General features: G+C 29.5%; 8 protein-coding genes and 1 long non-coding RNA gene across 12 annotated transcripts in view; 5 read left to right on the top strand and 4 right to left on the bottom strand.

Annotated features, from left to right (window-relative positions):
- LOC114177981 (beta-galactosidase-like) overlaps window positions 1–1,514 on the bottom strand; it is a 5,339-nt gene extending 3,825 nt beyond the window's left edge. Inside the window, exons 1-6 of one of the 2 annotated variants that reach the window (XM_028063615.1) lie at window positions 1,159–1,514; window positions 986–1,081; window positions 753–865; window positions 570–636; window positions 398–490; window positions 74–217 (exon numbers count right to left, since the gene is read on the bottom strand). In XM_028063615.1, coding sequence (XP_027919416.1) covers window positions 74–217; window positions 398–490; window positions 570–636; window positions 753–865; window positions 986–1,081; window positions 1,159–1,320 — 675 coding nt within the window. In that variant the 5' untranslated portion in view covers window positions 1,321–1,514. Of the gene's footprint in view, window positions 1–73; window positions 218–397; window positions 491–569; window positions 637–752; window positions 866–985; window positions 1,082–1,158 lie in introns of those variants that run through there. The other variant, XM_028063616.1, reaches the window with a different exon arrangement.
- Window positions 1,515–12,355: 10,841 nt separating this feature from the next.
- Window positions 12,356–14,169, top strand: LOC114177430 (GATA transcription factor 21-like). The gene is made up of 3 exons (XM_028062762.1): window positions 12,356–12,775; window positions 12,886–13,260; window positions 13,522–14,169. Exons 1-3 carry the CDS (start codon window positions 12,572–12,574, stop codon window positions 13,864–13,866), a joined length of 924 nt encoding a protein of 307 aa, XP_027918563.1. The 5' UTR covers window positions 12,356–12,571; the 3' UTR covers window positions 13,867–14,169.
- Window positions 14,170–18,157: 3,988 nt separating this feature from the next.
- On the top strand, window positions 18,158–20,769 carry LOC114177188. Its single transcript, XM_028062444.1, has 2 exons — window positions 18,158–18,411; window positions 20,095–20,769. The coding sequence occupies exons 1-2, from the start codon at window positions 18,306–18,308 to the stop codon at window positions 20,427–20,429; spliced, it is 441 nt and encodes a 146-aa protein (XP_027918245.1). The 5' UTR covers window positions 18,158–18,305; the 3' UTR covers window positions 20,430–20,769.
- Window positions 20,770–25,564: 4,795 nt separating this feature from the next.
- On the top strand, window positions 25,565–27,188 carry LOC114175588. Its single transcript, XR_003602864.1, has 3 exons — window positions 25,565–25,757; window positions 25,865–25,945; window positions 26,992–27,188. It is a non-coding gene; the product is annotated as an uncharacterized LOC114175588 (long non-coding RNA).
- A 515-nt stretch (window positions 27,189–27,703) lies between these two features.
- On the bottom strand, window positions 27,704–34,488 carry LOC114179543 (enhanced ethylene response protein 5). Its single transcript, XM_028065915.1, has 12 exons — window positions 34,104–34,488; window positions 33,880–33,973; window positions 33,706–33,795; window positions 32,926–32,991; window positions 32,616–32,705; window positions 32,295–32,351; window positions 31,645–31,706; window positions 31,167–31,254; window positions 28,823–28,899; window positions 28,662–28,736; window positions 28,437–28,542; window positions 27,704–28,315 (listed from the first exon to the last, which is right to left on the bottom strand). The coding sequence occupies exons 1-12, from the start codon at window positions 34,406–34,408 to the stop codon at window positions 28,184–28,186; spliced, it is 1,242 nt and encodes a 413-aa protein (XP_027921716.1). The 5' UTR covers window positions 34,409–34,488; the 3' UTR covers window positions 27,704–28,183.
- An 848-nt stretch (window positions 34,489–35,336) lies between these two features.
- LOC114179702 lies at window positions 35,337–36,101 on the bottom strand. The gene is made up of 2 exons (XM_028066117.1): window positions 35,813–36,101; window positions 35,337–35,720 (listed from the first exon to the last, which is right to left on the bottom strand). Exons 1-2 carry the CDS (start codon window positions 35,880–35,882, stop codon window positions 35,455–35,457), a joined length of 336 nt encoding a protein of 111 aa, XP_027921918.1. The 5' UTR covers window positions 35,883–36,101; the 3' UTR covers window positions 35,337–35,454.
- A 1,024-nt stretch (window positions 36,102–37,125) lies between these two features.
- LOC114176692 (extracellular ribonuclease-like) lies at window positions 37,126–39,437 on the top strand. The gene is made up of 8 exons (XM_028061808.1): window positions 37,126–37,331; window positions 37,429–37,684; window positions 37,817–37,887; window positions 37,961–38,025; window positions 38,268–38,354; window positions 38,435–38,565; window positions 38,891–38,996; window positions 39,180–39,437. The coding sequence occupies exons 1-8, from the start codon at window positions 37,126–37,128 to the stop codon at window positions 39,350–39,352; spliced, it is 1,095 nt and encodes a 364-aa protein (XP_027917609.1). The 3' UTR covers window positions 39,353–39,437.
- Window positions 39,438–42,338: 2,901 nt separating this feature from the next.
- LOC114179153 (ribosomal RNA processing protein 1 homolog) lies at window positions 42,339–45,645 on the top strand. 3 transcript variants are annotated; one of them, XR_003603436.1, is made up of 3 exons: window positions 42,339–43,881; window positions 44,762–44,921; window positions 45,553–45,645. XR_003603436.1 is itself a non-coding variant. In XM_028065387.1 (2 exons), exons 1-2 carry the CDS (start codon window positions 42,481–42,483, stop codon window positions 44,481–44,483), a joined length of 1,458 nt encoding a protein of 485 aa, XP_027921188.1. In that variant the 5' UTR covers window positions 42,339–42,480; the 3' UTR covers window positions 44,484–44,750. The 3 variants fall into 3 exon arrangements, 2 of the variants coding, with proteins under 2 accessions (XP_027921188.1, XP_027921187.1); XM_028065387.1 differs by lacking the exons at window positions 44,762–44,921; window positions 45,553–45,645 and adding an exon at window positions 44,427–44,750; XM_028065386.1 differs by lacking the exons at window positions 44,762–44,921; window positions 45,553–45,645 and having other exon boundaries at window positions 42,339–44,280.
- Window positions 45,646–47,719: 2,074 nt separating this feature from the next.
- LOC114179154 (probable xyloglucan endotransglucosylase/hydrolase protein 23) lies at window positions 47,720–49,357 on the bottom strand. Its single transcript, XM_028065389.1, has 3 exons — window positions 48,964–49,357; window positions 48,588–48,781; window positions 47,720–48,343 (listed from the first exon to the last, which is right to left on the bottom strand). Exons 1-3 carry the CDS (start codon window positions 49,222–49,224, stop codon window positions 47,947–47,949), a joined length of 852 nt encoding a protein of 283 aa, XP_027921190.1. The 5' UTR covers window positions 49,225–49,357; the 3' UTR covers window positions 47,720–47,946.
- Between the last annotated feature and the right edge of the window lie 14,723 nt (window positions 49,358–64,080).

The following is a 64,080-nucleotide window of genomic DNA, read 5'->3' as shown; positions in this document are numbered from 1 at the left end:
AGAAGATAAGAATTATTCTCCAAATGTTTCTTTTTTTATTTTTCTTAAAAGGGTTTGAGCAAAAGGGTCTTACAACAGGATCCGGAGCATCTTCTTGCTTGCACATAATCCAGGGGACACCAGTACCTAAGCCCACAGCCATTTGAGCAGCCCATTGGGCATAAGCTTTTCCAGGAGCACCAATTTCCCACTCCACTGGTCCATATTCGTTTTCTATCTGTCACATTCAATTTTTGGCCAAAGAAAATGCCATCAATAAATGGTCATTATTCTAATTAATTGGCCTTGGCCTAACTAATAAAACTTCAGTTATAAAAAACTAACATGACAAAATGCAAAGTTGAAACTTGAAAGCAATCCTAAGAATAAATATATGATTCAAACCCCAATTCCTTGCCTGTGACATAATTATTGGACCTCCCTGAGTCTGGAACAATTTATCCGCCTTCATCATGCTCACAATCTTCTCAGTAAACTTTTGCATTGCCGCCTACATCATTACCAAAATTGAACAGGATTTCATAATTAAACAAGAACAATAACAACCGAGCAAAATTGAAAATTCCAACCTTAAAAGGTTCATTGTCTGTTCTGAAAGAAATACCCGGAACATACTTGAGCCAAACAGGAAACCCCCTGAATATCGAACAGAAAGAAAAGACCTTTAAACATTGCTAGACAGTGTTGTCCTCTTTCAAAACAAATTACCTCAGAATATATAGAATTATAAGACAAGTTATCAAAATCATTACCCGAAGTTCCACTCAGCACATACGAAGGGACCAATACGGAGATGAAGATAGAGACCAGCCTGCTGCACCACCTTGATGAACTTAACCAGGTCGTATCTATCCTCGAAATAATACTGAATTTTTCAGTTACCCCAAATTTCAGATAAAAGAAAAAAGAGTGAGCTTTCTATCAACTTTTTGACAAGTGGAAATTATATATTTTAAAACTATGGAAATAACATTTGCGTTACTACCTTTCCAGGAGAAGGTTCATGTCCATTCCAAAACACATAGGTTTGAATAACATCTATGCCTCCATCTTTTGCCTTTTGAATAAGGTCTGGCCACATCTACAGCCACCAGAGACAATGAGAATGGAGAAACAAAAAGGTTTTCAGTGTAAAAAATGAAAAGTCTTTATAAGTACCTCAGGTGTGCTTCTTGGGTAGTGGATGGAGCCTGAGATCAAAATTCTTCTCTTCCCATTAACAAGAATCGCTTTGTGATCGTAAGTCACAGAGGCTGTGACTGCACAGACCCACAAAAATAGCAACAGGGCATAAAAGATCCCTCTTGGTAAATTCTCCATAAGAACCCGTGAACCCGTCAGTGTCCTTCACACATTTAAAAAACAAAAACAGAAAGTCCGAATGAGAAGAAGGGGACAAGAGAAACACGGTTCTGATGTTCCTTCACAATGTATTTTGATGCTTTTGAGGTTGAAGGGAGATGGCAAACAAAGACTTTAATATAAGAAAGGTAGTTTAGTTGTGGAGTAGTTTTGGTGGGTTTGTGCAGTTTGAGAAGGCTGCAACTCCTTTATATACATTTGAAAATCTAAGCTACAAATACACTTTGGAGTCTAGCTAGAACTGGGTCCCATTTTCTCCCTCTGGTTCACTGTTCTGCAAATGTTTTTGGAACAAATTATCCGTATCAGATATCCACGTGTAAAACAGACTTCAACATAAATAAAACCGTAATAATACATATACTAAATAATCTACAATAATATATAAAGATATATCACATATTTCGATATTTCTATTTTATTTTTAATTATTATTTATAAAATTAATTATTTTATAAATAGCTTAATTTTTAACTGATATTTTAAATTTTTTTAACCGTTCAAATTTTTTTTGTATATATTTTTTATTTAAATTTTACATTTAAAAACTATTTTAATAATTAATTATATATTTTCTATTTATCTTAATTCAAATTTATATAAAAATTAAAAAATTTTATATGAAAATTAAGAAAATGTAAACATACATACACGATAATATCTATGTGTTCATTAGTAATAATAAGAATTTTTTTAACCCATTTTTTATACTAATTAAGATAATAAATATGTATTGAAATTTATTAAAATTTATAGTCAGTCGTGATATTAAATGATATGAATCAGAAAAAATAAGATTTCAAAGAGATAGAAAGAGAGAATAGTAGAAAGTGAAGAAAAAACATGAAAAATAAAAACTCATTACATAATAAACATTTGAAGCAACAAAATATCAAAATAGATTTCTTATAATACCTTGAAAATTTTTGACATAAAAAGACAGTACATTACATTGCATAAATAAAATTACTCTAACAAAAAAACTGACTGGTTATTTATTGTTTAATTAATGACACTGTTTAATGGGGAAAAGAATAAAAAAAAACTTCGGAATCTTAAAAAAAATTAAAGAAACTTTGAGAGAAGAGTACAGAGAGACTATGAAACTTTTGAAAATAAATAACTAAGTAATTACATTTTTAATTCGTAAACTTAATATAAAACAAATTTTTAACTTTTATTTTCTTTAAAAAAAAATAATCTTTACTAAACATAAATTAAGTCAATAAATATTAGAAATTTACAATATTTTATTCCGACAGCACTCGGACAGAACAATCTAAATCGTAATTTGTTTTAGAAAAAGATATATATATATATATATATATATATATATATATATATATATATATATATATATATATATAATGGTGAATAAATCCATTCATTAAACTTTTTTAAAACACAGTTCACCAGACCACAATTTCAGACACAACACAAAAGAAGTCTCAAATAATGCGTGAAGACAACACATTTGATTGCAATTCCTTAGAATGTTGAAGAATATGAGAAAGCTGTGAGTGAGAGTGACCAGGATTTAGAATCTTGTTAAATATTTAGGGTTTGCGTTGGGGTTTGGTAAATGTATCTCAATTTCCTTTGTTGTCACTATGAGTGCACATAAAATAGAAGTGTGATAAGTGGCGTAAAAAAGGACCTACTTTGGGCTACTTTCACTCTAACCTGTTGCTCTACTTCCTCATAAAGGAAGATTCCAAGTTGCAAGTACCTTATGTTAACCTACTTTGAATCCAATCCCATTCTTCTTCTCTTCTCACAAAAATAAATATCATCCTCTTTTTAGCTTCCACCCACATTATTACACCGAGGGAAACAACATTCTACACTATAAAAAAATATATTTCATATTTTAAAATATGATTAAGGGTTAATTTCGTGTTTTTTTTCTCTGTTATAAGTTACCAGTATATCCGTGAAAATTAATTTGGTAGGTAGATACACTATTAAAATCATATACAATTAGATACTACATATATCAATATAGTCAATTATTTTGCAATTATATATATTCATTTAATAAACTATTTTTTTTCTTTTTTAATAATTGTAAGAACACTAATATTTTGACATCATATTTTTTTTATTATTTAACACGGTCTCTCATACTTATTTATTTACTTTTTTTCCTTAAAAATATAAAAGTTAATTTTTTTAAAACTGTTTTATTCTTATAAAAATTATCAAATAATATTAAATAACTTTTTCTTATTTTTACTGTTTTAATGCAGCAGCCACCAAAAACATAAATTGAATGAAACCACTTCATACTAATTTGTTTAAATAACACTCTTTTTTTATTTGATTTTCTTAGATATTAAGTTTATTATTAAAAAATAAGGATTAAATATATTTATAATTTTCTGATATAAAATTAGAATTTGTTCTTTTTTAAAACTTTAATAATTTTAGTTTTTAGATTTTAAAATGAATTAATATAATTATTTTAAAATAACTAATTATATTAATTTTTTAATTGTTATTGAAGTAAAAACACGTAAAAAATAAAAATAATTTAAATATTAACCTGAAACATGTTTGTTAAAAAATTTTAAATATAAACTTACGCGACTTTTATTCTACAAGTAAAAGAAAGTTTAGTTTTAATTTTTTTTATTATTTACAATAATAATGATAATAAATAAGAATAATAATAATAAATAAAGATGAATTATTACAATGATTGCCAGTCTGTCATGATGATAATTAACGCGTTGCTTCAAACAAATATTATCAAATAATATGGCACACTTGTGCATTAACAAAGCACGAATGTTTACGGGGTTTGACAATTGGATGAACTAATTTGATTTAATTTAATTTTAATTAATTAAATTAATTATTTTATGATTAGATAGAATTTCACTTTTGACCCAATTTTTAATACTTTGAGTGAGATATTTTATATGGTTGGACTCAAGTCTCATTGGTGTTGTATCTCCCTAGTGAAACCTTCCTCTGTAAATCCTAACAAGTGATATCAGAGTGGATGGTTAAAACCGGCTCAGACGAGTGCAATATGGTCATAGTATCGAAAGTCTTCCTGACAAAGATTACATGTAAGTGTGTTCCGTTAAGAAGAATGGCGGTACAGGAAAGGGCGGACAAGGAGTACTCGAGGTTGGGAATGCTTCCGTTGGAGAGGGAGTGTACCAATGTGGTTGAAGAGACTCACCCTTGAAGGAAAAATCGTTAGGAATCTAAGTGTAAGTTTAAGTCGCACATTGGCTAGAAATGAGAAAGTAGAGCATTATATAAGAATAAAGACTCATAAACTCATTCCCTTAAGGTTTTTGGTTGAGAATGGTATCAATGCCTTATATGGTTGGACTCAAGTGTCATTGATGTTGTATCTTCCCAATGAAACTCCTCTGTAAATCCTAACAATATTCAATTATTTAAATATTTAATATTATAGTTAATTTTTTAAAAATTAAAAAAATCTGTTCATGCTACAAATTTTAGAAAAAGGGATACATCATTCAATCTAATCCAACTTAGCTTGTGTGTAATAAAAAACTATAGAAATTCAACATAATTTTATTGCGTAGTAAGATTAATTTGGGCAAAAATTTTACCTAGTGTATTCCTTTACACCCTTATTGAAAATATATGGTTCTAAATATGAAAAATATAAATTTTAGAGGCATTATTTTCTAATATATCTTTATGTTGTAAAATAGTACCAAACCGTATACTATAATTTATTGAAGTTAGATGATTTAGATTGTTCAATGTTATTTTTTAAATCATATGAAATAATGTGTTTAAAATTGAATCTCTTATGTATAGAAGTTGTATTGACTAACACAATAAAAAAAGAAAGAATGAAACAATAAGATATTGGTAAAGGATTAAGCTCCTTATGAACCAACCAAACATATTGATGCCATATCTTAGTTTCCTTGCCTAGAAGAACAAGTTATATGTATCCTTTTATACAATGACGGATTTTAGAAGGCATGTAGGGGAATGACTCCCAATTTTTTTTTTAAATATATTTTATTTAAAATTTGTTGATTGATTTTTATTTCTTTTATAAAATATAATGTTTAATATTAATAAATAATAAAATATAAAATTAAATATAATAAATAATAATAAAATTTATTGGAATAGTTTTCTTATTCTTTATTATTTTAAATTTCTCATATATTGTATTAATTTATTATCTTGCATATTTTCTTTTGTTTTTGGTTTAAAAAAAATAGACACAAATTCATTCTCATCTCTCATTATTTCTTTTTTCATTCTTTAAGATAAAAAAAAATGTATCTCTCTTTTGTCTATTGATAGTAAAATATTAGTTCAATATTTAGTATGTTTTTCATCTTATGAGTTTATTTGTATATTTATTTTTCATCTCATTTTTTCATAATTGTAATTTTTAGATGTGACTTGATTATCATATATTTTTAGTAATTATGTCCATCGGTTCTTAATTAGATTTTGATAAATTATTTTTTACTCTTAATTGAAAAAAGGTATATTGATGAAAAAAATAATAATAAATCTATTTTTTTAAAGTGATAAAAGGAAAGATACCCGTGAAGATGAAAATAATACAAATTTAACTCTTCACCTATTTTTAAGCATGATACTAAGGATCAAATTTTTAAATTAGAAAAATCATTTATTAAGATTTAAGTGGAAAGTTTCATATTAATTGGTTGGAATTATAAGTGAAAAGTTTCATATTAATTCTTTTGAACTTATTCTAAAAAAGCGTTCACAAATATGGAAATATATACAGTGAAACAGGTGAAATTAGAAAAACTTATTTAAAAATTAGATTTATACAACTTCAAAACTATCATTTTTTTAAAGAAAAACATAAAAAAAGATTTCAATACTAAATTATATTTTTTTTATTGTTATAGTAGTGACAATGATTAAACATATAAAATTTGAATATATTATTTTGGTCCTTCAAAATTTTTGATCAAGATTCGCCACTGCTATTATACATATTGGTATAAATTGTGTACTGTAAATTTTTTATTATTAAAAATTTAATAGAATAATTTTTAATCATTTAAAATATTTAATATTATCAAACACAATAATTCCAAAATTTAAATGATAATTTAATAATTCAAAAATAATCTAGAAACTCCTATTATAAAATGTAATTCCATATGTATACATTATATTATATAAGAGGTAACAAAAAATGTTACCCAATAAATTTGTATTTACATGATCCTACCGTATTCTTATTGAGTGCAATTTTAGAATATGTAGTTTAAAATATACATTATATTTGATGAATCTATTTAGCATCTATTGACCAAGAAGCAAATGCAATATTCAAAATCACAAAGCTATAAAGTAGCTTGCTTTCTCTCCAATCATAATTTTATTAATCTTTTGATGGTGGAAACCAACCCTTAATTATTAATCTTCAAAATTTTCCCAAATATGAAGCAAAGAATGGTGAATCAGAGTTTGTTATTGTTCCATGCGAGACAAGGATGCATGAACGGACATAATCATAGGATGGTCTAATCCCATGACGTAGCTTCGTCTTCAAGTTTCTTATTTGTTTATTTTAACGCTCTTCGAAACATTTTTCGAACTCATTCTAGAAAAATCAAAGATCAGATTATGCTATGAATAATTTATAAAGTAAAAACATTCAATAAATGGTTGGTTGAACATATACTTTATTATTCCTCTACATACATAATGCTAATTAAAATTATTGAATACCTTGCAAATATAGTATACAAATAGAACAATCTCAAACGTCACATGTGAGGACCACAAAAAATCATGCCATTTGCAAGTTGTAAACATCCAATTTAATGAAATTAAATGAAACTGCCAATTTAAATTGAAATGGTAATGACTATCATATGCCTTTGTTTAATCCTAATCAATGCAATTTCCAGCAAGTCTTGTGTATGCATATTGAAAATGAATAGACTTTTCTAAACTCACCAATAAATAAGTAATTACCTAAGTTAGCTTAATGAATAAGCATGTGATCGGTTTTAATATTGTAGAGGAATGAAAGAACTTAATTTTGACTATTTTTTTTGATTTGCAAGCTAGTGTTGTTCTTTCTTTGCCACTTTACCATGGAGTAATGCTAAAGTTACAGATATGAATTAAAACGAAAGTTAGCATAAGCTAAAAAAAGTGTACTTGCCAAACAGTGGGTGGATGAGGTTTTCTGTTACGATTTGATGGCTCTGATTCATTCATAAAATAATCATAATCCAACCCACAAACCACTGGAATTGTGCAAATCATAAACTAACTAAGCTGTCAATAATGGATAATGGAATATCTCATCATAGACCTAAACTTTAGAAATTATTGTATGCAACAATAAATAATCTAGTTATTATTATACAATGTTGATTAATATACTGAATTTGAATCAGATAAGGTATGCAAAATGCAACAGCAGGCGGGCCTAGTAGAATTTATAGTTATTGGGCCTTGTTTTGGATTTGGGCCTGAGAGGATTTAGAAAAGGGCTTTCTATGATGGTCCAAAACAATCTCTATCACTGTCATGTTTGTGGTCGCGGCGGAAGGTGGCGGGGCACAACAGCCAAATGAGCTCCTTTCATGAATATTGGTCACGGAATCAAGTTACTCTTATTCTGGACCATAACATTTTTTTGCCAACGCATCTCACTTCTTCAATCTACGTGTCAACCATTAACCCAAACAAAAAACATCCAAACCAACAAAAATCTTTCAAATACTCTCAAGAACAATCCTCATGGAGAATAATTATTATTTTAAATATTTTTTAATTACTTTACATGAAATCATTTCACTTAAAATATAAACCTTTAGAAATTTTAACATTCTTTTTTATCGTGAATCTATATTTTTTTTATTGGCGATGTCGTGGATTTTGTTAAGGTTGGAACAATGTTGAGATGACATTCTTTGTTTTTTGTATAATGTCGATGAGGTTCCTCTAAAAGTTGATTATTTTTTTATTGTTATTAACAAAGTTTTCTTTTGTTAATTCGTAAATATTATTCTCGGTTTGATGTTAGATATTTTATGTTAGCATCAATAATATTTTCTAGATGTTGTTAAATATAATATTTTTTGTTATTTTCAATTGTAGTTATTTTGAGTTTATATAAGTAGAAATTGTTTTTCAATCAACATCAATTACGACGTTGGTCGAGGTTATCTGCCAATCAACATTAATCAAAATTACTTTGACTAATATTAACATAATTAATTTTTTTTCTATGTTAGACAAACTTTCTTTTTTATCTATATCAATGAAACTATTTTTAGTTTATGCAAGCTAAAATGATGTTTGCACAAATCTTTGTATATTGTTAAAAAATCTTTATATTAGTGATAGAAGTCACATTTCACTTGACATTATTTTACTGTAAATTAGGATTATTGATGAGTTAATGTTTCCAAGAATTTATTTTTATTAACATGGGTGAGACTATTCTTCAATCTAAATGAATTCATATTTTTTTATTAAAATTTGGAGTGGTTATTATATATATATATATATATATATATATATAAATTATTTTTGAATTGATATCATCATAGTTTTCCAAAAAATACAAGTTAAATATGTTCTTAATCTTTAAAATTTGATGTGAAATTGAAAATTATTTTTATTTCAAATTTTAATACAATTAGGTTCATAAACTTTAAAAATAAATAAATATAATTTTTTTAACTCTTGAGTTAAATTTTGTAGACATATCCAACAACGTGTCTAAGATAATGTTTGCGTTGTTTTTAACATTCAATACATAGCATATCAAATATGAATCTAGAGTATCATTTAATATGTAAAAAGAAAATAAAAGCGTTGGATTAAAATGACTCTATCTATTTATTTTAAAAAGTTTTAGAATGAAAATGTATTAAAATTAAGAATAAAAAAGAATTAAAATTTTGCATCTATATGTTTATGGATTACAAACATATTTAACCATTCATAAAATTAAAATTCAAATCCAATGAAAATATTTAAAAAATAAAAAATTGAAAATGTTTTGTGAAGTAGAAGCATAGATGAATGATTAGGTTAGTAGCGTAGCGATTGCAGGCAGAACCTAAAACCCTATCTCAATCCACAGAGACCACAACATATAACCAGCCAATGCCATCACAGAAAGTAGTGCTCCAACTGAAACCCAACGTACAACGACCATCTCGTGTATACAGTTATGCAATGCAATTAAAGTGTGAGTTGGAATTTACGGGACAACCGTACATTCGCATCACAAAACCATCAACTACAATCTTTCAACCGCTCTCAAAAATACTCTCTGTTATTACAAACCGCTCGCTCCTAGCTTATTCTTTTCTTTATTACCTTCTTCTTACCTATGACTTTCATAAAAACATCCTTTTTAATTCTAACTTTGAAATAAAGAGGAATCCACCCAACGTAAACCTACGACCACTAAACAAAATATTTATATTTGATTTATTCAACCAATTCTAAGTTTTCTTTTACTCTATTTAAGATAATCTAAAATTTCTTTGAAGATATATTTCAACTTTAAAAATTGTTATATTTAATTTTAAAATTTGAGGACACTATATATATATATCATCATTTAAGACAAGGAAAAACACTAATTTTCTTGTTAAGAAAGGTTTTTGAAATCTAATAAAAGAAGGAATCTTAACCTCAACAACTCTTAAAAAACTATTACTAATGAAAAGAATTATTTTTGTCTTGTAGCTATATACGATCAGAATCATAATCACCGAATTAGGTTATAGAAAATTATATTAGTGAATGTTTAGTCTGTGCTTAGGCTCACCCGCGCCATGGATGGAGCTGAAAAGTGATGGCCCCCCCTTTGGAATTTTGAAAAGTACCATAACTTTGGACTTACTTCGTATAACAGACAGGAAATAGATGATAATTTGTAAGGAAGTCTCTGTCAGGGACAGCATTGCCACCACCATCAAACGTTTACAGGAGTGATTTACAACCCCCATACGTAGCCTACTTCCTCATCGTAAATATTACAATCTTATTATTCATTTCACACAAAACTCTTATATATGTTCTACCTTCCTTATGCATGCAGGCCTCAATTTCCATGCCTTTCTCTATCGGATTTTTTTTCTCCTTCCGATTAACTAATTAACAATTACCAACACTCGGTTAGGGTTCTACTTATAATGTTTTAAGAGCAATATCATCAAAAAAATAATTCACTTAATAAGTTAGGTAGATTATTTTTTCAATTTTAAATATCTGACATTTTTTAACTGTTCTTTTTTAATACATACCATACATCAACGCTAAAGATTAAAAATATATTATTACTATTTTTTTTAAAATTTTGAAACTCTAATTTGTTAATTATTTTTAGTTTTTTATATTTTGACATTAGTATTTTTTAACTCAAAAATATTACTTACTTTAAAGATATTCTCTAAAAAAAACTATTATTTGACCTACATTTCAGGGCTGATAAATGAACCTTCACTTACACAAATATGTAAGTAGATTTGTTAAAGAGATTTTGGCTGGATCAAAATTAACCTAGATCAAAGTCTTCAAGTGTGTTTTTTTCTACTAGGTCAGCTCGTGACATTGTAAAGAATCCTAAGTGCGTCATTGTGTGAATGATCCTTCACCATTTACTTAGATTGGTTAAAAGTTTGACTTGTGATCCTTTCCCTGTATCAAGAGAGAGAATGTGAGTTATTTGGAAGGAATATTTTGCACAGTGATGAGCATGGTGTGATGCCACAGTTGATGATTTTGTGTTATCTATAGGGAAAAAATGGGAGACGGCGCTAGACAGAGTGAGGAGATTAGAGACTTGAAAATTGGGAGTGGTGCCTCTCTAAAATATTCTCATTCTGTGTTGGGTTCTGTCCATTTGCCTGCACCAGCATTCAATGCTTTTTGGCAATGCACATGCAAAGAAAGAGGTGTCTCACTTCTCATGCATATCATCTTTCTTTTTTTCTTTCTTTCTTTCACCTTGTTCCAGACCCAATCGAGAACAAAATAGAGGCTGAAGCTTTGTGTATATTGTAATCCAACTATCTATAGCAAGGCTCCTTTCTTATTGGTAAAAACTTTCTGCAGATAAGGTTCTGTCATACCTATGGGGTCACCGTATGTAGCATTTCACACACTCCATTTTTTTTGTCCCTTTAACTTTGTCTCTTTACCTGTCATCAAGTCACGTGAACTTCTTATAGCGATGGCTTTAATTTCTTACTGAGCCCTCCATCACTTACTTCCTTTTTTCCCCCCTTCTAAGTTTACTCTTTCCTTTTTTACCTCATACTTTTCGATTAATACTTATAGCATACATTTAAAAGGTATATCAGAAAACCTAGCTAGGAGTAAAATTTTCATATATTGTGTGTTTTTAGTATTCTTATTATTTTGATTGTGTAATTTCAATTCACTCATTAACTCGACAAACTGTACTAAAGTGTCGCACGAATGTAATTTTGACGATGACCTAACGGAATAATAGTGTCATGGCATCCAATGAGTGTGTGTCAATTTGCATAAATTTGTGAGAAGGACTTAGGTTTGATTTAATTTAAACATGTTTTTCAAGGAATGGTTAAGTTTCAATGAAGAGTATACACATGTTAAACTCAAAGGATTGAAGCTTATAAAAATATCTCGTTCTCAGTCGAAAATCAAAACTAGTTATAATGGACGAGTTAAGAAAAATTATATTATTAAAATAGTAAAAGTATATTTGGGAAATTAGGTTAAATCGGCGAACAAAAACGAGAAATTACGTTATTTTCTACTGATTGTGACAACTTAATGAGTCAACCATAACTATACCAAGGTTAGTTTATGAATCAGTGGAGTTAAAATAATAATACAAAAAATTTAATTGAATTGTATCCATTTAATTTAGTATTACAAAACAAAACAAAAATGTGGTGATCAATAAAAGATCATATGGTATAGATTCAAGTAGTATATGATGATGTAAACTTATCCCTGTGGTTTCCGTTCTTTATAAGAGTAGCTATAGGAACTGTTCGCCATTTCCTTTCTCTCTATCTTCTCTCTCTAAATCCTCTTCCACCTTTGTATTAGACAAAAGGAAAACCGTTTCAGTTTGCAGATTGCGCTGATCCCTTTCTGTTTCTCTCTCTCTCTCTCTCTTGGATTTCTGTGTGGCTTGGTTTGTCTGCGTGTGCCTGTTTTTATGTGAGCTTCCATCATGATTCCAGCCTATCGCCACTCTTCTGTGATTCCTCTAGATCTTAATGAAGATCAAAACCATGAGCTCTTCACTCCCACTCATCAAACTTACCCTTCTTTTTCTTCTCTATCTTCCTCATATCCCGTCCTCTTCAACCCTCCAGATCAAGAAGCTGGATCACACTACTGGGAACCAACAAAGCACTTATCAGGTCATGAAGAGGTGAGACATACTTCAACTAATTGAGATTCATATATATTTATAATCTTTATGATCACTATGATATGTTACCATATCTTTTTGTTAATTTTGATCATGCCATCTTTATTTAGGCTGAGAAGATTAACCCTACCGTGGGATCATGGGATCACTCGGTGGCAGAAAGTGAGCTCAAGGTGACAGTTTGGAAGAAGAAAGAGAGGAGTGAAGATCACGAAGCAGCTGCTGAGGATGGTTCGGTGAAGTTGATGTCTTCAAAGATGAGAATGATGCAGAAGATGATGGTGCCGGATCAAACTGGTGCATATATAGAAGACAGCACTGTGCATAAGTTTGAAGATCAGAAGCAACCATTGTCACCGCTTGGAACTGATAACAGCAGCAGCAACAACTGTTCAAACCACAGTAACAACAACACTGTTAGGGTTTGTGCTGATTGCCACACCACTAAGACCCCTCTTTGGAGGAGTGGACCAAGAGGCCCCAAGGTACACCTTATCTTAAAACACAAATCCCAATATTGGATCCGTACTTAACTATTTTCGAACTAAATAATCTCTACCCTTTTTATCAGTTTTTAGTTTAATCACACCGGTACCCAACAAATCAATTCAGCTCTTTACTTTTAAGGGTTATTCATATATATATATATATATATATATATATATATATATATATATATACTCAGTAATAAGTAGAATTAACTAGAATTATATTTTGTTGAAATCAAATTAAAATTTTTGTGACAGTCACTATGCAACGCCTGTGGAATTCGACAGAGGAAGGCGAGACGAGCCATGGCAGCTGCAGCATCGGGAAATGGAACAGTGATTTTGGAAACTGAGAAATCTGTGAAGGGAAACAAGTTACAGAAGAAAGAGAAGAAGGCAAGAAGTGAGGGTGCAGCACAGATGAAAAAGAAGCGCAAGCATGGAGTTGGAGCAAAGGCATCTCAAAGCAGAAACAAGTTTGGTTTTGAGGATTTGACATTACGCCTAAGAAAGAGCTTGGCTATGCATCAAGTTTTCCCCCAGGACGAGAAGGAGGCTGCCATTCTTCTCATGGCTTTATCATATGGCCTTGTCCACGGATGAAATTTTCCATGGCTTCATTTCAGAACGTTGTTTAGGTTTCTTGTAGCAGTCTTATGACTGGCTAGTTTTATATTATTGTGTGAGATGAATGGTTTGAGTTATATGTGCGAGAAGGGGATGTAAGTTAGTTAGGAAATGGGAGGGATAATAAAGTTACATGGTTGTGGGCGATCTTATATATGTACTTTGTAATATAATGTTTGGTTTGAGCAAGTTGACGACCAAAAAGTGTGGGTCTCTTCTTGATATGCATGTCTCATTTTATCTGAAAAAATTGAATAAAATTTAGATATATTGCGATGATGAACAGTGTGATGGAGATTTTAATGAATTGGAAGTTCCATAAGTGTTGTTTAGAGAGAAGTTAAGCAGAATGTTATGAGAAAGCAACAGAACTACTTTATTTCTTTGGTTCCCACGTTGGTTGGGGTCCTTTATAGAAGCTTTTCCCAGGGCTCACTTAAAAAGCTATTAATTATTCCACATTGACCTGACGAGCTTCTCAATCATGACAGTGATAATTCATGTCCGGGATGCAGCTTTTTGTGTCTTGGAGACCTCTTTGTGGGTTGTGCTCTTGATTTGGACTTTGTCTGCTTCATAATATGAGCTTGCATGCAAACCAGAAAGGAAGCCCTGAATGGTTAATTAAGTTGCTCTTTTTATACAGCTGCATGTGTTGTATGTAAATCTTATCAGATTATTAGAATTGTGTTCTTTTTATCTGCTACCTCGTGTTTTCGCACAATATCAATATTTAACCAGTTCAAAGATTTTGAAAAACATTTTTCAAGAGTAATATCACCTGTTATAAACATGTAAGGTTTAGTATAAAGTAAAACAGCCAGAATGTGAAAACTGTGTTTATATGTACTGAAAAAATAATGTTTATCATGTCCATTATATCAATATATTCCTAATCTGAAATTTAAAATTAATTTTTTAAAATTTAGGAAACAATGAATAGAGAAATTATTTAGAGTAAGAGTAAAATTCTCTCTGAGACTTCCTAAACAACTTAATAACATAAAAAAATAATTTATTTTCTTAACCATTTCTATCATAAGGTCTGGATTATAAAGTGAACTTGAGAGAGTAAATGAAAATTAAGAAAAAAGAATAAAAAGTTAAGATTGTTTTTATTAAGAAAAAGTGAATTTACGGAAATTTTATTGATGTGATAAAGTAAATTTTATTGTATATTAATGTATTTAGAAATATTTTATAAAATAATTTTTTAAAAATAATTTAATGTAAAAATGAATTTAAAAAATGTAAAGTTAAAATCAAATTTAAGTTAAAATACAAAATTGTTATAAAATTTAAATTAATAAAATAACTATGTTTTATAATAAAAGTATATTGAAATACATTATCAAAATTTAAATAACAAATCTATTTTATTTATTATTTTAATACATTTATTTTAACTATTTACTTATTTTAGTATAAATGTATATTAGTTTATAAATTTTTATGGTCGTCTCGTCTTAAAACTGTCTTTCCATAATGGATTATTGAATTTGATTGTAATTGATTATGGGTGGTTTTAAAAACTTTCTTCACACATTCAGATAGAAAGTTGAATAAGAAAAAAAAACTTTTACTTTGTTTTTCTTGTATTTTACCTTTTTTAGCTAAATAAATCACTTCTATACTCATAAATTAATGCATTAAATTAAGATTAATTATTACATATTCATTCATATAAATATGTTGAAGTCCTGATTTTCAATAAAAAAAATCACTAACACAAGCAAAACGACACGATTTACCTTGATCTTTAATTTTATAGCAAATAGAGTTCTCCAAGGAATATAGTTTTAATAGGAAAGAGTTTTCTTTAGTTTTGTGCATTTTATGATCACTTTCGATCTTGATATGATATGACTTTGTGGTTGTTGAATGGAGACTTGCCTTCTCAAGTATGTGTGTTGACTTAATATTTAATTTGGAAAGGAACATGAATTTTGAGTTGCTACTAGGGATACTAGGGATGACAACGGGTCGGGTCGAGTACGAATAGTGCTTATCTGCAACCCGACTCGCAAAAAAAAAATTCGTCCGTTACCCGTCCGTTTACCTGCTGGATATCTGTTTGAAAAATATCCGTGGATATTTTTAAAACTCGCGAGTACCCGTGGATACCCGATACCCGTAAATATTTAAAAACAAATATATTTTATAATTTTTTTAATATAAAATTATAAAAATAAAATATAAATTAAATTAAATTTTAATTATAATTAAATTTGACATAATAAAATATACTATCAATTTTAATTTTAATTAAATTTAACTTAATAAAATATAAATTAATTTTTAATTTTAATATTTTGTGGGTAACGGGTACCCGTGGGTACGGATAGTATGATACCCATACCCGATCTGTATTAAAATACCCGCTACCTGGAGTAATAAATATCTGCGGATACTAACTATTCGCCGTGGATTTTATCTCCGGATCCGTGGACGCGGGTATTTTTGCCATCCTTAGTTGCTGCAATGTCTAAGAATCTTTGTTATGTCTTGTAAGCGGAGAAAAAAACTTTTGTACAGTTAATCCTATATTTGATGTGATTAACATGTCATGTTATTACATGACAGATGCACCATAAAATCGAAAACTTTAATTATGCATAATCTTAAAAATAAATTATAAACTCTTAAAAATTAGTAAACCGGAAGGAAATCTTGATTCTATGCTGTTTGTTTTTTTTTTGTTGCTATACTGTATCTTCATATTATCTTGATGACAAAATACCAACATGAAGACATAAAAAACAAATTAATAAGAGTTTGGTTTCATAAGTTATAACAATTGAAGTCTTGTTCTTCTAAACCTTTAAGATATAGTTAATGTACCCAAAATAAATAGATTTGAGGAAATTGAATGGAAAAATTATGGTGTTGTTTGTTTTAAAGTATAAATGGACGAAAAATTCCAACAATTTCAAGTAATTGAAATGCATAAAATTTGAATTATTTATATTTAAATTTTCTTCATTTCTTAATTTGTTTGGATGGAGTAATTGAAATATTTTAGATTTTAAATTTTTGTTTGGGTAAAACAATTTAATTTCAATTTTAAGTCAAATTAAATTCCACCTTAGATTCTAAGTTAATTTAGTTCCATGTTTGATCCAAAACAACTAGTCTTGACTTTTATTGAGGACTAACTAGGTTTAACCTTTAATTTGAATTGACTCATTTCAACTTTTAGGTAGAAAATGTGAAAGTAAATAAATTTATAAACAAAATTTATAAAATTTTGTAAATGATTTAATAGATATGGTAGATAAAAAGTATTTTAATAGATGAGAAAGTAATATTATAATTTTACTCTTGTTGTTAAAATTAATAGAATAAAAGTTAGTTAGTTAAAATTAAAATAAAATATGAATTGCTAGTTTTTAAATAAAAAATTAATAAGTATAATTAATTTAAAATAAAATGTAAGTGGTTAAAAACAATTTTAATCAAACATTAAAGTATAATTAAACAATTATTATTGATTAATTATTATTGTCATGATTACTTTTATTAGTATTTTATCTAGATGTTATATTATTTTTTATTAATATTATTTTTAAATATTTTTTCATCAATATTACTATTATCATCATCACCATGCACAATAAAATTAAAAAGAAAGAGTTAAAATCATTTTGATAATTATACAGTTGAAGATGAGCTGTCTCAAATTCCCTTTCTTTCATTCTTCATCTCATATATCCTAAAAGAAACAGTTTAATCATTCTCCATTCTATCTGCATTAACAATAAATATACCCAAACAATTATTATGATGGTTTGGAAAAGTATTCTTATTCACTATTTTCTTAAATCGCACGAAAAACTAATAAAATATAATTGATATGTGTTTATGCTGGTAATATTCATGTATTTTACAAATAATGTTATTTATTTTTTTTGAAAAAGGTACTTTAGCTTACACCTTTTGGGAGTATTGTAGTAAAGTGAATGTTTATAAATATATTCTTTTACATGCTTTAAAATAAACAACATTATTTTAACACCTTAATGAAATAATTTAACATATAATTATACTAAATATATTAAAAAATGGTTTGTATTAATTTTATCTTACTCGAACAGTGATAACGTGGTTTTCCTCTCTCTTCCCATAAAAAGGGTAACATATGATAGATTCCGGTAAGATTGGGAAACGGAACGGTTTATGATTGGGCCGTATGATGGCCCATTTTGGGCATCAATGTTTCCATGTGTAAGAGAATGGGCCCTAAATAAAAGGTCAAAATCCAACATGACTTGATGTTGGGAAAAGTTGACAAGAGAAGAGACAAAAGACAATGGCGTTACAATGACTCGTGATGTGTGAAGATCAAGAACGTGAACATCTGAGGTTTGTTCTGTAGCAGATCACAGTGCAGAGTGATCATCATTCTGTTTGAAGAAATGACAATGGGCGAGACTCCCCCACCTGCACCTCCAACTGGGTTGCTTATGAAGCGCTGCAAGTTCATTTGGCGCCTTTTGCTGCTCTCTAACCTTGCTCTTGGAGGTCTCTTTATGTCCCTTTCTGCATCCATTATTGTGCTTCATTCCTTCATTTATTTATTTCAATACTGGGTTCTTGCTTCTTATTGATATCGTCGGTTACATTGCCCTCTTCAGTTTTTGCCTTTCAGGTGTTCGACACATTGCTTAACAAGATTGAGTTGCTTTTTTTTTTTTTTTTTCTTTCGAATAAGATTCCTTCATGCCTCGTGTACTTGCATTTGCACGTGCACGTGCACGTGCTTCACTTCCTTGAATTATACACTTTATTGATACTCGAAAGGGAAATTTTTTTCACCCGTAATAATCTTACCTGATCAAGCAGAACTATCTACAGTGGAGGATTTTGTGTTCTTTAACAGAAAAAAAAGGTCCATAGGAGTGTTTAGGGTAATAAATAACATTGAAACTGTAAGAAAGACATCTTTGATTGAGGTGTTTTTGCTGACTGGCTTGATTGCTGTAGATATCAATTTAAGTATGTTGTTCATATGGAGATGACGATATTCATGATATACTACTCTACTATGCTGAAAAACTTATGTATTTTTACTTTGGTTTATCATAATTTTTTTCTTATTGGTTATGATGGATGGCTGTACTAGGAAATGTTATCACTGATATTAAGGTGTGAATGTAATGTGGGGATTGTTTCTTTTGTATTTGAATGACATTTAAGAAAGGAGCTCCTTAAATCCAAAATTGATGAAGTTGAAATTAGAGTCTATTTGGGTGTTTGGGGGCATTGGAGGGAGGGTTTAAGGGCAATAATTGGCGCATCTTAATGGTTATCATTGCTGGTGGGTTTTGGATTTTAGTCACTTTTATTGGTAAATGAACGCTTTTATTACGTAACTGCGTGTTGTGACGGGAGAACTGGTACTTTTTGGATTTGTGTAACATGATTTTTCTGTTAGTACTGTACAACTTGCTCAGAAAGCATGTAAAATTAGTATCACGGTGGTTCAGGTTGTAAGAATTAAATGTATGTTTAAAAATGAGTGGTACTGATGTTTTTTTCTCTTTTCGTTTCTTGGTTACATTGATGGAAATGTGAGAAAATGACAGTTTAGTGATTGATACCTTTTATTTTTTAAATAACACCTTCGTATTTTGCAGTTTGATGAAATAGCTATGGTCAATAATTCTACCACACTAAGCCATTGGCCACTTGAGTTATGTCAATTACAAAGTTAAGGCATAACTAATTATTTAATCCCTTGATGAACTATTTAATGTATTTAGGACATTCTTTTCAATAAGATTGTGTTTTATAATTTAAAAAGTATGATACGAAAATAATCAGCTTGACAGATAGTATTCATGGCTATTCTTGTATTTGTAACTTGATGTTGCATTGAAGTTAAAAAATCGTTTGTGGTTGATGTTAAGAAGAAAAAAAATAATTAGATGTATACCTTAGCATTAGGAATTTAACTCCTTTAAAGAATGAAGTGTTTATAATTAATTTTAGATTTTATTTTTATTTTTATTTTTTTTTCAAAATTTTAAACTGTTGATTTTCTAATCAACATCTGTAATTGGGCTTTATCCTCTAAAGTGCATTCTCTCAATTTAGTAAAGTCGAATCCTAGCATGCGCCTGTTGGCTTTTAGTTAGAGGATCATTTAAAATATACTGATCGGTGTTTGTTTCTTTTTTTCTTTTCTCTGACATTTGATTGCAGCTTTTCTATTTGCAAGTGCAAAACGAAGAGATTCAGTGGAGGTTACTAGAAGAACAGCACAAAAATCTCACAAGGCAAAAGCTAGTGTTGAAGTTCATCCTGAACCCGTCACAAGCTCAATTGATTTAAATTACGATAATCTCATTTTTCCTGTCACGACACCTGTGCAAATGCAGGCTCCTATCCCTGAAGAAGTACAACGTGAAATTTTCCAGTGGATGCTAGAGGAGAAAAGAAAACTGAAACCTAAGAACCCTGTAGAGAAAAAACAAATTGATGAAGAAAAGGCCATTCTTAAGCAGTTCCTCCGAGCAAAGTCAATACCAAAATTTTGACTTTCACTCTCGTTCTCTAACATCACCACATTACTGACTGATTAAATAGTTTCAATGCAACTTTTAGGCGTTTGAATTTGACAGACTCATCTCTTCCCAATTCCATTTTTTTGGTGGATAGAAATGAGTTAATTGTATTGCATTAGTTTTAGAAAAACAGGTATCCTGTCAAACTGAACCTAATGAGTCATGTATGCATGACAGCTGAGCAATTGCTTGGGGATAACTGTATCCTTCGTCTCATTTACATTAAACAAAGGATATTGTACAAGAATATTATTGAGTTGATACATCAACAAATATCATTGAAAAGAGGGAACCATTATACCCTACTACCGGATCTCTACTTGTCAATTGTATTCATTCTCTTAAATGTGATATCTGTAATTGTTATGATAGGGCTACGTGCCAGTTATTACTCTAATGAATAAATTCTACGAAATGTGGTGGACGCAGAGAGTATATGCAAAAGAGGACAGAAGAGATGATAGTGATATTAGCAGCAGATTGTAACTACACATATGACCTTGTTCTCCATTTAAGTTGCTTGTGTGCGTAATTAATGCAGTGTGTGTCGTTTTGGTATCTACTTGCTTCAGGTGGCCATAATGGTCTCCAAATGCATTGCTGCCACTTCGGTTTATAGCCAGCGGTTGATGATGCATGTTCTGAGTGCTGAATGAGTGATCAATTTTTTATATAACAATTAATTCTATCGTATTGAAAATAAATAAGCATGCTTATGGCAGCGTGACACCTTCATGAATGTTGGATTTGGCCAAAAGTGAAGGACCAAGATGAAATGTAGACGGCATGTTAAACTCATGTAACAAAGTAAAAGCCCCCTTTGATTCGTTTTTCTTTCTCTATTTAGCAATTTGGTTGGAAATCCAAACTGTCAAGGTACTGTTTGGCTAACAGTATACAGGACTTTGAATTATACTAGTTTTTTGCTTGAGCCCTAATCCAAAACGGAAATCTAGAGAAGAGGGTTTGTCTCATTTTGCTTTGTTTTGGCCACCATATGCAGTTCTTGTCTCATTGAATTTTATCTATACAGTGGCTGGACCATCTTCATCTTACGTACTAATTGTCATGTAGCAGTAATTCAAATATCAAAGCCTGTCAGTCACCACATGCTTTTTCTTCTGTTCACACATTATTCTAATAATACATGGATCTTTTGAATTTACCCCTACTTCCCCCACTGCATAACCATAAAATGTGAATCGTAACATAATTAATGTGCTACATTCATGCGATATTTCCAAAGGAAAAAGAAACATTCTTTGTAAGTTTAACTTGGAACTGTATCATATAATTTACCAGGATTGGTCTAGTGATGGAAGATTAGAATGGTATGTATCAAGTAATAGGTTCTAACCTTGGGCGATTAAACTATTGCACACACAAAAAATTGGATTATTCCTTGTTTTTGTGATGTCTGATTCCCACAATCTGAATGACAAGTAGCTTAAAACTAAAATTATGTAATTTATATTATAAAAGCAAAATTGCTACAGTTTTATGATAATAACATCCTCTATAATAAAATTGTAATTAAAAAACCATATATCTCAACAGCTAGTTAAATCTTGTTGTAAAAAGCGGAAAAAATGTTACGAAAATTTATAAAATCTTTTTTGTTCTTTTTACCTTTTTATGATTTACTTCTTCTTTTTACTCATGTTCAAACTGTGTTATGAGGTCTTTTAAGATGTGTCGAAAAAAGTGCTTAAGTTAAAAAAATTAATTATGATACATTTAAAAAAAAAAAGTGTTGGGAACGTGTTTAAGAGGTATCAAAATATGATCTGTTTGTTCATATATTCATTAATTAAATTTAAAATTCACCTCCTTTAAGAAATTAGATTATCTATTCAATAATGGCACTGATAAGTTCGTGTGTAAAATTGCCTCATTCACACAACCAACTTCAAATATATCACTCTAAGAAATGCTATAGTGATGGAATTGTGTAATAAAACTAACACATTGACCTTTTTCACCTAAAATATGTACCTTTTTCTATGATTTACGGATATCGGTATATTTATTTTGAAAATAATAATACAATACCTAATAATGTTTATTTAAAAACGTAAAATAATTGTTAAAAACATGATAAATATATAATTGTTATGGTGTGATTCTAAATTAAAATCATATGTATTGAACATTGTCAACAAAATCATAAAAATTATTGTCATTATAAAAATAATACTAATTCATAAAATTTATGCTTCATTAATAAATATTGCTAAAGTATCTTAAAGTATTAGACACATATATATGTATCAGACAAGGATACGTGAAGACTTACAAGTAAACTTAGTTATCTTTATATATTATAATTTAGTTATATCTCTGTTCAATATAAGGTTTCAAAAACATATTATTAAAATAAATAGTTTTCTTTTTACTGTTCCGAAATTTTTTTAGATACATATCGAGATGAACATTCCAGAAAGTAATTTTAGATATGGTTATACCTTCCGAAATATTTATTATTTAAAATTATAATTTTGAAATTATGTATTTCAAAAAAATACATTCATTTTAGATTGAGTGTTGAAATATATTTTTTCAGAACATTGACAATATTTTTATATTTTAGATCGATTGTTTTCGAAATTAATTTTCGTAACATTTAATCCAGATGAAGTATTCCAAAAGACACTGTTCAAATCCAAAAATACTATCCAAAAACCTAATCCAAAAAATATTAAAAAGTAGAGATGCAAAATTTTTTATTATAATTTTAATGAAAGAAAGTTTGGGAATCACAGGTTTTATGAGGTGTAGGAAGAAAAAAGAGGAGGGCAGGAAAACACCCTATAACCTGATAGTTCAGACTGCTCAAATTCTTTTCAATATTTGGTTACATATAATTTTTCATTGTGTTGAATATAATTATTTTGTTAATATAATATATTTAACCTCTACTTTATTACTTGATTACTTTTTGTTCTCAGTATGTTTCTTCATTAATTTACACAAACAATAAGTTATTAATATTTATTTTTTCAATTATTTTACCTGTAGAAATTCTTTAGTTTTATAAGATACTTAAATTTAAAATTAAACATAAAAAAAAAAGGCTCTGCTGACTTTTTTGTTTTTTTTTAACTTTTTTAAAATTTATGTGTGCCGGTTTGCGCTATTCTATCCCATCCAAATGTGAAATAAGCCAAACAGGAACGGATGAGCTTACATTGCTAACCCTAATACAAACACTGCAAGAAAAAAATATATTGTCGTAATATCTTCGATCAATTGCAACAAGATCATGGTATGCTTTTATCAGTAGCTCACACCAATCATGACTTCAATGTTTGTTAAATATCTCTCTGGGATCTTCGACACAAAACTAGTTTTTTGTTACAGTGGGAAAAATAATTCGAGTATCATCATATACAGCTGCAACACTTAGAAAATATCTCCTCAACGTTTTCTGCTTAAACGAGAACTTCTCATATTATTGATTGAGAAAGAAGATGCTTACAAAAGAACACTATAGAAGGGCTTATATACAATGGGGAAAACTGCAAAAGCAGATGTAACAAACCTAACAATCGTAAAATTAAACCTAACAATCATAAAAATAGAAGACATAACAAATATATATCTATGCCATGCTTGGTTCTCTCATAGAAAGTCAGATTTTTGGCAATGTGAATGGCAGAACTATTGTCACATAAGGTTGAATAAAGGGCAGAAACCGAGACATGTAAATCTTGAAAGAGATAGTGAAGCTAAGGATTTATATTCTGCTTCAGAAGAAGATTTTGATAAAGTGGTCTATTTCTTTAACTTCCAAGTCATAAAAGTTGTTTGAAGAAGCACAAAAAACCCAGAAACTGAGCGTGTAGTAGTGGCACAAGTTGTGAAAGTATACAGGACTTTGCATTATGGTAGTTTTTGCTTAAGTCTTCATCCAAAACGGGAATCCTGAAAAGAGGATTTGTCTCATTTTGGTGTGTTTAGGCCACCATATGCAGTTCTTGTCTTATTGAATTTTCTCTGTGCAGTGGCTGGACCATCTTCATCTTACGTACTATAATTGTCATATAGCAGTAATTCAAGTACCAAAGTCTGTCAGTCACCACATGCTTTTCCAATAATACATGGACCTTTTCAATTTACCCCTACTTCCCCCGCTGCATCACCTTAAAATGTTAATTGTAACACAATTAATGTGCTACATAAAATCAATGATAAAGGAAACATTTATTTCTAAGTTTAACTTTGAATTGTACCAGAATCCACTAGGATTGGTGTAGTGATGGAAGATTCGAATGGCATGTATCTAGTAATAGCTTCTAACTTAGTGGGATTATTAAACTATTGCACACATTAAAAATTGGATTCTTCCTTGTTTTGTGATGTCTGATTACAACAATCTCAATAGAATGAAGAAAGCTGAGAATGACAAGTAGCTTAAAATTAAAATTATGTAATTTATATTAAAATTTGCTACAGTTTTACGATAATAACATCCAACTATAACAAAGTTCTAATTAAAAAAAAAACCATATATCTCAACAGCTGGTTAAATCTTGTAACAAAAACCGGAAAAAATGTTTCGGAAATTTATAGTTTTGTTCTTACTTTTTTATGGTAATGGTATCTAGGAATGGTTTAATTAAGAGATACTGATTTACTATTTTTTACTCATGTTCAAACTGTGTTATGAGGTCTTTTAAGATGTGTCGAAAAAGTGCTTAAGTTAAAAAATAATAATTATGATACTATTAGTTAGATTTAAATAGATCTTAACACTTCATATGTTAATAACACTTCATATCTTGAAAGACTATTATGTAATTATGTAGCTTGCTGTAAAAAAAAGTACAGCTTCGTTGGACATTAATCACATTAGTTGGACCTAAGTCCAGCGAACCATGTCCCATATAATTGATAGTCCAGACTGATCAAATTCTTTTCAATATTTGGTTACACATAATTTTCCATGTATTGAATATACTTAAATAGTTTTATTAATTATTTCGTTAATATAATGTGTTTAATGTACACCGTAAAGCCCACTTTTGTTTTGAAATTTTTTGGCCTGATTTGATTAAAAAGGCCCAAGTCAGCCCACATATTTTTTTACTTTCAGAAAAAAAGAACTTTCAAACTCCTCTCACTCTACTTTCTCCACTTAGCTTCCTCTCCTTTTTCTCTCAAAACTCACTCCTTCACAACAACTGTTCCACGTATTTTCTCATATTCTAACTTAGTTTCCACCACTTCTTGAAGCAAAGAGTGAAATTGGGACTTTTGTGGAGTTCTTGTCGGAACGAACCGAACGTTCCTTTCCTATGAGTAAGTTAACCCCAACTTCGCACTCTTTTATTTTTATTCTTTGAAGTTTCATCTTTGTCTAAGTTCGATCAAGATCTCATTTCTTTCCCTGTGTTCTTGCATGTCAGCTTCTTAAGCTGTATTTGGATTTTCCAGTACTTCCCACTTGGAGTTTTCTTCCCCTCCCCCTCACGTCAGCGTCAGTCAAGGTAAGGGAAGCTATGGTTTTTCACGTTTTAAAAATATCTTGCTTGTTTTGGTTCTGTTTCGTGTTTAAAATGCTTGGATAATGATTGTGATTCTGTGAAAATATACTGTATATGATTTTTTGGCTGGATTTCTAATGTTGTATGTAGGAGTAGGAGAGAAACTGCTATTCTCGCTCAGGCGAGAATCCTTTAGCCTAAGCGAGAGTAGCAGAACTCTCCTTTATCTTTACGAGAGTTGTTGCTCAAGCGAGAATTCTCGCCCAAGTGAGAGCAATCTCGCTTAAGCGAAAAAGTCTAGCTTAAACAAGAACTCGCGGATGTGCATTGTGCTTGTTGTTCGAGTTCTCGCCTAGACGAGAAGGTTCTGGCTTAAGCGAGGGGCGAGACCTTCTAGCCTAAGCGAGAGTGGTGCAGACTTGTTTTTAATACTCTTATTTAATTTGTGGGTGATTGTATTCTTTGAGAAAACATGAAGTATGTGGCTATGCATGTATTATGAAATATTTTGACCTGAAATTGTTGTGCTTGGTATGAGATGAGAATTGACGTGTGAGAATATGTATATGGTATATGTTTGATGTAATTCCATAAGTTTCTTTGAGAGACTTTATGATGGTTTTCTTGTAGTGTATGTAATGAAATAAGGATTCAAGAGCTGCTTCTTGACACTCTAATGAATCAGTCAGACTCACATAAAATAGACTAATTCAAAAATAGACTAATTCAAGTGGTGAGAGTAGCATAAAGTCCTAGTCTTTGACAGGATAATGACCTTAGATGATTATTGGACTAACCTTATGGTGGTAGAGTGAAACCCATTGGAAATGGCTCTGTAGAGCAGTAGAGGTCACTACAAGTGCAAACAACAGTGAATCTGATTTCACTACATTTATCTGGATGATTGAGTTACAAAGTCTTTTATTGTTTGCTATCACGCTTTGTGCTTGCTTATTTATCAAATTTTCTTTAGCTTACCTTTTCTCTCTATGTCTGTTTTTTATTTGACTTTTTCTTTTTGTAATGATCACTAATGTTGGTGTCAGCAGATGTGGAAACTTCTAGTGATCGTGCGGATAGCAGAGATGCTACTCTTTAGTGTAAGCATTTTTGTTATCGTTGTTTTGAGCACCTTTTAAAACTGCTTTTCCCTTGTAATTTCTTGCTATGTGAGCAATCTTTTAACTAAACTATTTTGTTTTATGAAACATGCTTATGACATTATTCTATATCTATAATACTTTTATCTTGGTATATTTTGGATAATTGTAAAAGTTTGATTCCTCTATTTCATATATTATAATTATGTGATGTTTTATTTATTAAAATTTATCCATTAAATGGAATGTCATATACACTTCATTACTTGGCTAACTCTTAATATTTTCTGACTACATTTCTTCATTTACTTATAATAAATAATAAATCATTAATATTTATTTATTTTTAATTATTTCACTTGTAGAAATTCTTTAGTTAAGATACTTAAATTTAAAATTAAACATTAAAAAAAATAGCTTTTTTATTTTTTATTTTAGTTATGTGTGCCAGTTTGCTAGCCCGAAGTTAGGGAAACACTGGTTAGTCTATCCCAACCAAATGTGAAAATAAGCCGAATCGGAACGGATGAGCTCACATCGCTAACCCCTAATACAAACGCTGCCAAAAATAATATTATAGTAACATCTTGGATCAATTGCAACAAGATCTTGGTATGTTTTTATCAGTGGATCAAAGGAATCATGATATCTTTATGGGATCTTGGACAAAAAATTAGTTTTTTGTTACAGTAGGAAAAAGAACTGGAGCATCATCCAACACATACAACCGCAACACCTAGGAAAATAACTCCTGAACGTTTTAAAAAACAGAGAAGAAATTGGGAGATGTAAACATATGTCCAGTATCAACAATAGATCCATAGCCTCAGGCAAAAAAAAAAAAGGTTATTGCAATGAGCTCAATATCTTCAATGGTTTATTTCCACCTATAGCATCTTTGCAGTACACAAGTGGAAGCTAAGCTACAATTCAATCTGTGGGAGCTAGCATCAAAACAAAATAGTGATGGATTTGCTTTAAAGCTGAAGCAGCGCTATGATATTTTGATGATCCAAATGTTTGGAAGAATTCTCGAACATTCAATACAACAACTTACGGTTGAAAAACTGTCACAAAGTCACTCTGTCATTACCATGCTTCCTCGCCCCTCTGAATTTCAGTGTCATCAATGACATTGTCCCTAAGCATTGACAGGCTTTCCATTTAATTTAGGGAAAGGGTCTTGCTTGCTCAATACAACCACTTTGCTTTTATGGGCAAAGTAACCTTTCATAAGATTTTTAAATATCAGTATCGCCATTATACACTCTACCTGCAAAAGCACCACATGTCATAAAACAAAATATTACTAAAAAAACATATCTTCCTTCACTTATTTTTGAAGGAATAAGCTGTAAGCAGTAGAAAGCAATGAGGGAATTTTAAAAAATTACCTCATCCACGTCCATATCAATTTCAAGCCATTTTAACGCTTTAACAATAACTTCTAACTTCACCTGATGAGCTCTGTTTGGGTCCTTCTGCTTTTGAATGATGTAACTGCCATGTTACAACCCAGTAATAAAATGAAAATGATGATTTCAGTAAATAGTCAAGTCATTTATTAATCCTAATATGCTTTGGTATAAGAGGGTGCAACGGTGATACTGGATTCTTACATCTTCTTTACTAATCTCTGGTAAACTTGAAGTTCTAACTTCTCCAGGACAAGATATACACCTGATCTCAAGAACCTACAAGAAGTGAATTCTATTATGCCCTCTTGATTAAACATAGGAACAACGGATCACAATAATGAAAGAATGATGGGCAATTATACCGGTCTTCATGCTCTTGGAGTGCACGTCGAAGAAGCCGAAGGTCACCCCTTCTTAGAGCTTGTACAATATTAATATACTGTCCAAGGTAAAAAAGACTACTACAATTAACATTTCAAGGCACATAAAGATGTAAATACTGTAAATGTCAACTACCAAATGCAATAACGCTGATGCATGTCTTCTCAGAAAAATTATTCTACAATATAAACAGCCACTACACATTTTCCCAGAGCTTGATGATAACGAAATGTTTTTCAAAAATTTCCCTTTGAATAAAATAACAAAATTTCCTAGAGAAGTAACCATTCTGAAAATAGATGTTATGATTCATGAAATTCTAACAAACGGGTATACCATATGTTATTACTAATTGTGGCAGAAGCATAAACATAATAACCATCATCAGTACCGGGATGATCATATTTTGAATATAAATTATTCTATTACAAAGTATGTTTATTAAAAAAAAAATCCTATAAAAAGATGAGTTCCAATCAGGAACTTAAAGGGGTATATGGCCAGCAAACTTACACTCAATCATAATCAATTTCATTTATTTCATTTTGACTTGTCTGAGCAGGGTTAGCCTAGTCATTAATCAATAAATTCTTTGAGCTCAAATTAGTATGTGGATAAGTTAAAATTAAACTTTGGGAAGAGAGTCGAACTAGCTCCACATGCTATGTGCATCTTTGCATGTGAACTCTCCAAGTGAAGAACCCCATCACAAATCTAGAGATATTGACATCCCTATTGGACGAGAACTTGTTTCCTTAATAGCACAATTGTCCAGCACTTTGGATTTGGCTTATCTTGCTACCAACTATCTAGATCAGTTGCCAAGGAATTTCACAACCAAAGTTATGGGCTGAAGGTTACTCATAGCGTGAGGGGGAGTCTATTTCTAGTCTATTCCCAATGATTTGGGAAATATGTCAAGCCTGCAAGGAATAGCTTATTTGTCTCAATCATTTTTAGTGGTTCAATTCCAACTAGGTACTATTTGTCTTCTGCTGGAATTTTGCCAATCACGCCATTCGTCTTCTGCTGCTAGGCATATGGTGTCTGTCATGTCCTTTTCCATAAAAGTATCATCTATTTGCCATTGTCCACGCAGATCATCGATGATAATCTTCTTGTCGGCCATAGTTTATCGTTGTCAGTCACAGTTGACAACCATCTGTTGTTGATGGCAATCTTGTCCGTCGCAATTTATCGTTGTCCGCCACTATTAGCTGTCATTTGTTGTTGATGGAAATCTAGTCTGCAACACTCTGTCACTGTTCACCACTACTGGCCGCCATATGTTGTTGATGGCGGTTTTCTTTGACAAAATCATCCTAATTGAAGTTATGCGGTTGTGCACCACCATCTAATATTATTCTCCAAAGTTTTTGTTGGTTGTTTATTGGCCTCTGGCTGCTGCCAGCCAAGTTTGATGTCTGCTGGCCATTGTCATATGCCAGTAACGTTTGTCACCGAAACATCTCCAAATATTTTTTTCAAAGCTAGATGTCTACTTTGCAGTTTGTGCTCAAATTGTCTTTGCCAATGGAGTTATTTGGACTTCATTGTGCTTTTGATTTTGATAGCACACTCTTGAAGTCTATTATAATCAGTTATCCAATTCTTTTAGTTGTTGGTTGTGTCATAGTGCATCTTGTTCTAAGTCAGGGCTCCCACATCTATTGTCTCATCCGAGAAAAATGTTGTCTAAAAAAGTTTGTGCTATGTTTGTCGGATCAAATTACCAGCTTGCAAATGTGCTGACCAAGTTCTTAAGAGACTTGGATTGAGTTTATCTATTCCAAGCTTGGGTCATACAATTTATATGCTCCAACTTGAGGGGAAATGTTAAAATAAGTAATAAATAGTGCATTGGGAATCATTTATCTGCTGTAATCATGATTATCACCTAGTCTTGTACCTAAGAGTCTAGTGCATTCTGTGAGTTGTAACTAGGAATCTAGGGTAGTCTTTAGATCTTTCATCTTCCATTGTATCAGTTTTTATCATTATAAATAGAAGATCACAAAAGGTATTTCTTAAGCCCTCAATTTTACATTATCTTTTTACTCTCAACTAAGTTAAAATAAGAAAGTTTCTGCAAATTAATTTATGTAGAAACTATTTTCACTTTTCTTTTCTTATTTCTTCTACTACAAGTCTTAATGAAATAGTTGTATTCAAACAAGCCCCAAGGGTTATGGCTTATAAGGAAACATAACAGATTTGACACCTATCGCATCTAAAAGGTTTACAATCAATAAAAATAAGACAAAAGTATTTATAGTAACACAGAAAGATGAAAAGTAAAAATCCTCAAGAAAGCACCTGACATACCTCAAGTAGATTGTACTTCTCCAAGAGACTGCTTTTAGGTAATATACCAATCGAAAGCTTCACTGGAATTAGATGTTTCAGTATCATCCTATGCCCAAAAAACATTAAGTCACACACCTTATACTCGAAAAGATAGTTTATATGGCTTTCTTTTATTACATTCCTTTAACTATGAGATGAAATTTTTTATCAACCAAAGCTATTCAACCTCTAACAGGTACGTATTCATTTAACTTATTCAGATATTTCTTTTATTGGCTTAGTAAAAACAACAGTATTTGACAGATAAATTATATGAGAAAAATTGTGTTAATAAACTATTTCTAAGAGAATGCACAAACAATTTTAAAGCTTGGTGGTTGATGTGTCCACAAAAATAGACATATTTATAGTGCAAGTATAAGTATAAAGTAAAATATATACATACAACCAACTCATTAATCATTTCATGCAAACAGTTGGCACACCTGAACCAAACCTTATATTGGCTGTACTTTGAGGATTGCAATACTTCAAGGCATACGATAATTTATAATCAGCCTGTCAAATTAAAAGTATAAACTGTATAAATAATTTAATAAAATTTCAAAGGTTATATTTTTCAATGTTCTTTGCCGTTGCACGGCTGGATAAATACAATTCAGGGAAAATTGGAGATGAAACACCCGTGAGAGAATAACAACAACAATCAGCATACAAGCAAGTACATTTACTTTTAATTTTGTTTATGAAAGAAAATGTGTTCATTATAGTGCTTAACTCTTCAATTCTTTTATTAAATTACCTAAAGTGTTATTTTCAATTATCCAAATGTTAACAAGTTGAAAATAGTGACAATGTGGTTGTTTTACTATTTTGTCCCCTTTTTTCTTTATTAGGCTGATACAAGACTGGGGTAATATCCTTCAAAAAAATTAGTAATGATAATAACTTAAAACAAGTATGTTTCAATTCAGTTTTGCTTGCAACTATTTAGGAAAACAGCTTTCTATTGAAAGTGCATCAACTAAGAAGGAATGTGAACAAGGTACAGTTACCCAAAATTACAGAGCACACATTAAAGAATGTGTCCAAACATAGTAAACAAGCAGGTCATAAGTTGAATTAAGAGAAATATTGATTACTTACAGCAGAAAAATTTTCATTGAAAACTTCAAGACGACCTGTATAGTACATGTAAGTAACCTGAAATACATCACAAAGATAGATAATCAGAAATTATGTGTATAATAAATTGAATTTAATCAAAATACACTACGTGTATAAAATTTTACAATGTCATCCAATCCAATCATAGGTTGTCAGTGCATGGTAGAGTTATTGACTTGACTTTTGCACACTTATTTTGAATTACGTACCTAAAATAATTTTTAAATGGTTGCTAGAACAAAAATCTTCAAACTAACATAGCATAAAAATTAAACCCATACAAATTAACTCATTTCTAACCTTGTCTCTTTTGGGAAATTCCTCAAAATCAAATATACGTGCAGTTTCAATGCTTCTTATTACGCTACGACAAAGGTGGACTGTGCCAAGCTGCAAGACATTCACAGAATAAAAATCAAACTCTAATTTCAATTTTCAACCACAAATCTCATGTCATCCCTGTCCGAGCCCCTGATCCCATTGGACATGTCACACATACGATTACTCCAATATACAAGTTCATATTAGTGCCATTGCATATCAACAAATGAGATCATAAACTATGAAAGTATGAACCATTAAAAAGGGAAGAAAAAGCAGCAACAAATACCTTAAAGTAAATCTTGAATAATTGACAAGTTACATATAACGCTCCAACACGCTTAGAGCCTTTTCCCTGGAATGGAATTGAGTTATGATTTAGTATAATACCTATGATATGAAAGCAAAATTCCACACAATCACTTGAAGCAGTCAGCAATCAATTAACATAGAAGTAGATAGAAAACACAAAGCATGGACAATTTTTTTTCCTTGGACGGAATGTAGGCTTTCTTCCAAAGTATGCAGAACACTAGAAGAATACGCAGACATAGCAGAAAAAATTCGTCGTAAGTGCTACACGAACAATTAGGTTCTAAGTTGGCCAAATATAATACTACAATAAAGTGGAAATCTATAATAAACATTTTTTATGTTTAATTTGGATGTTCTCTACGGCTAAATATCACGTGTTTGATGAGTGTTAATCCCATTATCTCCTCTTCCACCTAGTTCTAATAGACAAGAAAGTGAATTATGACAAATTATCAGCAACAAAAATACTAATTTTTTTACGAAAACACGTATGTTGGTTACGGTTAGTGTTTATCTTCTATATCTAAGTTTCCGGAAGATATAAAATCCACAGCATATTTATTGGCTTCGAAGCAAGAGAGAGAGAGAGAGTCAGATACTAAACCTAGCTGCAATAATCATTTGCATCATTTGCGCCTGTTTAGTAAGGGCGTCTATGACACAAAATTGGATTTGAAATTATCGATTCCAAACTAAATTTGAAAAAAATAACTGGATTTCAAATGAAAATGAGTTGACGGAAACAATCACATACCGCAAGGGTGCCAAAAACTTTCATAAGGACGGAACCAGCGCCTTTCAACTTCTCGGGAGACTTCCCATTGGAAGCCAATTCTTTATCAGCCTAAAATTAAAAGAAAAAAAAAATCACAGACCCAACCAAACTTCCACATAAAGAGAAAATATCACAGCTAAGTATAAAGATTACCTTCTCCGCAAGAACCCTAATATCGTAAACAATGACGTACAAAGCTTCCAAAGCCCACGCGGATTCCCAATTGCGAAACTCCTGGATAAACGCACTGAACTCCAAGGTTCCAATTTAAACACAGGAAAGAAGTAAACTCAATTGAAACAATTCAAATAACAATAAGAAGAAGAAGGAGAAAAAAACAAGGGGGGGGGGGGGGGGGGGGGGGGAAGTAAAGTTACTTGGCGGTTTTTTCGAAAGCGTTGTAGGCTTCGAGCAAGTTGTTCTGACGGTAGTTTTGGAGGGATCGGAAGAGGGGAACGAGGATGTCAGCGAACTGAGAATAGTTTTCCGATTGTTTGATGAGTCTATTGGCGTCTTGGAAGAGGTTGAGAGCGTCGGCGAGAGAGAGAAGGTAAGGGGAATTGGAGGAGAGAGCAAAGAGAGACTTGAACGAACTTCCATCTTGCGACGAAACAGCGTCGGAAAAGCGACTCAGATACTCTGTTATCCTTCTGTGAGCTTCTCCCATGCTCAGGTACGCCATCGCTAATTGCTACTACTTCCTTCCCAACACTCTTTCTCCACCCCCGAATAACAACACTCGCTCCCAGCTGCTACTGAAAAAATGCTTTCGTGGGAGACCAATTTTGGGCTTTTTCTTCACTCCTTCGGCCCATTTACGGATCGGCCCACTATCCCAAAAACTAAACTTAAATGTAGTTTGAATGATGATTTTAAGAAACTCTTTGGTCTGGTTTGATCTATTTATTTATTACAAAAGTCAAGTTAAGATCTTTTAACTATTTAAATAAAAGGATATAATTGACGTAGGTGGTGATAATGATGAAAATGGACACGCCGCGTAAATACTAGTGCTCTTGGATAATAGTAGATATCACTTTAAAAAAATGTTATTAAATTCAATAAACTTAAAACTATACTATTCGATAATTCCATTTTATAGCCTAAGATTTAATCATTCTTTGTGGCCCTACATATTTCCAACCACACTAACAATAATTTCTTCCGTACATGGAGACAAAAGGAAACCGATTACTTTTAGCTAGATCCGCAATGCGTGCAACTATGCTGAGATGTGATTGAAGAATTATTATGGCAAGTCCTAAAGAAAAGCCGCAAATTCAACTCTTCAATCTCTATATATTCCCTCTGTTCGGCTAATAACTACTACTCAAAACACTTCAACCAATGCACGTCACAAAAATCAGTGAAAACCACCATCAAATACTTCAAATGCATTGTATCGTGACACCGATTGATCATCAATTGATGCAACCTCACCACTCCTTCCATTCAAACCTGTCACTATACCCAATGCAGAACTTCAGTTACAGATTTTAAGTCGTGTTTATCTCTGTTACCTGTGAAGAAAAGTTGAAACAAAACACTACATCTTCACATAGCGGTTCCTAGTTGGCAACAAATTGAGGGGTTACATGCACAGTATATAACATACCAGAACAGAAACTTCTTCTATTATTTACATAATTATGAAATAAGGTTTCATTCATTGGGTTTGGCATGTACAATACATTCACATGAATTCTTTTCCAAAACTTGATCATTCATTCAATTTACTGAATGGCTAGTCCAGAACAAAACCCTGGAAATAGATCTCTGCTTGCACCCACGCTTGCGAAATTCTGCGTTGTTGGAGCTTCTCGCCGCTTCCATTTGGTCATGCTGAAGACTCACGTTCAACATGTTCCACATCACCTCAACATCTCTGTACCCACACATTTGCACATCATCACGAAGCTTCAACAACCCACCACTGATTCCCCCACAATCACCGGTGTATTCACCGGTTCCACCAACTCGGCCACCGGAAATCCCTGTTATAAAGATAAACCCGGTTATAGACATAATCAGAAGCATAAAGAATGAATATTTGAAAGAGAAAGATAGAAGGGTAGAAAGGACCCACTTGATTTGCGAAGCTTGATACGAGCAGAGAGTGCAATCCAAGTTTTTGTGATCTTATGCCACCAACCCATGTGTGAAGTGAACAGAGAAATGAGGCATAGAATAAGAGATTAATAGTAGTTTATTTGAAAGAATAGGTAGAGGAAGAGAAGGAGAAGGATATATATGAAGAAAAGGGGTTTATTTAATTGGAAAAGAAAGAGGCACCGAAATCCATAACACGTTGGTTTATGCGAGTGCCAAGCGTCTCGTGTTGCTACATTCCACAAGGCCCCCTGGTACCGTATCGCTGCTAATACCTCAAGTACTCTGTTCGTATGTATGATGTGGTGCTTTGTTTGCTTCTGTGTGCTTTCTTTTGGATTTCCCTCTCTCTCTCCTCTTCTAAATAACTCCTCTTGTCACTTTCACTCATTCATTCTCACCTCTCTCATTCACCACCACCCTCCTCTTTTCTATTTACTCCTCCCTTAACAATAATAATGTTCTTATTTAATGGTTTATCAATTATTCAACCAGTTACTGGTTTTGAATAAATTGAAATAGACATTCTGTGCTGTCTAATTGGAGTTACTCTCTTTAATTAATTATTATTTTTTTTAGGGTCTATTATATGCATTTTAAATCTAATTTTATTTAAACTTATTAAGACTATTATAAATAGCATTGATAAAATTTTCGCCTATTCAATTCAAACCAGACAGTTAAATTGGAATAATCTGTTAGTCAACATTCTTTACGATTCTTTAATTACTTTTATATGGCTTGGAAATCAACGCATGCATGTTTTTAACAAATATATTAATTAGGTCACTTAAAAAGATAAATGACTTGCACGAAAGTTACGTAATAAAATTAAAGCTACTCTTCGAAAATAACATACCAACATAAGACTATTTATTATATATATATTCTACTAAAAATATTAGTTATTATTTTATTAAAGATTCAACTTATAAATTTATAAACGGTTTGACTAAGCAGACTGAGTGTTCAGGCAAAAACAATGACTCCTTTAACTATACACCATAAAATTAAAAAAAAAGAAAGTTGTTTGACATTTAAAAAAACAAGTGTAAAATAGTAAAAAAAATAGTATCAAGTAGATGTAAAAAAAAAATTAGATGGAAAAATACCATTGTCCTAAAACAAATCATCAAATCTTCACAATTTTACTTACTTTTCGCATGCCAAGTATATTCATTTGATACTTTTTGACAAAGTTAAAAAAGTTAAGTGATTATTCTTTTTTACGGAAAATTATGTGTCTTCACCAGTCCTAGAATAAAGAAAGTTGATATCATATCTATTGTGATGTGGATAATAGTTTATTCCCTCGTTTCAAATATGAGGTTAGGCACAACGGAGCTGATCCCAACCCCGTTCTTTTCATGCCGCCGCCATTTCCCGACACTTCACATACCCGCCGGACCCGTGCCGCCGCGCCGCCGCCGCAATTGGGTCGTCAGTTCAAGTCGTCAGAAACCTCCGATTGCAATTTATGGCAGCATCAACGACAGGTGTGTGTGTCTGTGTTTACGTTTTACGATGCCGGCTAATGATCCATGTTGTCATGGTTGTGATATGTGAAGCTAAGAACTATTCCCTTTTCTTCAGGACCTTAAGGGAAGGAATTTGGCCTACATGTTTTGATATGTTGTGGAAATGGCTTTCTAGACTTGTTTCCTTTTACTTGCTATCTCTCAATCTGGCTGCTGCTGCAGCATCTGATTATCCAACTCCCTCTACTTATCCCTGTGAGGACATTAGCAATTACTATACTCCCGTAAAGAATTTAGGAGTAACTGGTGAAGCACTCAAGAGACAATTGAATAGCATCATTGCCCCACACCATTCCTTGTCCTACCGAGAGGTCACTGGGGGTTTTTAAATATACACGTTTTGTTTTGTCCATTTTTATTTAAATCTTGTGTAACTTGGATACTTCCCTGAACTGTTGTGGTGGTATCTGGAATCTTCAAGTTGAACTGAAATGTTTGTGTAGAAACAGGTGTGGGAGGCCCTTAAGGTTCTTGATGCTGCTGATGTTAATAACCCAGAAGCTTCGTCTGAAATGTATAGACTTGTCACGGCTTTTAAATTGCCTAAGCTTGTTTTTATGTAACTAATTAATGATCACGATGTGCAGAGTTGAAATTTACTCCCTGAGAGTTGTCCCAAAACGGTTATCAGGAAAACCAGAGGGATGGAACAGTGAGTCAACTAATCAACTTGTTAGACTTACCGTGATTTGAATGTTAGTTTCTCGCTATCCTTTACTATCATAAACTTTTCTACATTTGCTTTTTTGCTAGTTTTCTAACATGGTCATTCTGTGCTCATGTATGCAATGCGTTTAAATACGGAAAGATGATACCCTTAGTTAGGCCATTAACCAAGTAGCAAAGTGCTCAACTTCTCAATAAGAAACTTAGTGATGAAATTTTGTTTCACAGGGGAACATCTATGGCCTCGTTCTTATGGGCTGACCAAAGGTTCATCTTTGACTGACTTACATAACATTCGCCCTGCTGATGTAAATGGTAAGGAAAGCCACTGCTCCATGATTTACATACAAGTCAAGATTGCAATTTCAGTTGCTGATGTACTAAGTATCTCTCAGTCAATTCATCAAGGGGGAACAAGTACTACGGTGAATGCGTTACTAGCTCAACCAAATGTTTGAGGCCAGCTAACAAAGAAGCTGCTTTCGACACTGAAACAGACAGGCAGAGCTGGGCACCACCTATGCAGGTCTTACTTTCTGTCCTCGTTTTAAATTATCATTTTTAGACCTTCATAATTGGTATTTGATCTTGCTTCAAATTTTATGAATATCTTGCTCGGTAGTTCTTATAGCGGCAATTCTAGAGTAGTTCTTAAAAGTTACTCTAACTTTATCATGAGTTATTTTAAGAATTTGAAATTCTGGATAGGTGTGGTGTTATTAGTGGTTGTGTGACTTATTAGTATGATAAATGTCTTGATATTGTACTCCATCTATTTGTGATTAGATTTTATGTTTCTTCTTTTGGACAACTGTGAATGATAAAATTTGCTGAAGTTAAACCAATCTCAGGTTAGAGGGGATATAGCAAGGGCATTAATGTACATGGCAGTCTGTTATGGGTTTCAGCAACCAGGGGGAAGTCCAGGTCTTCGACTCTCGGATACCCCTAACATTGGTATGTTGAACTTCAACACTTTGGCTATTGAAGTTCTCATTCACAATATATTTGGAATTTTAGCACAAGCCCTTAGGGAGAATATGCATGCCTTGCGTAATAATCCTCAAATTATTAGTTTTTTCGTTGATAATGTTTAAGGGGAAAATGATGACAACTTAATGAAAACAATATTGTATGCAGAAAACAGAGAGATGGGACTCCTTTCCACTTTATTAAAATGGAATGAGGTTGATCCACCTTCAAGAGAAGAAAAACTGAGAAATGAGAGGATCTGCAAAATTTATCAGCATAATCGGAATCCTTTTGTTGATCATCCGGAGTATGCCAATCTCATATGGAAGCAAGCTTATTGAAGAGATGCAAAGCAGGGTAAATGAGGCGAAAATTGAGATAACTGGAGATGGAGAAGTGGGTATTGATCTGATGCATTAGGAAAGGAGATAAAAAGACTCAGTTTTCCCAAAATAACAAACACAAGGATGAGCGAGTACGATTGGTCTTTGGTAAGTAATATTAAAGTTCATTGGAGGGGAGACAATGCAGGGAAGGAATGATTCTAATTGTCTTTCTCTGATTTTTTCCATCTTGGAAACTTTTAGTCTCTTATTTTATTTTATTTGTAATTTTTCTGCAGTTTATCCGTGTAACTTTTGCTATTTTGTTATAGTCTTTAAGAGTTTATATATAATTATATTACTTTTATCACCCATTGTATTTGTTAATTTCATTGGGTTATGGAGAATAATCACTTATGTGTTTGGATTGGGGTATGGATTTGAGAAAGTGAATTTGTGTTGATTTGTAGGTAAAGATGAAGTTGTTTGGATTAAGGAAAAAATGGTATGATTTGAGTGAATATGAGTGAAAAATTTGGGTAGATGTGATTGATAAAATTTAATAAATTATAATTTTTAACAGAGTAAATTGTATGATTACCATTTTACTATTCAATGTAAATAGAAGAAATGATATTAAAATAAAATTAAAAATATTATTTAAAATTAGAAAAATATAATTTATTAATATCATTAATAATTTAAAATAAATTATTATTATTTTCGATGATAACTTAAAATAATTTATAATATAGACTATTTAATTTATATTTCCACATCTATTTAAAGTTATTTTATTTTATATAATTAATCCATTTACAAAATATATTTATTTGAATAATAATATTAATTATTATTATATAACACTAATTATTATAATAATTAAAACTAACATATTATATGTATAAAGTGTTATTTTATATATATATATATATATATATATATATATATTAATATCCATATAATTAATATAAAATTATAATCTATATTTTATTATATAATACTAATTATTATATGTATGTAACATGTAAGAACTTATGTAGGGTATACAGTCATGAAAATTTCCTACACATACACAAGAAAAAAGAAACTAATAAATATAAGAGAGTGTGATATTAAAGAGTTGTTTAAGAGAGTGTGAAAGAGTGAATAATCACCATAATTTTTTTAAAGATTCTTTTACCAATCTTGTTAGTAAAACTCAATTATTTGACAAATATTTTGAATATTCTTTAATTGTCTCATTTATAATTTAAACTCCTCCGTCAAGTTTATAATTTTTATGACTCAAATCTTTTCATTTTTTTCATATTTTTTTTCGAATTATTTTTATTAACTTTATGGTATATTTGGATAGTCAATTCAAGAGAATAATTTATTTATTTAAAAATTTTGAATTTTATAAAAAATTGAGATTGTTTGAATGGAGAAAAAAATATGATGATTTGAGAATATATGAGTGGAAAGTAAGTTTATGTATAATGTGATCGATAAATTTTAATAAAATTTTATTTTTAGTAAATTAAATTGTATGATTAACATTTTACACTATGAAAAATAATATTAAAATAAAGAAAAAAAAAATAAATTAAAAAATAATAGTTTATTAATGTATGTTAATAACTTGAAATAATTTATTAATATTTTCAATAATAATTTGAAATGATTTATAATATACACTATTTAATTTAATAAACAAAAAATATCTTAGTTCTATTTAAATTTATTTCATTTTATATAATTAATTTATTTAAAAAAAATACATATAACATATTACAAAACCATATTTATATTAATTTGTATTTCTCAATAATAATAAATAATAATAATATAATTATTATAATAATAACATTATTGTAGTTATTATTAAAAAATAAATATTAATTATATATAATAATATTATAATATATATATATATATATATATATATATATATATATATTAATTATATGAATATTACAATAATCATATATATATTATAATTATATATATATATAATAACATTATTGTAGTTATTATTAAAAAATAAATATTAATTATATATAATAATATTATAATATATATATATATATATATCATAACATTTAATGAAACCATACGTGCCATGATAAAGAACTTTAAAGAAAAAAAAATCTGAAGAATATTTTTATTTTTCTTTCAATGTTTACATGTTTCATTTCATTTATATTTATGGTATTTCAATTCCATTTATTTATCATTATATACCTTTAACTTTAAAAAAATTAATCTTATAACATTATTTTATTTTATTTTTTATATTTAAATGTTTCATTATTAAATATTATTTAAAATATTTTAAAATTATTTTCTTAATATAATAACTTGAATCTATTATACTTTAATAAATATAAATATACAATAAACGTTTATGTCAAATAACTCTTTTATCTCAATTAAATTTTTATAATTATAAATCTATATTTTTAATTTAAAGCAGAATTTTCCAACTAACTTTTTACTTTTTACCAATAATAATAAATTTTAATTTTGTATTAACATAGTGTATATTTTAATATTTAATAAATAATTAAATTATAATTAATAATATTTGAAACTATTACTCTATTTTGTTTTTAAATTGGGCTTTCTAATGAATTTTTTAAATATTTCATTTTTTTATGATGAAGAATTAAAATGCAATATAATTTTTTTCCTTCTTTATATCAATCATTATGAATAATAATAATTTATACTAAAAAATAAATTAAATAACGTCAATGAATATCGATTTACATTAAATGCTTTATTTTATTATTATTTATGTTTTTTAATTTAATTCAATATTTTAAAATATTTTTATTCATTAAATCCTTATTTTTCAGATTTGGAAAAAAGAAAAATCAAATCGAAACTCGGTTTTGAGATAACTGAATTTCGACCTATGAAACCGAATTCTAAACCCGTCAACTTTGATGAGTAAAATAGAATTGAGTTTAATTAGGTAAGTTATTTTTTTTTTAAAATATTTAAGAAAAAAAAATCTAAAAATCACAATTCAGTCCCGCATTCAGATTGTTAAAACCCGCAGCGGGCTGCTACCACCGTACCTGTTAGGGTTTTGTTAAAAGAAGTCGAAAGGCGTTGCGACGGTGAACGCAGCAGCAACTAGGGTTTGTGTGTTGGGAATGGAGGAAGAGCATGCATCCCAGGTGGGTCGGTCTCTGATCAAGCAGCTTGCGTGCTGCAACAAAACCACCAGAGAGAAAACCCTTCGCCTCCTCCTCAAATCGTGGCTTCCTTCGCAGTCCCAACCCCTCTCAAACGACGACGCCAAGAAGCTATGGAAGGGTCTTTTCTACTGCATGTGGCACTCCGACAAGCCCCTCGTCCAAGCCGACCTCGTCGATCGCTTGTCGTCTCTTCTCCTGTCCCTCCACCTCCCTCTCTCCGTCCAGTACTTTTCCATCTTCCTTCTCACCATGCGCCGCGAGTGGTCCGGAATCGATGCCCTGCGACTCGACAAGTTCTACCTTCTCATCCGCAGGTTCGTCTCCAAGTTCTTCTCTCTACTGAAAACCAATTCCTGGGATCTGCAACTTGTGGAGAGCTTAATGGGTGTTTTCGATGAGGGGACTCTCTCCGCTCAGGAGAATAAGGCCCACGGGAACGGTGTTAATTACCACATTGCCACTGTTTTTCTTGAGGAGCTTCGCCCTTTTCTACCGCTCAAGCAGCAGGTTCTGGAAGTGCTGTTGAAGCCTTTTATTTCCGCTTTGGGGAGGGTCCACGATAAGGTGTTGGTGGGGAAGATTAGGTCTGGGGTGTTTGATTTGTTGCTTAAGAATGGGAAGGCGTTGTTGGGGGTTAAGAAGAGCGGGGGCGAGGTTGTTGACTCTAGTGACGAGGTTGTCGTTCTTGGAACTGTTGCCTTGACTATGGGGTTTTCCGGGAGGTTATATGAAATGGGTTCTTCTGCTGAGTGCTGGCAGGGAAATAGGAAGGTGCTGTATGCGCTGCATTCTGAGTTTTTGAAGTTGGAGAAGGAGGCTGTGAAATTGGGTGTTGAGTTTTCGATTCCTGATGTTGTTGATGAAGAGGAAGTGCCAGAATTGGTTCCACTAGGGCCCGCAGAGGTTGTTGGTAATGGTGAGGTGTTGAAAAAGTGTGAGAAGGATAAGGAGGTGAGTGTTAATGGTGGCGAGAGTACGGAGAGGAGGAGGAAGAAGAAGAAGAAGGGTGATTCGTCTGATCTCGCTAGTGCTGAGCAGAGTGGGAAGGAGAATGTGGCTAGTGAGAATGGTGATAATGCTAATGATGGAAACGCGATGGTGTTCAGTGAGACTGTCATTGCTAACCTGCAAAAGCAGTTTGAGAAAGTGGCTGAGGAGACGGGTTTGGATGAAGAAGAAGCTGCGAGTGTGTCTGATTCGCCTGAGGTTGTGTCTCCTACCGGAAAAACTGTGTCTAAGAAGAGGAAGAGGACAAAGAGTTTGAAAGGGAAGGCCTCCCAGGATTCTGCTGATTTGAATGGCGTTGTTGGTAAAGAGAGTGCCGTGGCAAAGAGTGGAGAAAAGAGTGCAAAGAAGGTAAGATTTTCGATGAAAAATAACTTGGTGTGGAAACCACACAGTCCTTTACCTCCTCAGAGTTTGAGGTTGCCTCCCTCTGCGACACCCAGAGGAAGTGCACTCAAAAAGGGTGTGCCTCCTGGTCCCATCAGGGAGATGCCACCTCCTACCAAAAAGCAAAAAATGAAGAAGGCCAGGAAGGCAATTAAAGGTGTTTCTCCATCTGTCAAACGCCTGAAGAAATTAAAACTGCGTGCTGCATGAATGATTTGTTTTCCGGAACCTTGTTAGGGTGTTATGTTTCCATGTCCTGTTTGTCATACAGTTTTAGTTATTGTTATGAAATTTTTGGAAGTTTATTGTGATAATTCATTTCTACTGCATCAATTGAAAAGCAATTTGACTTGTAGTTTTTAAGTGACTGTATTTATCCACAGCTCATTGCTATGATGTGATGAAACAACTTTTAAATACTTGATGATTGCCTTGTGTGGCTGAAAACGATAATTTTGAGGATATGATTCCTTGAACATTTCCTCAAATTCCTCGCCCTTGAATTGTAGGACTGTCTTCATATAGGAGTTTCAACTAATACTGAGACATCACTGTGCTATATTTGAGAAGTGTGATAGGTTTATTCATTTCAAACCATCACAATGAATCTCTAAAGCTACTTCTTTTAGAACTCAAGCTTTGTTGGTGCCAATTTGTAAGATATTGGTAGCAAGTACTGAATTTGCCTTTCTTTGGATAATGAAAAGAAGGCTTGTGAGTTTTGTATCAGCAGTAGGTGTACCTGCTGATATTTTAAGGTGGATAAGAAGTTGAGAACGATGGTTCATTGTTTTGCACTGTGTTGGAGTCATTAGAGTGATACCTCACTTCTGGTTATTAACAGGCAAGTCTATAGGTTCTTTGACATTGGCGGTGCACTGGTACCATGATGACAATCAACCCGTTCACACCTCGCGTGATGTGTTAAGAAAACAGGGGAGGAATACTAGGGCGTTATGGAACTGCGGTACTCAAGCCTCCTGGTGAATTTTTGAGACATTTTTGTGAGTTAATTTTGCTATTCTTTTATATGCTTTTCTAAGTCTGTTTGTGTATATAGTACAGATAGGCCATCGTAGGGAAAAATATATACTTTTTGGGTTTTCGGTGCAATAGAACATGAAGATTTTGACGCAATAAAAGCTTATATCAATTACTTTCGATTCTCTATCGTTGTTCTAGGACTATTGTTTTATATAAAATTCTCAGTGTCGAGCTCAATGACCCCTTTATTCTCGTTTAGTTCGTTGTGTTGGTTTTATGGTGGGTGAAAATAAGATCATGTTTATATGGAACTAGTACTTTTTCTTTTCCATAAAATAAAACTAGTATTTTTTGTTATGTATACCCTCTTGAAGAATTGCAAGTGTTATATTGATTTCATCGTCAAAGTAGGAGTATGGATGCTTTCTTTGGGAAAGTCATTCTTTTACATTCGCGTGAAAATTGTTGAATTTCTTTGCGAGTTAATTTAACAGCGTGATGAATATAGAGTTCACCTTCGAATCATATGATTGGATAAGGTTTCGATTTCAAGGGCTATTGTTTTTCGTTTGGGTTGATTAACTTGTGATTGTGATGACAGCTCATTACCGCAAAATGGGTTTCATGGTACTTTATTTTGTTACGGTGCAGAAAATGAATGATCTTGACGCAAGCAAATTGACATCAAAGTGGAGTCACTTTCCAAACATTTAATTCAATTACAGTACCTAATATAAGGTTGTCAATAGTGTATTTTTTTATCCATTTTCAATAATAAGTTGGTATATATTTTTAATAATCTTTTACTACTCGTTTATAATTTTTCTCTTAATAATAAACACTATAAACAAACATTTAGTTAATAATAATACAAATTAATTAAATAATTTTACTTACAAAGCTATCTTGTCATATCTTGTTTTTTTTTTTTCATTAGAATATGGTTGAATTTATATGTAATGCATTTTATGGAATTGATTTAAATTAGGATACGATGTATTTTGATGAAATTAAATTCTATTTTAACCTGAGCTATTGACTGTCAGAAAAATTAGTTAAATTTGAATTCATCTTTTCCTAAAATTTGTGCAAAATATATATTTTATGTGGGATAGATCTTATTTAAATTTCGTATTACATGATATCTCTAGTGATAAGACTCGTATCTTGAATTTATAAACGTGACTCTTGCAGTAGAATAAAAGAGTTATTACTTTTAAATGTTAATTTAATTAATTACAATTAAGTAATTATAATTTAGGGATTAGATATTCATGTTTTGGATGCAATATTATTAGAGCAGAACAGACGTGAAATAGTGACAAACAGCGACTTTCTCCATATTGTTGAGTTCCTCTAACAACTTGTCATTTCACACTCACTTTCAACCTCTCATTCAACCATACTAGTGGAGCACAAAATTTATAAAAAAAAAAGAACAATGACTTTTATTATAAATAAATTAAATTATAAAATGATATATTCCATAAAAAATACGTTGAAGAATCTATACCCAACAGGAGGGAGAAGCACCTGCATGGTACAATTTTCTTCAAAATTAGAAAAATAGTGAAATTATGAAGTTATAACAAATTAATATGATTTTAATTATATATATATATATATGATAAATTGAAATTATATCAAATTGAACGATTTCAATTTATATTATAATATATTAAAGTCATATCAAGTCGATATAACTTTTACATATATTATAATAAACTAAAATCATACTAAATTAACACGGTTTTAATTAAACTTAAAATAAAATTACACACGACTAATTTTATACCAATCTTCAAAATTACACATTTTCATAACTTTGAAGTCAAAATTATATCATTTTTGTACATTTACCCGAAAGGAACATGACATATTAAATTATTCTATAAAAAATTAATATAGACAATTATTTCGGGATAAGTAATTAATTTAGTCCTATATGTATTGATATTTTTTTCTTAATTATGGTAAAAATGAAAAAAAAAAATTGGTTGAACTCATGATTGAGATAATACATGTTGGCTTTTATTAATTGTTATGTCTGCTTGTTAAGGAAAAAAATTAATCAAGAAGTTTAAATAAAACTAATATAATTATTAATTTTTTATACTAAAATATGTAATATTGTTCTTATATGAAATATTTTTGTGATTGTTGTATTAACTTATTTATCCTTTATTTTATTACGTTGTTTAACAGGTTAGATTATTTAGCACCTTTATTATTTATCTCATATTATTTTACATATTTTATGGTATAAAAAACTATTTCTATTATAATTGTATAGTTTCAAAAGCCTTTTCATTAGAATATAATTTTATGAAATAAAAAATTTCAATGGTCAATGTTTACGACATTTACTGAATTGGTAATTTAAACAGGACAATGATATTTTGACAACTTTATCTTATAATATAATGTATCATTTTTTAAGTGATTTTGAAATATTAAGAACGAGAAAATTGAGAAATGGAGAATCATTTAAAATATGCTACCTAAGATTATAAGAGAAAGTTATCAAAATTTAATAGTCAAAAAATATTTTTTTTTAAACAATTGAACAAAGACAAAGACGACAGAGAGAAGAAAGTCCCACCAGCTAAGGCTTTTACTAAATCAACATTAATCTAGATTTTTATTGACCCAGCAAAAACATCAAATTTACTCATTTTTTAAAGTATGACCGAGTGAACATAACTTTCCTATTTGAATTCATCTGAAATTTATTATTCTTTTATATTATGATCAGGAACATTCTGTTTTCTGTTTTTTCTTAGATTTTTATTTGACCTTTGACCACTGGAGGAACAAATAACCAAAACGCAACCTTAATCTATCTTTTAATCTATAATTCTCCAACAAATTTATTATAACCAAAATTACAACGAATCTCATTTGCACACTATTTCACAGAGAATATAATGCATATTGAAGTATAAACCAGAGGACTCAACGGTGTTTTTACTAATTTACACAAAACATGAAAAAAAATTGAACTCGCGAGGTGTGAAAGGTTTATGATGTGAAAAAGTTTTGTTCTCATGCGATTGTGCATTCAGGAGGAAGACCTTGTGGGAAACGCTTGGTATCAGTGCAGTAGTTGTATATCATGTAGTTCTTTTGCACCCACTGAATTCTGGCTTGCCCTGTTGCATCCATTGATTGCTTCATCCATGATTGGTTTGATGATGGATTGTTAGATGAACAAGATGAGCCTGAAGAAGAAGTCCAAACACATGCTTCAGCATTGAAGTTCCTATAAGAGGCTGTGAATGGAGCTTGGCTCCAATCAGTTTTCACCAAGCCTCCCCTTGTGGCCCAGTCATCAGCATTCCAAAGACTTGAATATATCCTCATGGCTTGGGTTTTGGGAAAAGAAACACCTTTTGATTCAAGATTCTTGAATTCCCTTATGGGTGTCCCATCCACAGAGAATCTAACAAAAGAATAACAAGAAAAGGTTAATCATAAAGTTATTACAGACATCTTCTGGTTTTTGCTTATATAGCTTCTCAAACAGATAGTAAGTTTTTTAAAACCTACATCGAACAACAGTTTTGTTTTTGATTCTCAAATTAAAAGTAAGGTTTTAGTTTACATGTTTTTTGTCACATTATAGGTACTGAATTCAATGGTTGAAGTAGGGCATAAAGAGAGAAAAGAGGTATGCATGTATTTACATGATGCTCTGAGGATTCCAAAGAATGGAATATGTGTGGAAGTCTTTGGTGGGGTCGAACCACAGATAGAATTGTTGTTCCCTGTTACCTTTCCCTTGTGTGAATACGTTTGTATGAAGAATATAAGGATCACCACTCAAGTTACCCAGAAATTCAAAATCTATCTCATCATGAACATTTCCAAGAGAAGATAACTGCAGCAATTACAAGCAAGTATATAGTTAATATCTTTCTATGTATAATACCAACTTTCACTGATCTCATGCAAAGTATTCAAAACATATAGATTAATTTTTCTTGTGGAAGCATTTGATGTGGTAAAACCAATAGAGTTATATTAACTGATGAAGAACAGCATGAAAGTTAGGACACTTACATAATAAGCTGTGACTGTGCCTGCAGAGTTACCAGGCACGAGCTTCAGCTGCATGTCAATTTTTCCAAACAAGTATTCATTCCTGGAACGAAATCCAGAGCCAGAGGCCTTGTCTAGGGACAGAGTGAGAAGTTCTCCATTGTTGAGGATTTTGGCACGAGCATCACCCCAAGTTATCTCAAAGTCTTGGTTGAAGTTACCAGCAGAGACCGCAACCACATAGCCTACGAAAAGAAGGGTAAGAAATATCTTATTTGTCATTCCAAGAAGTGGTGCCTAAGTTTGGTTTTAATTAATTTGGTTGGAAAATATTGAGCAAGAGAAAGAGAGGCACAAAAGGCCAAGAGAAGTATTTGGTGAGGGTGGTAGTAATGCATGCAAAGGTTTGAAAGTATATATAGGGAGTGCTTTTAAGGGGAAGCAATTATAGTGATTTGGGTTTTAGGAGGTGGTGGAAGTGGTTGGGAAAAAATTACAAACGTGTAGAGTGCAATTGGGTTGACTTGTCTTTGATGAGGGCTTGGTTCGTGTGGGACCATGACAGCTAATGAGGGGTGATATGTATATCTAAATGTTCTGGAATTATTTGGGTCCTAAATCCAAAGTTGTTTTTATTACTACTATATATATTCAATGTGCACTTGAAAACTTTGGTTTTCTAACCTCAAATCAAATGGCAGCTGTCTAGGTTATTGTGCTGGGGTTTTTTAGTTAATAGTTCCACAGAATCTACTAATTACTTGGTACTAATATTAAATAATGGTTCCTTTTCTGCCAGTTGGAAGAAGTGGTACTGTACTGCTGCCTCGATTAACACCTTTTTTATCTAACATCAAATTTGTTCGGATTTGGTGAGACTAATAACTTCATCCCAAAATCAGAATATACATGATTTCTCAGATACACAACTTTTGGGATATCATTTCCTAAAATCAGACTAGCTAAGATTTCACAGGTAATTAACTAAGAAAAACAGTGGGTTTTGAAAACAGTTATTGGCAAGTGTGAAGAGGGTTATTCTTTTGGATGAACAGAGTTGTTGAATGGTGGATATTAATTAGGGTATAAAAGGAATCACTGGTGCATTATAGACTTTGGAGGTAATATATTTAAGAGGGTGGAGAAGGTAGAGAAATGAGTTGTTACTTGTTTAATCATTCAAGCTTTCTGCCAAAAATGGGTCTTTCGTGGGTCAAATGTTGCTTTCTTGCAGAGCTGGGTATGAAGGTAGTAATTTGTATTTATGAGAAGTGGAATATGGTATCCCCTTCCTTAGCCGAAGACCATTTACTTTTTCTCCAATGTTCTTGTTAAATTGTGATTTAATCAAGTTGTGTTTTCTCATTTTATCTTATCCTGTACAAATTTCAAATGCTTACGTTTAAAATAGGATTAAATACGTCGTTGTATTTCAATTTTTAGTAAAAATTAAAATTAATTTTTCTTAACAATTTTGAACCAATTTAATCTCTTATATTTATAAATACGTAGATTTAGTCTTTTAAACTATTTTTTTTTAATTTATTTGACGTTTCAAAATATTTAAGTGAACATGTGTTAAACAATATAAACAAACTAGAATACTATAATGAGATGCGTTTGAAACGTCAAATAAACTTAATAAAATAATTTGGTTAAAAAAATTAAATCCACACATTGAAGGACTAAATTGGTTCAAAGTTTCCAAAAAAAACTAATTCCAATTTTCATTAAAGGTTGAAGCACTAAAAACATATTTAACCCTTTAAAATAAATATATTAGATAAACAAATAAAAAAACATAAGTTTACTTAGTTTGGTAAGACAACAGCACAAACAAACCTACTAAAAGAGTTATACTGTAATTTAAATATTTAAATATAATTACAATTGAGATTTATCAAATATACTCTTTTATACTAAATAGACTTGTTCATTTAAATAATTATGAATTATTATATACAATAAGATTGTTAATTTTAAAATATAAAGAAAAGTTGTATAGAAAAAATATATTTAAAATCAATGACCTTTTAATAACAATAAATATATTATTAATTCATTCGAGTTGAATTATTAAGAGCTAAGTTAAATTATAAATTTGATGAATTACATATTCAATTACATTCGAGCGTCTCGATCTTATTTAATTTAATTCATGATTTAAGTAAATCAGGTTCAATTTAACTTATATTTGAAAATTTTGAATTTTTCTCAATTCAATTCTACTCAAACCGAGATTACTTCACAAATTTGAACATATTTTCACATCTTTAAATAACTATTAATTGAATTCTAAATTTTTAAGTTTGAAATTGTATTTAATCTTTTTATTCTTTTAAATAAGATCAAATATAAGTCACTTCATTATTTTTTATTACTCAATTTTAATAAAATTGAACAGAAATATTATGATAATATGACACTATTATTCATCCATTCAATCAACAAACTTTACTTTTTATAAAAAGATAATAATTTAACCACTGATAATAGTTATAGGAATATACTTTGATCCCTCCAAAATAAAAAAAGAAAATCCTAATAGGGAATTCGAATCACGTTTGAAATGGCAATAAAAAAATTGGTGCACAATTTCAAATGCATCGAATATGTACAGAAAAAAATGGGCAACATTAGGTTCTGGGACACTAATGGCATGGACTATAGAGAAGAGAGGACCACAAGGAAAAAATCTTAATTTTGTGCATCACATTCTTCATGCTTCTCAGAATAGTTTTTTAGTAAATAGTAATGACTTTTCTTTTCATTTGCCTCTCCATACTATGCTTTTTCCCTCTCTTCCGATGAAATGGTCATCTTTGCCGTTCTCACATGTCATAATCTCTTCTAACCATCTTCCTAATAAATAATTACCAATCAACTAATTAATAATTCCGCACCACTCTAGGCAAACCAATCTACATTTAACATTACAATTTTCAAAATTAATATTTGAGATTACATAAATTTAAATTAACATGTCTGGAAAAGTTAAGAAAAAATTGAGATAATAAATAATTCTTAATTTAAAACATGTGATATATGTAAGAATGATAATCATACCTTTTCATAATTTAAATATGATCTCATGGGAGTATGAATATGTCTTGGTATTAGATGAGTAATTAATAAATGGGTTAAATATGTTTTTGGTCCCTTAACTTTCAGTGAATTTTGGAATTAGTCTATTTCAAAACTTTAGACCAATTTAGTCCTTCATCTTTTGAAATACGTGGATTTAGTCCTTTTAATCAAATTTTGTTAAGTTTATTTGACATTTCAAGCACATTTCATAATAGTATTTGACTTAACATTAAAGTAAAAATGTGTCAAACAGTATAAACAACTCAAATACAATCTTGAAATGCGTATGAAACATCAAATAAACCTAACAAAATTTGATTAAAAGGACTAAATCCACGTATTTTGAAAGATGAAGGACTAAATTAGTCTAAAGTTTCGAAATGGACGAATTTCAAAATTAACTGAAAGTTAAGGGACCAAAAACATATTTAACCCTTAATAAATAGATCATACTTTAATTTGATATAACTAACATATTTAATTTGAGAAAAATAATTTTAATATTTGTTTAATAATTTTCTTTTTACCTTTCTTTTTATTTATTTTCATAATTTTTAATAATTTTTTTTTTTACTTTTCTTCTTACTTATTTTCCCTTTTACATATACAATCAAGATTATTACTATGAACTAGTTCATTTCATTTTGTTTTGCTAACATTGACTCACAAAAAACGGGTCGAACTAGCTGGTCCAGATAAGAATTATTAACTACTTTTGTTGATTCATCCTACATAATGATTAGTTCACTTAAATAAACTCTAAAAAAAATTATACAAATGTTGTAATAATAACTTTATTTTAATGTTCTTCATTTTTGTTGCATTCGGTCTATCTTAACAATAAAATTGAAATAAACTAAATAAACATAATATTAAGATCAAGTTAAATTTTTCATAAGCAAGTAAACAAAAGTATTGTCTAAACTATATAGCAATTAATCAATATTAAACATAAACAAATAGAACTAACTTGGATATTCAATGATGAAATGAATGAATGACAAAGTAAAATAAAATAATTTTTTTTTGAATGACTTAGAGATTAAAATATGGTAAACTTTTAATTTGTGGGTATACAAATTGTGGCTATCTAGGTCGATCTACCATATCCCATTGTTGGCATGTACAAGTTGCGAGCCTGCGAGTTATGCTAGACATACCTAAACAAATCAATATACTAGAATACTCACTTCATCCCACAAATTTTCTTGTTAGTTAACGAGCGACCCGCATGATTTATCTCGTATACTATAAGAAAATCAGTAGTAACTAATTTAGAAAAAACAAAAAAAAGATAATTAGTGACTATATTGATTAAGTTAGATATTAATTTATAAACTAAAACTATTAGTCTATAAAATAATCTCTATTACTAATAAACAAGAGTCTAAATTAGTCTTTAAAAGTAATTATCAAAATTTTAGTTGCTTGTTATTTTTAGTCTTTATTACTAATTAGTAAGTAGTTAAAACGGCTAAAATCATGGTATGTTAAAGATAAATTAAGATTATGATTCACAAACTAATTATTTTTTTTTTCACAAGATAAATTATTTTAAATACTAATAATTTTTATTTTAGTATTTTAAATATTAAAAATTAAATATTAGTCCCACTAATCAATTACTAATTATCTTTTATCTTTAAATTAATTATTATTTAATATTTTTTTAATGATATTATCATCGCTAATTGCTACAACCATTACAACTATGTAATCTTTTGTTGTGTTCTACTTTCTTAATTTTCTGTCACAATGTCACTAATCAAGTTTTAATTCTAACTTTTATTTTGAAATTAAAATATAATGGTTGTGACTTGAATTTATGATCCAATTTTCTTTTCCTTTACTAGATTTTGGGGTTTAAAATTATGAATAAATGAGTCGTAAACTATTGTTCAGTAATATACCTCTAAAATTTGTAGTAAATATATATTTTCACTTAAACTTATTCATATTATACAAAAGAAATTGACAAAAATATTATGGGTCAATTGTTTTAAAAAACTATCCTTTACTTTTTTTTACGCATAAGGCTTCAATGAAATAAAAATTTCAAATTCAGTTTTGAATTAGAGATTTTAATTATTTTTTATGAGACTAAAAAATAAACGTTAACTTTGAGAGACTAAGTGAAAAAAATATTTTTAAAATTAAAAACTAAAATTAAATTTGACCTAAATTTGAAGAATTTTAAAATGATATTTTTCCTAAAAATTTTAAAATATAAATTTTTAAGTCATTATTTAAGCTACACAAGTCATATTAACCTAAATATCATTGGCTACGTTCTCAACACATAACACTGGCAGTGTTGAAGGATAAAGACAATATTTTCCAAAGTTAAGCGATTAAAATACAGTAATTTTCATTTAAAGCACTTGAAGGAAAAAAATAACCCAAAAGTAATTTCTTATAATTTGTAATTATTTTTTATACAAAAGTAAAGCAAATGACGTTTTCAAAAATAATATTAGGAACAGGTCACATAATTTGTCAAAAATGTTTTTTTTTTTTAAAGTTCATTGTTTCTTTGTCTCTAAATTATAATGTGATTTTTTTTTCCATTTCTATCTCAAATTTTAATCCTGTATTTATATTTAAGAAATTTATGAATGCAATTTCTTTTAGTAGTATTAGCTATTTTTTTGGGTAACAAACGATAAATCATGCTGACCTATTAAAATATTGACGGAAGATAATTTGTGAATTGCATCCAACCTGATTAGTAGCATTGTCACATCTAACGTCGTTCAACAAACAAAATCTATATCCTTACATTTTATCAAGTATAAAATTTGATCGAATCAAAATTTAAGATAAAGATAACAATCAAAATCACTTTATAATTTAAGTATCAAAACATAATTAATAATTTTATTCATCTCCTTTTCAAAAGACTAACAAAATAGAAAAAAAAAACTTAAATAATTTATTGATCCCAATTTTTGTAAGTTTTGTTTCGTTTGATCCTCATTTTTTCGAAATGTTTAAAATCGTTATACTTTTTGTAAATTATGGTCAATTTGGTCCTTTTTACAAACGTTTAAATTGTTAACGGAACGTAAACAATAATTGTCATGTGTCACTTCATGATTTTTTTAATTTTTAAATTTTTTTAATTTTAAAAATGTTGTCCTCATGTTACTAACACTGTCACGTGTCAAGTTAGTGTCACTTCCACATGTCAAGTTAGTGTCATTGCCACGTGTCAGTGTCTTGTGACTTATATTCAATTCAATCATAATTTTTGTTAATTTTTTTCAATTTAGTCTCAATTTTCGTTTTGTTTGTTCAAATTTGGTCAATTTTTAGTCCCAATTTTGTTACTCTCAAAATTGACCAAATTTAATATTTATATAAATGTTACACTGAAATTATTATTTTTATTAAAATTTAAATTTACACTAATAATTTTCCTTATCATTTTAAAAATAATAAAGAATTTTCCTTCTAATTTTAAAAATAATAAAGAACTTTCCTTCTAATTTTAAAAATAATTAAGACTTTTCCTTATCATTTAAAAAATAATGAAGAATTTTCCTTTAATTTTAAAAACAATGAAAAATTTATCCTCTAATTTTCAACCAACTTTAACAATATTTTTTACATGTAGCAAAAATCAAACATATATATAATAATTTCCTTCCAAAATTATAGTTATGCTTGGTATAAAAATAATAAAAGAAATTTAAAAGAAATGTGAATTTTAATAAAAATAAAATTTTCAATATAACATTTATATAAAAAGTAAAATTGGTCAATTTGGAGAGAGACAAAATTGGGATTGAATTGAACAAATAAAACGAAAATTTGAACTAAATTAAACAAAATTAACAAAAATTGGGACCAAATTGAATATAAGTCACGAGACACTGACACGTGGCAATGACATTAACTTGACATGTGACAGTGATATTGTCACGTGTCACAATGCTGACTTGACACGTGAACACCATTTTTAAATTAAAGAAAAAACTAAAAAAATCATGAAGTGACACATAACAATTACGGTTTACCTTCTGTTAACGACTTAAACGATGTTTGTAAAAAAATATCAAATTGACCATAATTTATAAAAATTATAACCATTTTAAATATTTGGACAAAAAAAAAACAAACGAAACAAAGTTTATGAAAACTAAGACCAGTAAAATATTTAAGTCAAAAGAAAATAAAAAAATCAGAAAAATGAAATTACATAACACAATAAAAATATTTTTTTAATAGAAAACATAATAAAAGAAAAGCTTTTTTAAGTCAAATTGTCGGTGCTTCAATGTACACAATTTTAAATATTGATTTTATTTTATTTTTGTTTTTAATTGTATAATAAATAATTGCATACTGTCAATATCAAATGAAGAGTGAGTCAATTTTGTTTGTTAATTAGGTCTTACTTGGATATTAACATTATCTGTAAAAGAATAGTTGGAGTTTGGAGTTTTGTTCTTATGATCAAGTTGGGTAGTCTATTCCATCATAACCTTATAAAAAGATAAGTCTCCCACTCCAACTTTCTAAATAGAAAAACATCATAGATTCGATTCAGAGACATCGTCATTGGTTGCTATCACAAATATTGCTGTCTTCCATTTAGAACGCACATGTTTTTACTCATTAATCTCACCCAACAAAAACATGACATATGTTCTATTTCTTCAATAATCTCATGTTGATTAAAAGTAAAATCAAGAATAATTTATATATATTTAATTATTTTTATTAAGTGACTACTAGAAATAAATCTGGTACAAAAATTTCAGACTTTAATTTAGATACAACAAGTTTATTTCGACAATAAATAAGGAAATTTCAAATTATATATTGTTATAAACTTTAAGTCAGATTTTTTTGGGGTTTAGTTATATTTAAAATTATTTTTTAATATGATATTAGAACTATGAATTATCATTTATACATGAAAATTTTTATTATTCGTTAAATTTACCGTGTTATTTACTATTAAATCTTTATCAAATTATATATATATATATATATATATATATATATATATTTAATCTCATATACAAAATATGTATATACTTCAATGTCAGTTAAATGTCAGAAGTGTGGGTTGGAAATTTTCATAATATATAAATAAATACAAAATTTACTTTACAAATTAGTTTCATGAAATTAAATTATACTTCAAATTATTTTTTAACAATTTAAAATGTAAATATCTTATGCAGTTAAAAAAACAAATAATTTAACTTTTAACATTGTTTACTTGATGAAAAAAAATGCTAGATTCACTTTTCATTATGTAAGTTGATTATTAAGGCTTGAACTCATGATTTTACGTGTTTTAATACTTTTAGATAAAATGTTCACTTTGTAACAAGTTTTATTTTAAAAAATGGTTTCCCTGTTAAGATAAGAGTATTTATGATTTTTAGAAGTTGTCGTGTGAAATTAGTATAGTGTAACGTAAGATGATTGAATGCAAAGTTAGGGTGGGTTTTTCATATGAATCTGCTTCTTAAAAAGGATACAAAATTATTTTCACTATTTGGCTACAATCATTGGTTGGGTGGGTGAAGTGATAAGAGAGAAAGAAAACCCAAACAGTAAAAACATATACAATTGGGTCAGAATTCCTACGTAGCAAATGAGAAAACAATGATTTTAACATTTTTTTGATTAAAGTATATTTAGAAGTTTTTTATTAGGCCACGTGATTTTGTTATAGGCACTATCTTTTCTCTATTTCTGTTATTTATATTTAAGTTGGTTTATTTTCATGTTTATCGTTTAGGAAGCTTTATATTTTTTTAATAACTCTATGTTAATGGTTGAGATACTTTAATTTTAATGCATGATAATGAGAAAATATCTTTTAAGGCGTTTAAAACACTCTTAAACACTTGAAACAAAATGCGATAATATAATTAATGTTTTTGAAATATTAATCCGTTTATTTATTTTAATTATAATAATACTTTTACGAATAAATAACCGGTACAAATATTTTATTTTTAGTAATGAAAGAAAATAATTATATATAAAATTTTTAATTTTATTGACTTTATTTAAACTTTTTAAATTTAAAGAAAAATGACTAAAATTTTTAAATTTATAAAACTAATTATATATTAATGTTAATTTTTTTAATAAATAAACATATTTAATCATCTTAATTGTTTAAATAAAAATAATAAAACTAAATTATTTTATTTTATTTTTTTATTATATTAGAAATAAAATATAATAATAATAATTTTAATGAATTGATTATTTATTTTATTTTCATATAATTTTCTTTTATGAGAAAAGTGTTATTTGGCATGTAGCACATACAAGTGAATCGATGTTGTTTCTTTAAATAAATATTGACAAAAAAAAAATACATAAAGTAGGATTTAATAAAAAGGAGCTCATTTCTTCATCTATAAACCGGTGTATAAAAGAAAGATTAACATAAAGAAAAAGAGGCTTTAGTTTATAAAAATAAAGTTCGGAAGCATTAACGACGTTTTAGTAATAAATATCAGGGGAATCCAAATCAAACTTTAATCAAACACACTAGAAGGAACGAAACTAAAAAAATAAAACAAAAGTTGTCACAATTTGTTGATTGATTAATAAACTATTAGTAGTTTTTATGCTTTGTTATTCATCTGCATAATATATAATTTGAATGGAAGTGGTTGTTCTTAATTAAAAGATTAGAGTTTATACTTATCTTTGGCTTAAACTTCAGATGACCCAATTATTGTTGGAGTCAAAATTGTGTCTTCAATGATTCTCTTAATACAACTTAAAGCAATCACTTCACTCTCAAGTCGGAATCCATTCATCTTCCACTATCAAGGGAATTTGTTAACATGCATCTTTAACACAATTTAATGGTTTTAATCCAAACCATGATTAAGTTTAGGATGTCTATAACACAAAGTGTGTCCAATCAATGATGTTCCATACTTTTTTTATTACATCTCATTCACTTTTCACCCGTAATTCATGACACTTATTTCCTCTTTCAATTTAAAAATTTTCATGTCTTTAATTGATAACTTATTTTTCTATGCTTGAGATTACCTACAATATCAAATATAAAAACAAATATTAAAAAGTCTCAACCATATATAAACAAAATACTATAGTGAAATCCTAAATACAAACCCTTCAAAAAGACGAAACTTAAAAAACACTTTTGAAAATCTCTAATGTAAAATCATAATCAAAGTTATATTTAAATGGTTAATTCATATGGGTTGAAAAATAGAAGTGAACAAATTATGGATCAAATAAAACTTCAAGATACATTTACATGAACGCATAATTTTAGAAATTTTTGTTTATCCAATAATTCATCATGGTTGTGTGTCATTTTATCAACCGACACCAATGTACTGACTTTGTTCTTTCCGTCTAGGGCATTTATTGATTGGGAAACTTCCTTTTACTCTTCACACTATATTTGTCAAAATTTCGTTTACCCCTCTACTAAAATCAAACAAGGTCATGTGCATGTATTATTTGAAGATGAATATAAAATGATGATGTTAATTTGTAATGTTTAAGCAAAAAATTGGCAGCATCATTCGAAACAAATCGTCATGAAATTTCCAACTTTTTTTGGGTGACGTTATCATGACGTGAGAGAATTGGTAACAAATGGATTGATTTGTAAAACACTTTTAGGCTTTGTTATCTTGAGAGAAAGGATGAGAGGGAGAAGGAGAGGAAGAGATCGAAAAGATTAGAGAGTAAAGTTAGTACTGTTTTTTTTAGGGATTTATTGATGATTTTAGAATTGATTAGAGAGTGAAATTTGTGACTGAATTGACTTATGTGATATATTAAAAAAAAATTTAATATAGAAAAGTTAAATTACCAAAATGTTCCTATTGTTATACGTAATATAAAATTATATATAAAATTTAAAATTATTTTATAAATTTTATTGAAAATGATTGAAAATATAAAAAAATGAATAATAAAATATAGTTTGTATGAAAATAAATTTAATATATGAGGTGAAAAATAATTTATTTACATGGAAACTTTTTTTTTCTTTTTAATAGTAATTTTAGAAGTAATAAATTTTTATTATGACCATAATAAATCATTATTATAGTTAACATAGAATTAAAAAAGTAAATTGAACCCTCGTGTATTGATTTTAACAGCTAAACCACATGCGGCAAAAATAATGAAGTGGTAATTTGGTAAATCCAGCTATGTCATCCTCTAATTTTACTATGGATAGTAAGATTGAATTTTCAATAAATCTCTCTAATCATCTCTTCCAAAAGAACATGTTATTTACTTCCTAATCATCGCTCCTCATCTTCTTGTTCCTTGTGAATAACATATCCAAAAAAAAACACAGTTTTACTATTTTTTAACTTAAATGGTGTAATCAGTATAGTTTAAAATTCAATGACAAAATTTTTGAAAGTATAAACTTTAGTAATAACAAACCAATTAAACCAATAGCTTGTATGGATTTCACATAAAAAAATATCAAACAATAGTTTTCCTTTTATATTTTAGTGTGTATGTTATAAAATATCGATCACTTTAAATAAATATTCATAAAGTAAACTTTAACTTTAACTCTAACTCTAACTCGATCTTAAAAAACAAAACAATTAAACAATAGTTTGTGTTATTCATATATAAAATTAGATATAAAAAAGCACTATTGTTTTAGTTAATTCATAAATTATTTTTCAACACTTATATATCTAAACAAAATATTAAAAAAATAAATAAATTACAAATAATTCAAATTCTTTATACTTAAATTTTTTGAAAACTATGAAATTATTATCCAAACACAATATTATTTTGTCATTTTAACACATTAACTCTGTATTTTGATAAATAACTTCATAATTTTAATAAGTTTTTATTTAAAAAAAAAATCAAGTTGACATTAGCAAAATTTGTGATCAAATCTTAAGAAAAACAGCACAAATAATTTCAATTGAAAAATATCATGAAGAAGTAAAAAATAATTCTAACCAATATCAACTAAAAATATTTTTTCTCGACATATTTAAAAACTAAACTTTATCAATATTGACAACCAGTGGCAAGGGGCAGGCGGTGCCACGGCCCCCCTCCCCAATTTTCTTTTTTTTTTTCATTATTTTACATTTAATTTTTTTAAAATATTTTAAATTATTTATATTTTTTAAATTAAATAATATTATATTCAAAATTAATAAAAATTAAATTAATTATTTTTTATTTATTTTATAAAGTACAATAATAAATAATAAAATATAAAATTAAATATATAAGAAAATAAAATTATTAAGATATTTTTTATTTTCTCTCTTAATTATCTTTTAAGTTTTTTATATGTTGTATTATTCTTTTATGTTTATTTATTTTCTTTTGTTTCTAAAAGAAAAAGTTAGGCATAAACTCAGTATTTTTATCCTCATCTTTTTATATTTTCTCTTCTATTATTAAATAAAGGGTTAAATATGTTTTTGGTCCCTCAAGTTTGAGCGAAATTTGGAATTAGTCCCTCATCAAAACTTTTAACCAATTTAGTCCTTCATCTTTCAAAATGCGTGAATTTAGTCCTTTTAACCAAATTTTGTTAAGTTTATCTGATGTTTCGAGCGCATTTCATGATAGTATTTAAGTTAATATTGAAGCAAAAATGTGTCAAACAGTATAAATAATTTAAATATTATCATGAAATGCGATTGAAATGTCAGATAAACTTAACAAAATTTGGTTAAAAGGACTAAATTCACGCATTTTGGAAGATGAAGGACTAAATTGGTTAAAAGTTTTGATGAGGGACTAAACCCAAATTTCGCTCAAACTTGAGGAACCAAAAACATATTTAACCCTTAAATAAATAAATAAGGTAATTTTCTCTTGTCTCATTTGATAGTAAACTATTTCTTTAACATTTAGTATTATTTTTTTATCTCATGACCTTTTTGTATATTAATTTTTTTATTAATATAGAAGAAGAAACAATGTACTATGTGATTTTTCATAGTCAATTTTTAATTGTAACTTGATTATCATAGTTTTTTTAGTAATTATGTCTCTCAACTTTTGATTAGATTATGATCAATTATTTTTTAGTCTTAAACTTATTTTCTAAATAGGTATATTAATGAAAAATAAAAGAATAAATTTATTTTTTAAAATTGATAGAGAAACTACTGGTGAAGATGAAAACATGATGATAATATAGTTATTTATCGCATAATAATGAAATGAAAGTTTGTGAATATTTTTTGAATCAAATATATGTTAATAAAATGGAAGATGAATATTTTGCAGATAATATGATTATTTACATCGAAAAAAGTTAACTGAAAAATCTAATTATAATCAATTTCCATGAGTTCAAAAATATGACAAAAACAATAGACATTCCTTTAGATTGTGTAATTTCTTTGATAATTATATATGTACTAGATTATGTATTCATTTTTATTAAATTAGTCACAAAAATATTAAATATATAAATTTTGAGTATATTATTTTGGCTCCCCCAAAAATTTTAGTGAAGATCCGCCATTGTTGACAACGAAAGTATGGGATTGATAAATAAGCCTAACTTACATTGATAGAAATGTAATTCAAACGCTGTGAATAAAAAGCTGATGTGGGCTGAATATTTTTTAACTTACATCAATTACAAATAATCTCAATCAAAATCAAGACAATGATATCCTGTCTTGCTAGAAAACAAGTTGACAACATTTCAACAGAGCTGTTAAACTCGATTTATTATGGATTGGCCGAACCAATTCAAATTTAGTGAGTCAAAAAAGTTAAAATTTTATCTAGTCTAATACGGATCGTTGGATTAAACGAGTTGGTTTATTGACCTACTTAATTAAAAATATATATAATTTTTTTTCAATTTCCAACAAACTAAATTATAATTCTGATTAAAATCTAAATAAATTTTGATACAATCAAAAAGTGATGTTAAACTTTAAATACAAACCAAAATCACAAATTACCAATTTGTTGGTTAAAGAAAACAATTCAATCAAACTCAAATGCAAAATTCAATATAATAAAAAGCACTTTTGTAACACTTTATCACTATGGGTTCAATCCAGGTAAGCTGGATAAAAAATAAACTCGTACTGAGATTTATAATTTTTTTTAACCCAATCCAGTTTGAACCCATAATGGTTGGAAGTCTCACATCGATTCAAGATAAGGTCAATTCATAATATATAAGTGGGTGCAGTCCTTATTTTACAAGCCGATTTTGTGGAGTTGAGTTAGGCATAAAACTCACTTCTTAACATAGTATCAGAGTCAAGTTAGAGTTTATCTTAATGATGGAGTGGTGTGTTGAAAGTCGATCCTATAAATAAGGCTCACCTTACAAGTCGATTTTGTGAAGATTGAGCTTAAAATCCAATTCTTATCAATAATTATCAATAATGGATCCAATTGATTCACAAATTCTAATACATTTTCTCATCTCTAATTTTAACCGAGCCCCACCCAACAACACCGTAAACAAAGTCTAACTAATAAACCAATATAGAGAAAACAAACATTGTGAGATAGAAGAAAACATAAATAATGCCAATTTTTATTTATTTTTTCAATGGGATTTGAAATTTCATAATTTTAAGAAATTAAGTTATTATATAAATTTTTATAATTCCAATATTTTATTTTTTTTTGTCTAAATAAAACATTCAGTTATAGAACATTTAAACTTCCCTCCTATAGAAATGAATTATTATCTAAAGAATTTATAATGCAAAGATATTACAAGAGTCTAATCAAGAAACAAGGCTAGAAGGGATTGAGCAATGAGCTACAACCGAAAACCAAATCAAAACAATTTTTTCTTTCAATTAAACAAACACATGGTGGGGTCTTTGAGTCCAGCGGTGGTAAGTGGGAAGAAACCACGGACACAAAGTGACAAGTGGAAACGCAAGACGGCATTAGAAGTGAACAAAGAACGAGTGAGAATGTTACACATTAAAATATAATTGAGAAGCTTTCAAAGTGAACTGTGAAGTGTGCTACATACATACAACGAGTAGAGCTGCCACAACTTGTCATTGTGATGGAGAA

The sequence above is a fragment of the Vigna unguiculata genome, chromosome 3, assembly GCF_004118075.2.
Source record: "Vigna unguiculata cultivar IT97K-499-35 chromosome 3, ASM411807v1, whole genome shotgun sequence".
Lineage (NCBI taxonomy): Eukaryota > Viridiplantae > Streptophyta > Magnoliopsida > Fabales > Fabaceae > Vigna > Vigna unguiculata.
The sequence above is the reverse complement of the archived record's forward strand: the minus strand, read 5'-3'. Positions and strand labels throughout refer to the sequence as shown.

Coding starts and splice junctions, on each gene's coding strand:
- LOC114179154 (XM_028065389.1), bottom strand. CDS start 49,224: ATGACAAATAAGATATTTCTTACCCTTCTTTTCGTAGGCTATGTGGTT. Junction 48,782..48,963: donor GCACAGTCACAGCTTATTAT/GTAAGTGTCCTA, acceptor TAATTGCTGCAG/TTATCTTCTCTTGGAAATGT. Junction 48,344..48,587: donor TGGAATCCTCAGAGCATCAT/GTAAATACATGC, acceptor TTCTTTTGTTAG/ATTCTCTGTGGATGGGACAC.
- LOC114176692 (XM_028061808.1), top strand. CDS start 37,126: ATGTGGATAATAGTTTATTCCCTCGTTTCAAATATGAGGTTAGGCACA. Junction 37,888..37,960: donor CCAGAAGCTTCGTCTGAAAT/GTATAGACTTGT, acceptor CACGATGTGCAG/AGTTGAAATTTACTCCCTGA. Junction 38,997..39,179: donor CTCGGATACCCCTAACATTG/GTATGTTGAACT, acceptor TATTGTATGCAG/AAAACAGAGAGATGGGACTC.
- LOC114179153 (XM_028065386.1), top strand. CDS start 42,481: ATGGAGGAAGAGCATGCATCCCAGGTGGGTCGGTCTCTGATCAAGCAG.
- LOC114179702 (XM_028066117.1), bottom strand. CDS start 35,882: ATGGGTTGGTGGCATAAGATCACAAAAACTTGGATTGCACTCTCTGCT. Junction 35,721..35,812: donor TATCAAGCTTCGCAAATCAA/GTGGGTCCTTTC, acceptor TCTTTATAACAG/GGATTTCCGGTGGCCGAGTT.
- LOC114177430 (XM_028062762.1), top strand. CDS start 12,572: ATGATTCCAGCCTATCGCCACTCTTCTGTGATTCCTCTAGATCTTAAT. Junction 12,776..12,885: donor ACTTATCAGGTCATGAAGAG/GTGAGACATACT, acceptor ATCTTTATTTAG/GCTGAGAAGATTAACCCTAC. Junction 13,261..13,521: donor GTGGACCAAGAGGCCCCAAG/GTACACCTTATC, acceptor TTTTTGTGACAG/TCACTATGCAACGCCTGTGG.
- LOC114177188 (XM_028062444.1), top strand. CDS start 18,306: ATGACAATGGGCGAGACTCCCCCACCTGCACCTCCAACTGGGTTGCTT. Junction 18,412..20,094: donor CTCTAACCTTGCTCTTGGAG/GTCTCTTTATGT, acceptor ATTTGATTGCAG/CTTTTCTATTTGCAAGTGCA.
- LOC114179543 (XM_028065915.1), bottom strand. CDS start 34,408: ATGGCGTACCTGAGCATGGGAGAAGCTCACAGAAGGATAACAGAGTAT. Junction 32,706..32,925: donor TATTCAAGATTTACTTTAAG/GTATTTGTTGCT, acceptor AATGTCTTGCAG/CTTGGCACAGTCCACCTTTG. Junction 32,352..32,615: donor AATTTCCCAAAAGAGACAAG/GTTAGAAATGAG, acceptor GATGTATTTCAG/GTTACTTACATGTACTATAC.